The 72,089-nt window shown below is 27.5% G+C and overlaps 3 protein-coding genes across 3 annotated transcripts in view; all 3 read right to left on the bottom strand.

Moving 5' to 3' along the window:
• Positions 1-2,409, bottom strand: part of LOC124937776 (probable metal-nicotianamine transporter YSL7) — a 4,289-nt gene extending 1,880 nt beyond the window's left edge. Inside the window, exons 1-3 of the mRNA XM_047478094.1 lie at positions 1,908-2,409; positions 89-252; positions 1-17 (exon numbers count right to left, since the gene is read on the bottom strand). The exon at positions 1-17 is cut by the window's left edge and continues 81 nt beyond it. Coding sequence (XP_047334050.1) covers positions 1-17; positions 89-252; positions 1,908-2,352 — 626 coding nt within the window. The 5' untranslated portion in view covers positions 2,353-2,409. The remainder of the gene's footprint in view (positions 18-88; positions 253-1,907) is intronic.
• A 32,122-nt stretch (positions 2,410-34,531) lies between these two features.
• On the bottom strand, positions 34,532-35,158 carry LOC124939256 (putative B3 domain-containing protein At1g78640). The gene has a single exon (XM_047479746.1). It carries the CDS (start codon positions 35,156-35,158, stop codon positions 34,532-34,534), a length of 627 nt encoding a protein of 208 aa, XP_047335702.1.
• A 16,517-nt stretch (positions 35,159-51,675) lies between these two features.
• On the bottom strand, positions 51,676-52,595 carry LOC124940345 (glutathione S-transferase U17-like). Its single transcript, XM_047480858.1, has 2 exons — positions 52,202-52,595; positions 51,676-52,129 (listed from the first exon to the last, which is right to left on the bottom strand). Exons 1-2 carry the CDS (start codon positions 52,520-52,522, stop codon positions 51,755-51,757), a joined length of 696 nt encoding a protein of 231 aa, XP_047336814.1. The 5' UTR covers positions 52,523-52,595; the 3' UTR covers positions 51,676-51,754.
• Positions 52,596-72,089: the final 19,494 nt, after the last annotated feature.

The following is a 72,089-nucleotide window of genomic DNA, read 5'->3' as shown; positions in this document are numbered from 1 at the left end:
AAGTCAAGAATCATTATCTAAACAGATTTTTACACTTTCAGTCACAAAGCATTGATACATAATGTTATTATTCATAATTAATTCATACCTTGCGAAGAGGCAACACAGAAAAAAGTCCAAGAAAGCTGACAATGAAAAGAAATCCAATCATCCAACCCAAAGCAGGGTTCTTGATATTACTAGGATCATTAGCTTCAGTAGCCTGTTTCGCAATGGTTTCGCTCATGCCAAAAAGATAGCTCCCAAAACCTCCTGTTAAATCCAATCCAATGTAAGGCGGGGATAGCTCAGTCGGGAGAGCATCAGACGGTCATTCTTAATTTATTTTTCGAAAACAAAAATCAAATTCAGTGTAGACGGTCATCCAATGTTGTTGATTACTTTGATCAACCCACAATTTGTGAGATCCTGTTCTTAGTCTAGTAGTGGTGTTAGTTTTGTTTTTTAATATTTCTATGACAATTACCTAAAACATTAAATTAACTTTTTAGAGAAATTTTCAAATAAAGATTAGCAATAATCATAATCAATTATTTAAAATAAAAGTGAGAATGAAATTAATATAATTCAAATTCCTCACTTTTAGTCAAACTTGGTAACCTAAAGTCATACACTACCCACCAACCCAATACCAAACTAGTGCCATCTTTTTCCCCTTGAATCGGATTGCTCGTGATATGCAGTGTGAAAAGGACATGCTAACTTAATCTCTTGAGTCTTAATCTTTTTAGTTATAAAAATAAAAACTAAAATAAGTAGGAGATCATTTAAAAATTTATTTACTTTTCTTTATCAAATTTAAAAGTTTTTTAAATGGATCTGGAGGAACCTGTATGACATTTTAATAATCCAAACCCAATTAATTTTTATTAATTAAATAATTCAAATCATATATTCACTAAATAATCAGATTTAATCAAATAGTAAAAATATTTAAAAATAAAAACTGGTAATATTCATTTTAAAACAATAATTAAACACCTGTCTCTTCAATATCATCCACAACTAATGACATGAACAGGTTGTGAAATCTTTTTTTATTATTTTTTCATTTATATATTAATATTTGATTTCAAATTTTAAATAAGATTTTAGGTTTATTTAAAAAATGATGATTTCACCCTAGAAAAATCAGTCAACTATCAGATACTCTTAAATAAAATAATCACAAGTCTTGCCTTTCACATTAAGCAACTATCACTAAAAACAAAGAAAGAAAATTAAACAATTAAAATAGTTATATCCATTAGAATTATCCATTTTTATAATGATTATTTTATATTAAAAATATTTAACAATATTTTGATAATGATCTTTCAAATTCCAAAATTAAAATTGGAACAAATCCTATAGGAACTAGTGGCATTAAAAAATAAATCATTACCCATCAACATTAATTTTTTTAACTATTTTATTATATATATTTCCAAAGTTTGCTAATTTATTTTATAAAAAAATATAAAATTGACATTATATGCTCAATTTAAAAAATAATAAATATAAAAGAAAATTTTGAAATAATTAACCAACCAAAATAGGATCATTCAATTAGGGTTTATAGTTAAAACTCACTTATCAAACTTAATTGTATTCCCATGGTATCTGGATTTTCCTAATGAAACAAATGCAGAAATCTGAAGAAATCTGATGAAGTTTGTTGTTAAGATTAGTAAGAATTGGCCAATTTCAGTAGTGATTTGAAGGAAATTGCAGCCGGAAACCTAACGACGACGACTAGCACCGATTGAAAAGCTCGTAATCTCTGTTAATACTAAGATTGAATGGAATCTCAACAGTTTTTTCTTAATCTTCACAATTACAGGAAGTTTCAGAAAGCTAGAGTTCATATCTCATCGATTTGATTAGTTCAGATTGAAGAGTTTTAAGTTTGATAGAAAGGAACGTACCGCTGAAGGCGATGCCGGAGCTAGCAACAACACAAGTTTGAATAACAGTATTCTCTTGACGAGTAAACGGTTGACGAAGTAATCCAGATTTGTCTAGAAACTTCGTCCAAGTCTTGACGAAGAAGAATCCAAGTAATCCGGCTGATATGTTGAGCGAGGGGATAATTCCAGTGGTGAGATTTAGTTTCATAACAATGAAAGTGAAAAGGATTGAGAGAATAAAGGAGATAATGAAAGCTCTAACAGTAAGCTGTTGTTTCCACGATGGAACTTCCAAGACCTCGAATATTCTTTCAACTGATTCAGGTGGTTCTGCGGTGTTCAAATCCTGAACACCTCTTTCTCCTTTCATATCCTTATCATTATTATCGACACCGTTGATTGCTTCGGTATCGTAAACTTGATGATTGTTTTCTCTTTTGGATACACTGGTGGATCTCTCCATGAATTTGAACCAGGTTAACAATGGAGTTATGGAGATCGATCGATTTGGGGATCTCTATATAGAAGAAGAAGAAGAAAGAGAATTGTTTTTAGCCACTTGGATAACTTCGCCTATATTTATATACGAATCTATTCTTTTAAGTTTGAAAATGATTTTTTTTTTATTAATTATTATTATTTTAAAATAATTATTTTTTTTATCAAGTAATATTTTATTATTATTATCAACGTCATAATTATAATATTTTTAAATTTTATTATTTTATAAACAGTAGTGATAATTAAAATTAAAGTGTTTTTATAGCTTAAATTTGTCTCACCTAAATGCTTTTTAACTTTAAATTATTATTTTTGATAAAATAAAAAAATTAAAATGGTTCAAAATTTGTCTCACTTATTTATTTTAAACTTTTTAACATTAATGTTTTTTTAGTTAATATAAAAATTTAACATATGACTTTAGTTGTTATTTTTTATTTAAATTTAAGACATTATAAATTAAAGTCATTATATATAAATTAAATTTAATTATCTTAGTGAAAAATTGTTAATTAAGAAATTGAAAAATTATGTACAATTAATTTAATTTTTTTTTATAAATTTTTTAAGTAATAATTGATAAGAAATAATTTAAATAATTTTTAATTAAATTTATTTTTTATTATAAGAAACTAGAATGACAACTCAGTTTATAACTCACTTTATTTAAAGTTATTTAAGGCGTTAAAAGTGATAATCGAACTATTATTGTTAAGTGGGTAATTTTTAATTAAATTTGTGTCCTTGAATATATTTAAAATAGAATAAGTTTTTTCATTAAATTTAGAAATGAATTTATTTATTTTCCATTTATTATACAAATAAATATAAATAACTATGTATATCCATAAGTATTTAGTTGTAATAAGTGAACTAAATACAATTTTCTAGTCAAATTGTTAATGATTTTCTGCAATGATCATCCAGATTCATATTCATAAAATCAATGATATAACATTGTGTTCAAACTGCTCAACAAAAAGAAAAGAAGATAAAGGTGTGTTCAGACTCATAAGTCAAAAGTCTTTGTGTCTCAATGATGTAACAGTGTTATTGGAAATTTCAGATGGGAATTTAAGGATTAGTTTGTTTCAGCTTAGTTGTTACACTTTATTTAGTACACATTTGATTAAGTTTATGAGTATAAATAAGTTGCAATCTTATAATAATTTTTTATAGTAATTTAGAAAATATTGTCATGTGAATAAATATTAAATATATAAGCATTTGGCGAATAAATTTAAACAAATAAGAATGATAAATTAAAATAATTAAACACATGATAATGATTTGAATATGTTAGAATATTATCCAACATATGTATGAGTTTTTAACAAATAAGTTAAATTAAGGTAGCCTCAAATAAAGAGTTTAGTACCAGTTATGACATGAAAATAATTCAAGAAATAACATAAATCAATTCAAGAGAGAAAAAAAAAAATCAATATATGTAATTTATACAAAATTAAAATTAAAATTTTCACTTCCAATAAAAGTATGGATCACTTAATCTCTCTAACTACCCGTACAATCTAATTAAAGAGTAGAACATTGATGAGTCAGACGTTTCTACATTAGTTTTTTTTTTAACTCTTTTAAATGTTTTTAAGCCTAACTAGACAAGGATAAAAATATAAATAAAATAAATTTAATAAAAAATAATAATATGTATTTAATATTTAATTTTTTTAATAAATTACGAATAATATATTAAAATAAAAAATAAAACGCTTTTATTCCAAATTTTATTCACTTTGTTAAACAACTTATCTTCTCGCATATCTCATCAAATATTTTTTATTTTTTTAAATGTTTAATTTTAGCAATCAAATATTTGATTAATATTTTTTAATATTTAACATGATGACCTCACACATCACACATTGATCAATTAAATATTTGATTCATATTTTTATAACCACTTTCAATTGATACCGACATATTATTCTTCGGCAAATCAAATCTCAATCACACTTGGTTAAAGGGTTGTACTTATTTTGTTAGGTTGCAAATTCGAAACATACATATAATATTTTTATTTTTATTTTTAACCGTTTTAAGTTTATGGCGGGTCAACCCACAATCCGACCCAAGTATTCATATACTCTAACAAATATATCTAAATTAACCACAGTTTTCGACCCGGTAATCCGGACACTTTAAAAATTAAGCATCATTATATATATATATATATATATAGATAGATAGATAGATTAATTAGTTAAAAAGTTGAAATTATATTTTTTAAATGTCTTTGGTGTTGATTTTAAAATAAAAAACGTTATTAACCTAGTTGGTTAAATGATTGTACATGTTTTTGTTAGGTTGCAAGTTTGAAACATAAGTATAACATTTTTAATTTTACTTTTAACCATTTTAAGTTTATGAGCGGGTCAACCCACAATCCGATCCAAGTGTCTATTTACTCTCATAAATATATCCAAATTAACCATAGATTTCGATTCCGACAATTCGAACCCTTTAAAAATTAAGCATCATTATATATATAGATTATGATTCAGATTTCTTAAATAACCTATAATATTTTAACTAAAATTATTAGTGATGATTATGACACTATCTTTATGTGTTACCTTGGTCACTAACATTATTCTTGGAAGCGCCCAAAGTAATAGTAGTAACTAATTACTGTTGTAAGTTGTCCGCACTCAACATTAGTGTCTTTCTGTACCTCAAACTTGGTTGTTCGATCATAGTTATATAGACAATGTCTCAACTTATTTTAACTAATTGGCACATATCAATAATGAGATCAATCATGAGATCTCGGAAAATGATAGAGGGTATACGACTAAACCGTTCAAATCAAATTGAAACCGCTTAAACCAAACTGAATTCATTATGATTTCTTTTTATCAAACTGATTTTCTAACAGTTAAAATTGAACCGAACCGATCAAACTAACAAACCGACAAAACGACAATTTAAAATTTAGTAAACCGATATCAACGATTTGAATGTGTATTTCGGTCAATAAACCAACCAAATATACAATATCATTAGTGTAAATGATAATTGAATTGGGAGTCCTCTATTATAACATCAGCACTAATGTTTAAGCATTTGATGACCAATCACGAGAAATAAAATTAAAATAATAATAAAATATTATAAATAAAACGTGTTTAGAAAGATTTTATACCTTTTCTTCTTTTTATTAGGTTAAAAAAATAGTAAATTAAATTTTAAAAAAATTGTTCCAATCATGTTTAAGTCTCCTCTAGAAGACCTGGGTCAACTTGATGATATTTTTAATTGGTTTTTACAACAACAACGAAAAATTGGGATATTGGCAGAAATAATAAATCAATGAAATATACATTTTTTTTCTTCTTTTAAAAAATAAAGATAGTATGATCACAATAGTATTGCATTTATTATATTATTTATATTATAAATTCTTTTAAGTAACATATTATTTATAATATAAACAATTCCTTATAGATTTCTTTTTAGACTCAAAAGTTTGGGGAATGTTAATAATAATAATAAAAAATAAAAATATATCAAAAGAGAATAGAGTTGTCATTCCTACCTGAATGCGACCAAAATGTACCACTACTTCAAGCTAATTTTATCATTGTTGACTAGGAATAATTTAGATTTATTTTCTTACATCTACTCCATACTAAATTGGTTGTGATTTTCATTAATGGAAAAACAAATGTTTGGAAAATTTGTATTGACTATATGGTGCTGCGAGTAATGAACACTTTTTCAAACCACGGTTTAATGATGTTTCATCGATAACTAGTCTTAATTGTGTTATTCGAAAATTTTACCTAAAAATTTAATCATCAAATCTCTTATCTTTGATCTAATCAAATTAATTAATTTATTAAACAAAATATTAAATTATTTTTTATTTATATATTTTATTATTTCTTAAAGATAAGTATTTAAGTAATATATTTACATAAGAATATGGTTTTTTCCCAAATTATATCAAACTATTTTTTTTAAAACTCAGTAATTACCCCCACACAACCCAAATCAAACAGCTCCAAGAGAATAATATTTTTTAAATTATTATATTATAGTACTTAAGTTATATAAAAATCAGTATTTTGTTGTCAATTTCTATTATAAATATTTTAAAAATTGTCAGAATATAATAAAATATTTTTTTTATTGGATAACGATTGAATTAATAAAAAATAAATTGAGTGAAAAGTTGATGAAAAAAGTAATTTTTGAGAAAATATAAAAAAAAATATTGATTTTTTCTATTAAACATAATTAATTATAATATTTGTAACAAAAAAAAAAATTGTTAAGATGAACAAATGTTCACTTAAAATAATATAATATAATTTCAGTTCATATATATTCTTTATTTTATTATTTTTGTATAAAAATATTTTATCAATCTTATTAATTTATTATTTATAATAATAAATTAATGTAAGTTTTTATTTATTTTTTACATCAATAAAATTTATTACATCGATATTATAAACAGCTGTACAAACAAATATATTCACAAGAATCACCTTCTGCACCAATCCAGCCATGCCATAGCTGACATGGTAACCAATCAGTTTCTTTTTCACAGAAATGTTCTTTTAATATCCTATTAAATGATGAACTTTAATAGATGAGAATTTATTACAAGGATTTTTATTCTTTCAATAATTTAATTAAAATTAAATTAAAAAAAAAACTAAAGCATAATTCAGAATAGTGATATTTAAATTAATTAAACATTATTTTACTTAATCCACGTTCATCACACCATTTATTTTATTAATTAAAATATTAAATATCTTTTAATTTAAATTATTGTTTGTAGAAAACAAAATAAATATATTTACAAAGTCACTTACAATTAATTTTACCAAAGATCCACCTATCAATAATTTTATTTAATAAATATAATAGTTGCTTCACCAACCTTCTTAATGAATTAACCAAATTTATTGGACACATCATTTGTTTATTTATTGGAATGCTATATATCACATCAACGGACCGTGTTAGTTGGATGTTATATATTTATAATCAATTCATTTTGTTACAGTCAACTTGTCTACGTCAACAAGTCCTTTTTGTATTTATTTATTTAATTTTTTTTGGTATGAATACTCAGATACAATCACAATGATAAATTGAATCTTTCAACTTAATATATTTAGTGTGTTTAAAATAACTCAAATAAAGTTAATTATTTATTAACAATCCCATCACTTATTTAATTAATTAAATTATTATTTATTTTAAATTATTATTTTTTATTTTTTTATATACATTAATACTTTTAAGTTTTTTTTTTAAAAAAAATATATATAATTATCACCTCATCAAAATCAAAATAATTCATAATCATTATTATTTTTTAAAAAAATCCTCAAATCCAATGAATTATTCTTGTAATGAAAGTTATATACAGTAATGATTGTTCTAATTTTATTATTTAAATAATTAAATAAAAAAATATTAAATCTCTTCTCTTTTGTCATATTAATTAATTCCTTAACAAAAAAAAAATAAAAATTATATATTTTAAATTATTATTTTTTATTTTATTGTTATATATTAAAATCTTTAAAAACAAAAATAATTAAAAAAAATTACAACTATCTCCTGAAAATTAAAGAACCATATTTTTTCAAAAAAATTCAATCATAACAATAACATAGATAGAGGGAAATTAAAATATTTATAATTTTGAGTTTTGACTTAAACATTTTCTTTTAGTTAACTAATCTTATTAAATAACTTTTAAATTAATTAGATAAACTCTCATTATTTTTATTAATTTATATAAATAATTGAATTTATATTTATAAATTCAAAATACGTTATCAAGCAATTTAATAACTAATATTATTTTTAAATAAATAAACTTGATCATTTTGATACACATAATAATGAATTTGATTTTGATTTATAATAGATGGTGATAATTATTTTAATTAGTTATTAATTTTTGAATAATTATTTTTATTAATTTATAAAAACTATAACAAATGTTATAAGAGTGAAACTTTAATTTAATATTTATTGTTTTTTAACGAGTACATGGTACCTAAATCTGTTATTTAACCCATTAAATAAAGCTTATATAAAATTAATAATAATTGTACAATGCAAATCCTTATATATACCAATTACATTCATTCTTTCCTAAAAAATCATGGTAAGTATTATTTAAAACACATTATTCTCTATCTAAGAAACAAAAATACGCAAACTCTTTATTTACATTTTTTAATAATCTAAAAAACTAATAATTATTAAGAAATTGGCATAGTCGGGTATAGAGAGATATTATAATAGCAAAATTGAGTGCGTCTGCTAATCATGAAATTGTGAGTGTAATTTCAAATATTTAATTTTTGTATATAATTTAAAATTAAGAATTTGTAATTAAAATTTCAATATAATTTTATAAATATTAATTTTATTTTATTTTAACTCGAAATTATAATTTTAATATTTAATTTTTTTATTTTTTTTTAAAAAAAACTATCTTTTAACCGTTAAAGTTTTCAACTGATAATATATATATTTTAATTAGGAAGTTTAGAGGTTTAATTAATATTATATATATATATATATATATATATATATATATATATATATATATATATATATATATATATATATATATATATATATATATATATATATTTGAATCTAGAAAATTAACACGTAAAATTAATATTTATTTTTTTAATTTAGAAAGTTAATATGTCCGATTTTTTTATATTTTAGACAGAATCGACAAAATTATTTGACACTTAAACAATTCTGATAAACAATTCTAATAAATTGTATTAAACAAATATATTAATAATATAGAAAATGTATATTTAAATTAATTTTATTATATTGATAATGAATTATCATTTTTTATTTTTTTTAAATATTAGAAATTAATTGTAAATAATGTCAATTCTTTTTTGTGAATATGAAATTAAAATTATAATTATAATGTTAGTAGTTGAGAAATTTCCAAAATGCACCTCAAAGCTTGTTTTATTTTCTTAGATTGTCATTTTAGTTTAACTAGTTTAACTAGAAAGATTCACATGATAGAATTACTCTTTATTTTGAAGAAGGCGAAGTTTGGAATCGGATGACCTCTGGACTTTGGTGAAAGATTCACATGCAATACACACGAATAAAAATATAAACAAAATATTAATATTTTAAATCACACGAATAATATATTAAAATAAAAAATAAAACACTCTTATTACATATTTTATTCACTTCGGTAAAACAACTCATTTTCTCACATATCTTATAACATATTTTATCTTAATAAACCTCTCGTCTCGTGACTTTAAACTTTCACTTTGATCAATCGAAAATTAATTCATATTTTTTTAACATTTAGCATCGTGACCTCACACTTTGATCAATATTTTTAACTAATTTCAATTGTTACCGGCCTATTATCCCTCGACAAATCACATCTCACACTTGGTTAAAGACTTATACTTGTTTTTAGGTTGAAAGTTCCAAACATACATATATTATTTTTAATTTTATTTTTAGCCGTTTTAAGTTTATGGGCGGGTCAACCCACAATCCGATCCAAGTATCTATTTACTCTCGACCCGACAATTTGGACAATTTAAAATAAAAAATCATTATATATATATATAGATTAGTTAGTTACAAAATTGAATTTAAGAATGTCTTGCGTTAATCAAATTTGATGTTAAATTTAAAATACAAAGTCTTACTAGCCTAGTTGATTAAAGGGTTTTATATTATTTTGTTATGTTGTAATTTTGAAATATATATATATATATATAATATATTATATATATATATATTATATATTATTTTTAATTTTATTTTTAACCGTTTTAAGTTTATAGACGGGTTAACCCATAATCCGACCCAAATATTCATTTACTCTTACCCATGACACTTTGAAATTAAGCCTAATTAATGTATAGATTAGATTATTGGATATTGACGTCACATTAGCTTGGACCTTGTTCGGATTGTGATTATTGTAATAACTTAGAGGGGAAAATAAATAATGATTGGTGATTATTTTGAGGTAGTAAGAATATTTTTGGTAAAATTATTTAAAGGGTATTGAAAATAATAATAAAATAATAAATAGTAATTTAAAATAGAAGGTATTTTTTGTATTTAGGGTAATGAATTAAGTGATGTGATTGATAAGAGGGGAGTGAAAAAATGTTTGAGTTGGTTGGGTTGTTTAAATAACCCCAACCGAACGAGGCCTTAATAGTCATCACTTAAAGTTAGATTAGATTATTGGATATTGACGTCACATTAGCTTGGTAGTCATCACTACAAGTGGATATATATATGCTTAATCTTTTGAAAATAAATAAAATAAAAGTCCACTATATACATATATACCATTATAAACATAAAAATAAAAAATCATGGTCAATTTGTTAAATGAATTCACATGCATACAACTAACTCACGGTTGTAATCTAAAACAATTAAAATTTTCACAAGCATTCACTGGACTAACTGAACTAATTAAAACAAAAATAAATTAAGATATTTCAAATATTTTTTTTTTTGTCCAAAAGATCAAGCCAGCTATTAGACATTATTTTAATAATATAGACAATGTATATTTACAATGTTTTTATTATATTTTAATATTTCTTCTCTTTACTCTTTTTAACACTACTAAACTAATTTAATATCTAAAATTCATTATTTACCTTCCCTATTTTCAAAACGGACAAATCACACATATAAATTAAAGAGGGATTCAATTAATTGCATGCATTTGGTTTGTTGAGTGTAAGTATCTAGTTCTGAATGGCTAACTTCAACTATCTCTTTCTTTTGCATCATTATGATTTAGAGTTTTTTTTTATTTTATTTTATTTTATGTGTTTTGGGTATAAAAATTTATTTGACTTCATTTTTTTTTTAAACTAATTTTTAAAAATTAAATTAATATTATTTAAATAGATGAGATAGAAAGATCGAAAAAAAAGATATTAATTATTTTAGGATTTTGATGAATAAAATGTTTGATGATTAACATTAAAAAAAGAAAATCCAACACAAAACAATCTTTCTCCTCCTAATTAAGAGCAAGTATGACTTTGGATTTTTTCATAAATAAAAAAAAACATGTTTCTTTGAAAATATAATTTTGTTTAATATAAGCTTAATTTATTTTAATAAAGTTATTACCTAAAACAGGGATTGTTTCTCTTGGGGCTTGTTTGATCTTTGGTTATTAGGGTTTTTTCTGAGTTTTGTCCTAAAAAATCTTGTTTGATGAAATTTTAAAAAAACTAGTTTTTAAAGTTAAAAAGTCAAAAATATCCTTTAGTTTTAAATATAAATTAATTTTATATAATTAAATAAAGGGTAATTTTAATATTTATATATATAAAATGATTGATAAGATAGTTGAAATGATGGATGAAAAGATGTTTGGGTTTTAGGATAAAATCCTGGAAAAACCCAAAAAACCAGTTCATCAAACGAACTCTTGGAGGCCTCCGTCTTCCTCGTGACGCCGCCTAAACGTGATGTTGGAGTGTGTGACCAATTGAGCTTAGATTAATAATATATATTATATTAAATATAATATAATATAATATATTATATATTATTTTATACTATATAATAAGAAGTAAGTGTTTCAGTCGATATAGATAATAAAAAAGAAAACAAGAAATCAGAAATACTTTTTTTTCTTTAATTATTTTTTCTTTTCTTTCTAGATACCTAGTTTTAGGTGTTTACCAATAATAAAAACATTTAAAATTAGGTGTTTTTACTATTGGTAAATATACATTGTATATGTATGTGTTAATGATGATGTTTTAAAGGTTTAAGTATTTGGTTAGATTGTAAACATTATTTTTTAAGAAATTTGTGTAACTCATCATAAGTGATATTATAGTGGATGATTTAAGCGGTTTAAAGGTCTCGTGGTTATTTATTCTTGTTAAACAGTTTTCCACGCTAAAACTCGCGTCTCTTTTTATTTATGTTACTTCTTTGGTTGATTAAATATTGATGGATTATAAACGGAACACTAAAACTACAACAATCTTTTCACACTACTTTTTATGAGGTTAATCTTTTTGCATTACTTTTTATAGGTTTCTTTTTATCAACATGTGATTCTTATTTGAAAACAATTAAAAAACTCTATCTTCTTGAATACATAATCAATAGAGCAATTTAAGAAGGGAAATGGCCACGATGACATCAAGATCATTTCTCTTACCCTATATGGCGTCACATTGACTGGTTAAGTGAAATTCAGTGTTGGAAAATAAGATAAAAATTATTTTTTCGCGAGATTAGAAAGGAGAGGTTGAACATCCTGAGACTTGGACCTTTATAAAAGGACTCCACTAACATTCCAAAGAGGAAAAGAGAGCTTAAGAAGAAAATAGAGTCGGAACTAAATTCCGACATTAAAGGACATTATACTTTTCTTGTTTTTTTTATTTTGTGAGAAAGGACATTGAAAGTTGTTCCAAAGAGTTCAAATGCTTCACTAAATTCCTAAGAACATTTCTATATTGAGGGTAAGCTATCATCAGGGGCGGAGCCATACAGGGGCGGAGCCATACATGGGCTAGGTTGGGCTTCAGCCCCACCTAAATTAAAATTTTAAAATAAAACATTTTATATATGTATTTGACATGTGACTCTTAGCCCAGTTGGTTATGTAACTAAACTGTGAAATTATTTATTTCAATATAATTAATAATACAAATTATTTATAAGGGTAAAATATAAAAATTAAAATAATAATAGTGTTTTATATTTCTTAATTTTAAACTATTTCAAAAATTTATAAGAAAATATAAATTAATATTAATAAACAAGTTAAAATAGTTACATTGGTTTGATTCGGTATTTAAATAAAGAATTTGACATCCCTGCTCAAAAAAACCTAACAAATCTCCTAGAATTGATGTTGATGTAAGTTCTTTAAACTTGATCCAGCATTACGTATTCCGATATGAAAGTATCCTTTTAATCAAATGGATGAAATTAGACGAGCTTATATCAAGATGAGGTCATATCAGCTTATTAAGGATGAGTACCCGCCGACCAAATTTGGAAATCAAAATCGACGGTTCCAAAGTCATTGGTTTAAATATTTACTTGGTTATAATACTCTCTTTTGAAAGATGCTTCTTTTTGTTTCTCATGTTTCTTGTTTGAACATAAGCAACCTCAAAAACCTATATTTACAATAGATTGATTCAAATATTGAAAGCGAGTTAATGATGGGAATAAATGCTCTTTTGTTATGCATATAAGATGTAATATTTCACCACATAATAAGGCAGTTGAATATCTTGATAATCTAATGAATAACTTTGTTATATTGACAAAGTACTAAATGCATAGTCTTCAAATGAAAAACAAAATAACAGATTACGGCTTACCGCAACTATTGAAAGCACTCGGTGGCTCACTTTGCAAGCGTGTGCATTGAAGGCATGACGAGTCTCCATCTTCTAATAATCGTGGAAATTTTATTGAAAAAAAGCGGAGCATAAAAAGTTAAATCTGAGATGCAAGTTGGAGTCAGCCCCAGATAATTTTTCATCCTGGCTCCGCCCCTGGCTATCATTATCTCTATAACACAAGTTACAAACACAACTTAAATTTTATACATTTGAATTATTATGTTCTTATATTCTACATTATTGTTCTTCCATTTGTTGATTAGAAATCAATCCTTTTAATAATTTAGATTTTTTTTGTCGAATTGGAATCGATCCATTCATCATAAACAAGTAACGCTCAATTTTAATTTTAAATTTCAAGAAATTTAGGTTGTTGTCCAGCTCAAGAATCGCAACCCAATGATTATCCAAATCGTTTTTAAAAGTGATTTGGAGTATTACTAAATCATCCCCGAGCGATTTGGTTAAGATTTTCTCAAATTCACAAAATTTAGTTAAGCTATCGGTTTTCAATTTGGTAATTAATATATAGACTAGGTTGCTTTTTGTTTCCTCATTTTGATTTTAACAGGTATATGAAGCTTTCTACAAGCTTATAAATCAATTTGTGTTATGAAATCAAGAAACACGTGTATCCAACGAAGAGCTCGATTTCCGTCGAAGCTTCGACTTTCCGTCAAAGCTTCGACGATCTTTTGCACGTTGAATGACGACCTTAGGTAAGTGGGAAAAAACTCAACATGTTAAGAAGGTATTTCCTATATATTTGGTTTCGAGGTTGGAAGTTGGGAACGAAAAATCAAAAATATCCCAATTGATGCATTCAGGCGCCTAGTTGGAGGTTGAAGATGAAGTCTTGCCTCCTCCTCGACTAAGCGACCTCCAATTCGATCGAGATCCTTCTGTGTCTGATTCCCATTTCTACCGAGGATCCCCACCTACCTCACAGCCGAAGAAATCGAATGATCGACCGAGAGCTCCTACGCGCGGGACTTGTCCGCGATTGAGAAAGACTTTCGCGTTGACATTATGGGTGTTTATCGATTCAATTTTCGGATTATTCGAGTTTTTGATTCGGGTTCTTCGAATTTATTTTTTTAAGCAAATTCGAAAACCGAACCGATTTGAATAAATTTGAAATCGGTTTATTCGAATTCAGTTCGAAGTCGATCGGATATTCGATTTAAAATAAATTTTCTTAAAAGAGTTAACAAAATAAATAAGTTGTTAAAAAAATCTTATCTATTTAAATTATAAAAAATTATAAATCACGCAAATTAAGCTTAATGACCCACCGTCAATATTAGCAATTGAACGACGGAAGTAGAATAGTGTTGACGACGATAATATATGACAGTGGAGAAATGTTAATGAAAATGGTGATATTACTAGTGGAATAGATTGATATGGGAAGAATTTATATATTTTTAAGGTTAGAGATGAGGTGGGAAACTGGAAGGACGATAAATGGCAAGAAAGTTGACGACTAGAAAAAAAGGAAAAGGAATGAGAAATTATGGATTATAAATTTACTGAATTATTAGGCTGGATATTAAGGATATAGTAGGAGACCCATAATAATTTAATATATAATTACAATAAATTATATAATATATAATAAAAATAAATAATAAATTTTGAATTCGGTTTTTGATTTAGTATCGAGTTGAAACCTAAACTCGAAAACCAAACCGAAAACTGTATTTGAATTCGAATCGGTTTAAAATTCGATTTAAAACAAAAATGTTTCGAATTTATTTGAATTCGGTGAATAAGAATTCGGTTAGATATTTTATTCTAAATATTAAACATCCTAATTGAAATAGCCTAATTTTTCATTTTCAGTTGATTAGGGATCAACCCAAGTCCAAAATCTGAAACCTGTGTCCAAAATTTGAAACCCGTTGGCCAAATGCCCAACCCAACTGCCCTAAGGCTTGTTTGCTTACCAATTTATACATTTTAATATTTTTAGCATTTTAAACCTTTGTTTGATCTTTAAAAATAAAAAAAAAAATATATAAAATGCTTTTAAATAATTACTAAAACAAAAACACAAAAAAATTTGTTTAAGGCTTTGTTCCTTTTATTTATTTTCCCATTATATTTGTACATATAATTTGCATTTAAAAAATTCTAAAACTAAATAATAAATTTTCTCATGTTTACAAATAAAAATCTATATTTTTTGAAAATTAACTTTATTGTTATCATCTTTTTTTAGGTTCAACCTGGACCCATTATCCTATCAACACGTGTGTTTAAATTTTTTGAATTTTTATACGATGATGATTATAATTTGGATAATTATATATATATATATATAATATAAAGATCGTCAAACTAACGAGCATGAGAGACAAAGTGTCAAAACTTTTTCTATGTGTAACCAAGTCCATAATCACAAAATAGATTCTCAAACAAACATGCGTTTGAATACGCAAAACATTTTCTTTCCTAGAGAAAAATTAAGTATCAACTCTACAAAACCGAAACTAGTCTAAAAGTCGACCTTAATAAATCATCTTTTAAAACGAGACATCGAGAGATCTCGTCTCTTTTTCAAGGGACGATAAAATGACGTTACAATTGTGTTTAAAGATTTTACAGCATTAAAGTTGTTGCGACATAAAAAAACGAGGTAATTAACAATATTAAAATTTTAGGTTAATGTATTGCAAAATACGATTATTAAATATCTTAAGGATGTATTTGTTAACACTAGAATTTTAATTGGATTTAAAATTAATAATTATAAATGGATTTCCAATAAAATTCAAATTATATAATTTTGTAATTTGAAATTGTAATTTTAATATATTTTTTATCAAAAAAATATCTTATTAGTTTATCATTTACGAAACAATTAACGTGTCGAACATATATATATATATTTTTAATTTTAAAAAATTAACGGTTGAACCGATATATTATTTATTTATTTTTAATCATTTGAGTTATTATGGTAAATTGTGTCAAACACATATTTTAATAACATAAATAATTTTATTAAAAAAACTTTCAAACATAAGAATTGAATTTTAATTTAATTTCAGTTATTTTGGAATTATAATTTTCATGTAAATTTCAATTCTCGTCATCCATATATACCCCAAATAATTTTTGATTGCGGTGGATTTATCTTCATTGACTTTTTTTTTTTGAGCTTTTAATTTTCAATATTGTTAAATTAGAAAATTTAACTACATATTGTTGGGAACTACTAACACCTTTTGAAACTAATTTTAGTTGTTTATAAGGTCAAAATTGTATATGTCTACAATGTGTTTCAAGTAGCACAATATTCAATTTTGTTTAGAACCAAATACAACAACTTGACATCCACAAATATTTTCAAACATGGTCATCGTGAACCTAATCCATTGTGACCTCCCACGAGTTCGGCTTGATTTGGTTAATCAAATCTATATTTGCATAGAGAAGGCTTTGTATGATGAAGATATGATCATGGATCAACTTTACCTACTCCAATTTCTTTCCTAGTATCAATTAGTTTTAATTCATTGATTTTTGGTCTATCCTTTCCTTTTTACTTTGTTTTTGGAATAATTGTTTTGTCATTTTTAAAATGATATTTAATTCTAAAAATATATTATATAATTTTAATTTTAGTGTTAAGATTTGTCCCTGGTAATAAATTGCTAATAAATGATTCCATTTGACTTGATTAATATCTAGAAACCGATTGAAAATGTCAACTTAACTAATGAATACTAACCACAACCAAATTGGAGAGAGGACCGCAGAAGACACGGCATGTTTGAGTTTGTTGATACTGGTCAAAGGAAAAGGACAACTAGCCAAGCCTAATAAAGAGATTGAAAGATATTCCTAATTTTGTAAGAATTGTATAGTTGACTTGTTCGGTTAAATAATCTAATATAATTAAAAATCATTTCACTCTTCTTTTATTTTATTTAAAAAAACTCAATCCAAACAAGGCCAACTAATAAGGTGTAATGTAGTTTTTAAATGATTTGATTTGGTTAAAAAAGATTTTGAGAAAATTGAGTTAATATATAATTATAAAATATATTTTTAGTATTTGATTAATTAATTGAAATATTTAATTATAGAGGAAAAATAAAATAATGTTTGATTGGATTGAAATTATTTAAATAATCACCTATTTTGATTAATCATGAATTATTTGACAAATCATCCTGTTATATTCAAATAATACCGTTTGTTATAAACTATAAGAAATAAAGCTATTTAAGGTTATTGAATAAAAAACAAGACGTGGATAAATATTATATATATATATATATATATATATATATATATATATATATATATATATATATATATATATATATATATATATAAAAAAGATGATGCTTAATTTTAAAAGTTTCTGAATTGTTGGGTCGATAGTTATGGTTAATTTGGATATATATGTGAGAGTAAATGAATACTTGGGTCGGATTGTGAGTTGATCCGCCCATAAACTTAAAACGGTTAAAAATAAAATTAAAAATGCTATAAGTATGTTTCAAACTTGTAACTTAACAAAAACAAGTATAACCCTTCAACCAACTAGGTTAATAAGATTTTAATATTTTAAATTCAACACCAAATTTGATGAACGCGGAACATTTTAACCATATAAGTTTGACATTTTAACAATATAAGTTTAACTTTTTAACTAATATATATATATATATATATATATATATACCGGGTCGAAAATTGTGGTTAATTTAGATATATATGTGAGAGTAAATGAATATTTGAGTCGGATCGTTGGTTGACCCACACATAAATTTAAAACGGTTAAAAATAAAATTAAAAATGTTATATATAATGATGCTTACTTTTCAAAGTGTTCGTATTGCCGGGTCGAGAACTGTGGTTAATTTGGATATATATGTGAGAGTAAATGGATACTTGGGTCTGATTGTGGGTTGATCCGCCCATAAACTTAAAACGGCTAAAAATAAAATTAAAAATTCTATATGTATGTTTCAAACTTGTAACCTAACAAAATAAGTACAACATTTTAACCGACTAGACTAATAAGACTTTATATTTTAATTTTAACACCAAATTTGATGAATGCGGGATATTTTAATAATTTAAGTTCAACTTTTTAACTAACTAATATATATATATATATATATATATATATATATATATATATATATATATATATATATATATATATATATATATAATTAATGCTGCTTAATTTCAAAAGTGTCTAGATTGTCGGGTCGATAGTTGTAGTTAATTTAGATATATATGTGAGAATAATGAATACTTGAGTCGAATTGTGGGTTGACCCGCCCATAACTTAAAACGGTTAAAAAATAAAATTAAAAATGTTATATGTATGTTTTGAACTAGCAACCTAACAAAAACAAATATAACCATTTAACCAACTAGACTAATAAAACTTTATATTTTAAATTAACATCAAATTTGATGCTTAAATTCAACACTAGACTAATATAAGTTCAACTTTTTAACCGAGTCGAGAGTTGTGGTTAATTTAGATATACATGTGAGAGTAAATGGAGATGGTTGATTTGACCGAAGTAAAAGTGTAAGGTCACATAAGAAGTCGATTATTGGGGTGGATAAATGTGGAATGATATGGATTGTTAGCCGAATTGAGGATAAAGAATGTCGGATTGTAGGTGAATGATATTGGTTAAAATTTGCAATGAAATAGGTGGGTGGGTAACGAAAGTATTTTATTTTTTATTTTTAATATATTGTTCGTGATTTATTAGAAATTTTAAATATTGAAATAAATATTTTTATAACTTTTTTTAATAATCTATTTTTTTAATATTTTTATCCGTGTGCGGCTAGTAAGTAAATCTCCCTAGCTAGAGATATAAATAATTTTTTATATTTTTATATTTAATGGTAGTCCAATTATTTAATTTTTTGAAATAATTCAAAATAACTTAATTCAACCAGCTACAAAGTTTTATGAGTAATACTGGTCGAATTTGAATTAACATCGTTTAATCACTCTAATCAATTGAAATTGGTGAGTGTTTTTATGGTTGAAATAAGACTATTTTTCTGAAAAAGTTAATAAGAAAGTTCAAAATTATATATGCTCCTAACTTAAGGTGATTTCAGTAGTATTTTTATTATTGTTATGGTTGGATGTTCAATCGATATATTGCGATGTTTAGAATCAAATTAGGCTTTTGAGCTTGTTTAATGTAGTTTATTTATGAAATAATTTGATTTATTTTGTGGGAAATTATTTGATAAAAAATATATTATTTCGATTGAATGATTAGTACATTTTTATATTTAATATTTTAAAATGTTATGAAAATAAAATAAAATATTTTAATGAATTATAAAATGAATAAACTGAGAATATTTGTATTTAATTCATATAACTCCTCATCAAATTAGTCTAGTAAACATTATCTCTCAAATATCCGTCTGCACGCTGGATAAAGGTTTCTTATATTTCAAACCAACTTGTGATCCAGTTCCACACTTTCACTTTTCAACTTCGATTTTTCTAAAGGATGATAATTTTTTCAACCTTATATTTTAATAATTAAAAATATTTTATATTTAATATTATAAAAATAAATAATAATACTTTTATACATTTTAATTAGTTGTTCATTTAAATTAATTAAATGAGGAATAATTGAGGTTATTTGGATTAAATTGAAATAGTTCTGTAAGAGCTTGAAAGTCATTCTTCTGTTGGTTTATCAGAGTTGAGAATAAAAATAAATATGATTAAATTTGTTTATATATATATATATATAAATAATTAATGTATATTTTATAATTATATCCAAATAAATATTAGAATGTAATATTAAAAAAAAAGTTTATAAATAATAAAAGAAAATGGTTCAAACTCAAATACAGTTTCAAATGTAGACATTTCCAAACAAGGACTTAGAAAATGAATAAACGTCACTGTTGATAATTTTTTTTAATAAATATTTGTAACAAACGTGACCATTAGTATAATACTTATTGGAATTTGTAAAGACTAACCATATGTTTGAAGAGTAAAATTAACATTGAAATTAGAATTTCAATATTACTAAAATTCAAATCAATTTAAAATTGAATTCTTATATTTGAAAAAATTATAAATTATATTGAATTTTAATTTTTATATTTAAAAAAAAAGAATATAATAAAAATAATTTTAATATGTATTATCTATATTATTAAAATATTAATTTAACTCAATCTATTAGAAAACATAAATGTTAATAGTAAGAATAAAATAAATCAGTTGAACATTTAACTTTCAAATTTTAAAAATAAAATATCGGTTCAAAATCTTAACTTCATAAATTTTTTTAAAAAAAAAATATATAATATAATATAATATAATATAATATAATATAATATCGGTTCAAAATGGTAAGAATTAGACTTTTACTTACCTAATTTATAAATATTAAAACATTTTTTTTAATAAATAAATTCAAAATAATTAAAATTAAGGCCAAATCAAGATTAAACAATTAATTGGATCAATTATTATATTAATTAGATGTCAATTAATTAAAACAAAAAAATTAAGATAAATATTATATTCATTTTATCCCAAATTAATTTTATTGGCTCAAATAAATAATTTGATACGAATGTTATATTCATTTAAACTCCAAATTAATTATTTATAAAACCCCAAAATATAAAATAAATATTCTGTCTATTTAAATATTTTGTGTATTTTATATATTAAAGTTAAATTCAAAATGAGCAAAGAAAAATTAATTTCAAACAAAGTTCAAGTCTGAAAAAGAGTTGTGATCTAGTGCAATCGAAAATAGAAGAAACGATTACAGCAGACCACACAACCATCAGATGAGTGTCAAAGCCTCATCCACCCGCTACAACGGGAGAAAAGCGCATCCGTACAACAGCAGATCAACTAATGCGCACCTCAGCGCCGTCAGCCCAAACACAAAAGGAGCGCACGACGTTGACGGAACGTGGACGAAACACCTAGGTGTCCGCGCTTTGGCCAAAAACGATGTCGTTTGAAATCCCCTCAACGCTCAAATGCGGAAGAAACAAACAACGTCGTTTTCATCCATGTCGCGACGAACATTATGAACTTCAGTTGCAATCTTTGATTTCTCCATCAATACTCAGCCAAATTGGCTGATTCAAAAGCTAAAATGATCACCTTAACTTGGTGATTATTTCACCTATGATCATAGGCTTGATCATTGCCTAAATGGATGAAGTTGACCAAGAATAGACAAAAGTTATTAATAACCTCTGAAATTCGATTTACTTGTATCCACAACCGACATAGAAAGGCTATAAATAACATTCTCTAGTCAAAACGAATCCAAGAATCACAACCTCAAGCTTTCAATTTAAATTTCTTAGAATCATCTAATTAAATTTCTCAAGCTCTTGAAATTTTTAAAATTTTTATGTAAATCTCTAACTTCATTTCTGAATATCCTAAAACTTCATAAAGAGTCAAGAGTGTCCAACTCACAATAAGCTTTAATTTGCATTATAATTCAAATTGAAATTTTAATATTTCATTTCGATTAGTCTTGAATAATGCTTGATTATCTGTTTTCTTGATTTGAATTCAATACTAAGATCATTTCAAAACATTTTGCTGAATTTAATTCAAACAAATCAAGTCAATATCATAAACACACAAATTTGATTTTAATTTTTTTTAAAATTAGGGTTTTGTTCTTAAGCTATAGCTCAAGAATTATGATTTAAAAAGCTTCACAACATCTTTTAAAAGATGTTAGTAGCAGTTTTGGATCAATTCCAATCAATTTTAAACATGTGTTTAAAAATTAAAATTTTCAAAATTTTAGAATATTTTCAGTTTTTGATGGATTAAAATCAATAGTTAGTGCTCATGATTTGGTCTTATTTAATTATAGTATACATATATAAGTTGCTGGTGAGTTTTAATTCCTGAATCAAATCCCAAAAATCAAAATCCCGAATTTTACCAAAAACTGTTTGAATTAAATTCAACATCATCCTGATTATTGATACATCGGGACGATGTTAAAAATGATCTTTAGGATTAGACAAACCTTTCCATACATTCAAATCGAAATATAGAAGCTCCTATCAAAATTTAAAAACATGTATATTGATGTTCTTGACGTCAGACCAAAATAGCTCGGTCGGACCGAGGTGTTTTGCTTTGGTTTGGTTTTCGACCGAGAAAACCAGTTAGCGTCTGAAATTTGAACGAAGAAATAAGTATGGTGGCTTGGTTTTCGATAGAGAAAACCAACTAGAAACGATTTGCGACCGATGAGCAGCGCGCGAGACCAAATTTTAGCCTCTATGTTGTATGGGCGCCCAAACCCGTTGACTTTGGGTAAAAACCGATCCATACCCGCGTATTTGACCCCTTTCGCGACCCAAACATCTGCTTAAGGGTTTGTCTAATAGAGTTTTTAATTTTTAATTTTTTTTAATAATTATAAACCCTAAACTATTTTTAAAAAATGTAAAAAGTTAATACAAAATATTTTTAGAATATATTTTTAAAAATATTTTGATAAATGTCTATTTGAACTTATTTTTAATTTCTAACACCTTAAATTTAATTTTTCAGGTGTCTTCCTTAACGATTATCTACCTCAATCAATCGCAAGTACCAACATTTAAATATTATTTTCTAATTTTAAATTCAATAAATATATGTTGAAAAATAACTGATTAAATAAAACGTAATTAAACCAACTTTAAAAAAATAGTCCAATTTTTATAAATTAGATAACGTTCTTTATCGTGTACGGAATATATAACGTGAAAGGCTTTACTGATTATATAAATAAACATCAAACTCAACAAATCTATGATCAAATATACATTTATATGTATATAAATATTTGTATTGATTTTAAATTAAAATTAATTAACGACTTTTCATTTAAATAAATAATTTTTTAAAATTAATTATTTCTAATTAATTTAAAAATAAAGATTAATTTTAATTAAATTATAGTAATTTGATTATCTTTAAATTTAAAATATTATTTAAATTGGATTAATAATTTATTATTATTATAATTAATTTTAAATATCAAAAATATTTTTTTTTTAAAATGTTTTGAAACCCCAAACCGTGGTTGAAATTTTTCGAACATCGAGTTTTTTCGAAATACGGAATCTCTGAGTGATATAAAAATGTTAACTTACTAAATTAAAAAAATATTAGTTCAATATTTTATTATCATAAATTAAAAATATATTGGATGAATACGTTAATGTAAATGATAAAATAACAAAATATTTTTTTAAAAAAATCATAAAAAGAATAAAAAATATTTAAATAAATTTTAAGCTAAAAATAGTAGAATTAAAAATTAATTTATTAGAATTCTTTTAAAATTTTAATTAAATTTCTTAATATTATAAATTGAAATGAGATCTCTCAATTCCAATTTCTTGGTTAATAAATACATACTTATTCATCTTTAACGAGGTAATTTAATCAATTGTGGAATTTTTTTTTCCAATATTTTCATTCTTATCTTAATTGCTTAACGATGGTAATTGAAGTTGCTATTGAATCTTTTACTCTAGTTATTTTCCAAAGAATTTTCTGTCTGATCATTATTTATTATTTGAAGTTGGTTGTCAAAATACAAATCACTCAGTTTAACTATTAAATATAAAATATTAATTTAATTAAATAATCTATTTCCATCCTTTTAATTGATAAATAAAAATATTGATGGTTAACTCATTTGAAAGCTTTAAGCAACTTTTGATTCATTTTCTTTCAATTTAGAACGGTATGTTTCTGGCTATTGATTTTTTTATATATTTTTTTATACAATAATTAAATTATTTTATTTATCAACTAAAATATTAATATATTCTTAAATTTTAATGAACTTTAAAATTATTAATAAAATAATATTTTAATAATTTAATTAAAATAATATATTTAACAGAATTAAAAATTTTGAATTCATAATTCAATTTGTTTTCAAATAATCATAAATCAAACAACCTCTTAAGTCTTGATTTAATTATTGAAATATATTATTATAGCACTTTATATATACGTACTAACTAAGAAGATTCTAAATTAGTTTGAATCTTCAAGCTTTTATAATCTTTTAAATTAATATATCACTATTTGAAATATTATTCAATTATACAGTCATCAAAATCTAGTTATTCAACCCACCAATTCACTTAAAATAGTTAACATTATCTCCTCTTCTAGCCTAGCGGCAACAAGATGTGGATATCCCCCAGGCCTCCATGAGGTCCTGAGCTCGAACTCGTCGAGCGGAAAGTTTTGCGCCTGATTAAATGGTTAAGTGTGTTTGCGGGCTATATGCTTAACCCGCGGGGATTTGTTGCACTCTATTGGAGCAGCGGAACCCAGCGTTCTCAAAAAAAAAATAGTTAACATTTTTAATTTTAGTAATTGAATATACAATATCGGGCTGGGCTGGGCTTCCGAGGCTTTTTGTTGGATTGTTCTATAAAAAAAATTAATAAATAAATAATACAAAATAAAACATACCTAATTAATTTAATCAATTGATATTTAAATATGAATAATTTATAAAATTAAAATTCTCAATTGAGAAAATTCATAAGGTTATTTCAAGAATATACACGTTTAAATTCATAAACAATGAATGTGATTCGGAGTATAAAAATAAGAGCAAAATTTTGATCCGACTAAATATGATGTTAAACCGATAAAAAAAACACCAAATTAAATTTGAGTGATTAGAAAAAAATCAAACATTAATAAAAAAAATGTCTTCACAAATTATTTATAATTTTTTTTTCTATAAAGAGAAATAATTACTCTTTTGTAATTATTATTATTATTTTTATACGGAGTTAGTTCTCATTAATTTTAAAAAAAGAAGTTACATATATAAAATTAATTTGTAAATAATACAACATAATATTTACACAATTAAAATGATTAAATAATAATCTAAATGTTAAATAATATATCAAATTTGTAAAAATTAAAATTATAATGGAGATCATTCATTTAACAATCTTGCATTTTTTTGAGGTGACTCCGAAGTAGAGCAAATTGAACAAACCAATCAAGCGGTGTCGGAAGAATCTCCACCTAATAGTTTGGATGACAGTGAAAATTGTTCTTGTTCGTGGGTTGATAAGCAACACTATAAATGACTTGTCAAATGATAACCGACCATCTACATATATAGTCAAAATAATGAGAAACTCATAAATAAAATAAGTGAGAATACCTGTAAGAGATCCTCCAAATGAAAGACAAGTTCAAATAACAAATTATTGAACAAATGAAAAATAACTCAAGATTTAGCAACTTCATCTCCTTTGCTGTTAAGAAAAAGGATGAACACAGACTTAAGAAAAGATCACCAGGACAATCGACATGTATAAACAATAAACGACTCACTAAAAACTGAGAGTAATATTTAGATTATAAAAATTCGAGACGACAAATTCGATCCGACTAAATATAATGTCATATCGTAGAAACAAGGCAACTTCCTATGTCGAAAAGCCACCAAAGGGGCACGAATAAAAATTACTTTTCACCTTCTAGAGATAATACACGGCAAATAAAGAATAACAGTAAAACACATTAAGTAATAAAATAAGTTATTTCGACTTTAGATAAATAAATTCCTAATAATCTAATTTTATTTTCGGATTGATTTGACTTCCGGATGAAGTAACACCCAAATTCAATCAAAATATAATGCTAATGGCCATTTTATAATATAAATTTAGTCATTTTGGCTAATTTGACTTGAAGTCTGAGTCAAAATTGATTGAAAAAAATAAGTTGAGGATTGAAACTAATAGTTTTAAGTCATTTTGAATTCAGATCAAAGTTTGGGTCAAATTTTAACCCAATGTCAACCCAATGGGGTATTTTAATTAATTTAATTTTTCTGAGAAAAAGAAATATAAAATATGGAAGAGTAAAAAAAATAACCAGGAGATGATTCCAAATTCAATGAAAGTTTTTAAATTATAAAATGGTGAAAAATATGGCCATCAACAACATCCTTCACATAAGATTATCTCAAAACATTCTATCAAATAATTATTTTATCCTCAACATGTTATGAACCTTCCATTGTCAGAATAAGGCTTTTAATGAAATATAGTTTATTGTAGCCATGTGATTATACAAATAAGAATTGATTGCAATAAATTCAAACTATATATGAACCCTAAACCATTGACAAATTTTTTTTTTATTACTTTCTACCTGGCATTTTGCTTTAAAAAAAAGATTGTGAAGCATTGTTTAAACTGTCACATGCATGTTTGTAATGTCACATGATGATAAGAGGAATCTTGTTTTGGAATGCAAAATAATTCTGAGGGAGCTGTCAACTTAATTGCAAATGTTATTTTGTAATATTTATTTATCATTTGAATTGTATTACATAGATGTGAAGTAATGGTGAATATTTGATGGGTTTACAAGAATCCCAAACTAACTTAAACTCAAATTAAACTATTAAAATAAGTATTTTGGGGTTGAGTTTGAATTACACAAATAAATTCAAATTATTTAAGAAGTTGATTTTTGTTTGTTTGTAAGATTAATTATAAAAAATAATATTTTTTGGCTGATAAAATATTTAAAATATTTTATTTTGATTCATTTAAGAGTTATAATTTATTATTTTATAAAAAAAATGATTTTTTTAACTTATTAAAATATTTTATCATTTATAAAATAATATTAATCATATTCAATTAAAATAAGTGTTAATCACATTAATTATATTATTATAAATTATAAAAAAATGTAAAAAGGAAATTAACTTACTTATCCTAATTATAATTAAAAACAAATGTGAATTTTTAGATTTAATACTTTTAAATTATTAATTTATTTTTGTGTATAATAAAAAAACATGCTATTAAAGTCTAAAATGTATTAAATGGTCAGAATGGGTTAATTAGTTAAATAACATCTTAAATTTAAATAGGTGAAGATTTTAAAAGGTTAAAATGTGGAGTGAAAATGTAAAATATATCAAAATGTATTAAACCAGTTAATAACATTTTTTTTATTGTGTTAACCAAATTGAAAATGTATTAATGAGTCATATACTTGTTAATTGTTTTTTTAGAACGAATTAACGTTATTTTATTAAAAAATTTCAAAAAAGAAAAAAACTAGATGAGTTTATGTATTTTTTTAAACAAACCTAAAAGAATTTAGTTCGTAACAGTCTGAAACAAATTAATTACACAACACACAAACAATTGAAAGCATTTATTTAACTAAAAAAAATTCCGTTTTCGTGACTTCTTTGAATGTGATTTTCCAGTTCCAGCTTAATTTCCAGTTTTGCTCAGTCATGGTTACTCATCTCAGCATGTGTAGATTTGTGCTGCTATCGAATATTATGTCTTTTCATGTCTCCTCTATACTTTTTCTTATTCTCGAGTGCACCCTTGCTTTCCTTTCTCACCATATGGTAATTGTTAATTGAGTCAAAAATATATTAAAATGGTCGAACCATATTAAACGTGTTAAAAACCTATTAAACTACCAATTACTTATTAATCAAATTAAGTGAATAAAAAAAATGTGTTAATAAAGCGAAACAAATTTAAAATATGTTAAACACATATTAACATTTTATTTGAACAGTCTAATCAACCTCAAACATTCTTTTAAGTTGCAATGTAGTACGAGGAGTCGAACTTATTAGGGTCGATCGTTTGAGTCACTTTTAAATGAATTTTGTTATCTGATGCAAATGAAATTCTTTTCACTCTATTTTGACCATTTATAAAATGGTGATTGTTATTATTATATATTGTGATAAATATATTTTTCTAAAATGATACAATTTAAATTAGTACAAAAATACATGTAAAAGTTAATAATTTAAGCAACAAAAACACAATGAACAAGTCAAATTCACGGTCTGTTAAAGAGCTGGTCCATCAAACCATAAGTAAGGCCCATAAATTTTATGTCATTATGTTCCATTAAGACCTAAGTCCACCAGATCATGCGCAAAGGCCTAGCTGAATTTGTTTTATATTGACCAATTGTGTTAAAGGTTTTGGCTAATCACATAACCTCCCTTGTCCCTCCACTCTTAAACCCAGTAGAAAATTCCACCTTTTTTTTCTGCAAGCATTTAATCTAAAGAAAACCAGTAATGCAGCAAGCTTTTTTTTTTATTGCATTAAGATTTCTTTTGTTTAGTGGAATTAAATTCAATATTTTACTTTTCACATCTAAAGGTTCAATTGTCAACATTTGGGCCACAAATTTCCATTAAAAGAGGACCCATGTAAAAAATCCATTCATCTATAACATAATAGTTTAGATGAGTCGTATTAAGAGTTAAAAACATTTAAATGGTAACCAACATAAATTGAATTAAAACGTGTTAAACGATCAAAAACGTGTTAAATATTGATTGGGACTCCATATCAATCAAATGCCTCATGTTAAATATTCATTGGGACTCCATATCAATCAAATGCCTCATAAGTATTCAATAGCCAGGGTTTGAAAGTTTCATGTACTTAAGAATTTTTTTTCTTTCTTTTTTATATCTTACAATCTATTCACCTCAGCCAAGGGGGGAGTGTTAATCTACACGCCTATGAGCCATGAAATGCTTTAGAGTTTCTCTGATTTTGATTTACTTATTGTGGTAACTTGTGACTATTCTTAACCTTTTTTAACAATGGTTTTAGCTTAATACAAAATATAGATTAATATAATGAAAAGACAGCCCACCTTCAATTTAATCCATTTAGCCTTGTTATTTATATTGGTGGAAGTTAAGTCTAAAATTTGTAGAGTTGTAAAATAATTACAACTGTGCCATTCTTCTTCATGCTTAAATATAAAAGTAAACCTATAAGCTAGCTCAAATTTGTTTGTGTAAGGTTGTATAATAATTATGAGTTTTTCCGTTTAACATGTATTTTTCAAAATGATTTATTTTTGTTCATTATTATTATAATTATTAAAGCTGGAGGTAGATCCAAACTCTCTACACCTTGAAATGAACCAATAATGAAGAATTGTATTTCATTATTCTATGAAAAAGTCGGTTCAAATTTGGATTCATTTGGCAAAAACAAATTTGATTATATATATTAGAATTGTTAATGTGCAATTTTGATTCTATATTATTATTATTTTTTTAATAAATATTTCAATAATTGTTTAATTATAAATAAATAAATACATTCAAGGAGCTTACAATTTGGCGGCTCTTGATTCTTTAGAGGAAGCTAGGATTGAAAATACCTAAGTAAGAAGCTTTTGACATACCATACTAGGTAGGTTATCTTGCTTGATTTTTAGCAAAAATGGGAACAAAGGGGGAAGCTTAAGGGCGTGTGTGTGTATGAAAATTTTCGGATCCTTGACTTATGATTTTGGTTTTGGTTTTATAGGAAGTCATTGAAGCCCTAAAGCCCATTTAATACTAACATACTAAGTTATGGGGAGACTAACTAACTATCAAGTCTTATGGAGCTCAAAAGTCATGAGATTTTTGAATAATTGAAAGTAATGTGCTGTTTACTTTCAAACTAGTGGTTCCCCTTTTCCATGCCATTAAATAACATGATGTGGCATATTTTGGCCAATGAAATTAAAGCACCTAATGGTTTTAATGTCAAAACTCTTGGTGTAATTTGGTTTACATCTCATGGACCTAAAATTTCAATTTCAAAATTCAAATTATCCTTCATTTCCATGGCTCATGGCTAGAAGGTTCTAAAAGATTCTAACACCTTCTTTTTTGTTGGATCTTGAGTCGGATCATGGGTCGGGTCACCGGTTGGATCCCTTGATTGGATCCATACATTGACTTGACCTCGACTTGACCTCGACTTTGACCATGACTTGAATTTCGAAATTGGGCCTCCTCTTGGTGGATCATGGCTTTCTTTAACATTTCTTGGATTTCTTTGATGTATCTTGACATTCTTAAGGAATCTTTATAGATATTGATTGGTTCTTGATGAATTTTGACCCATGAATCTTCAATATTTAAGTTTTTCATTGATTTTCCTAAAAAAAAAGAAATAAAATAAAATTACGAAGTTAAATAACTAACTCCTAACTGATCTAACTAACTTTCTTATAGAACTAACTCTTAATTTAGCATTTAAACAAATAAATAAAGGAAAAATAAAAGACATTGTCTTATACCCTTTAACATTTGTAATTTTATTTCTAAGTTAATTAAATCTAATTAAACAAAACTAATTAATCTAATTAACATAATAAAAGGAAAAATATGGAAAATTTGTGATATATATATATATATATAACTTTTTTATTTTTTTTATGTAATATTTATTTATTATCTAAGATAATCTTAATTAATTAATTTAAAAGAAAAACCCTAAATATTTATGTATAATAAAAGCCTTAAGTTTTAACTTAAACAAATTATCACCCTAACTTAAAAATCCAAAATCGACTATTTTTGGAAACTTAATTTTCTAAAAATAATTGCTCGTTTAATAATTCGTGCAATGAACCAGTGTATAAATTTAAAATGACTATACGCCCGAGATGAATTAAAAAGATAAACTAGAAAATTAGGGCGTGAGAAATAAGTGTCTACAAAATGCCCCTCTTGGACAATATTTATAGAAATTACTTTTCTGCGAAAAATAAATGTCCAAGCTTGAATATATAGGCAATGTGTTAAGAAATTCTCAATTTATAGTTTATTTCAGATAAAAAGAACAAACCTGACGAATCTCTTAGGAGAACCGTGTGGACTTATGTATCACTTCTCGGTTTAGCAAAGTAGTTAGTCGTGAATGATCATCTCTCTTTGGTTTAGTGAAATGTTTGATTTAATTTCACTATTCAGTTTAGCGAAATATTTAATATAAATTTGAATATCACTCTTCGATTTAGCAAAATATTCTGATGTGAATTAATAACATTGCTATTTAGCTTAGCAAAATGTTCGATTTAGTATCTCACTTCAGTTTAACGAAATATTTAAGATATATGAATACCGCTCTTCGGTATAGAGAAATATTTGTCTTGAGTATCGCTCTTCAAATTATCAAAATACTCTAATGTGAATTAATGAACATCGCTCTATAGTTTAACAAAATATTCGTTTTGAGTATCGCTCCTCGATTTAGAAAAATACTTGATATAAATGAACATCGCCTATTTGTTTAGAAAAATATTCAATTTGTGTATCGCTCCTCATTTTAGAGAAATACTCTTATGTGAATTAATAACCATCGCTTTTCAAAATGTTCGTTTTGAGTATCGCTCATAGTTTTACGATCGTACTTGAGTACGCATCGTAGCTTGGTTCAACGATTATATGTGAATATGTATTGGTCATGGTATTACGATCACACATGAGTACGCAACGTAGCTTGGTTCAACAATTGTATGAATGTGAACACATATCGCTCCCGGTCTTACGATCGTACGTGAGTACGCATCGTAGCTTGGTTCACCGATTATAAGTTAATACGTATCTCTCATGGTTTTACGATCGTATTTGAGTATACATCGTAGATTGGTTCAATAATTGTATGAATGTGAATACATATTGCTCCTGTCTTACTATAGTACATGACTAAGCATTGTAGAATGATTATATGTGAATATGTATCGCTCCTGGTCTTACGATCGTACGTGAATACATATCGCTCCTGATATTACGATTCTACGTGAATACACATCGTATCTTGGTTCAACGATCATACGTGAATACGCATCGCTCATGGTATTATGATCATACATGAGTACGCATTGCAGATTGGTTCAACGATTATATTAATTTGAATTTAGTTATATTTATTTTGTTACTTCTCTTCAAGTCAGGATTAAAACCCCTTTAACCTTTAAGGGGTTAGCGCCTTTTCAATTATTTATTGACATTCCGTGATATTGAAACATCTTCATAAATCGGTTACGTACATTCTTCCTTAGAATGTGTCGCGAGGACACCGTGTGCAACTGACGTTCTTCGAGATCTACGCCATTGATTTAGAGACTTGTCTTTCTCCAAAATATTTTTCCCTAAGTTTTCTTCGAGGGATTTGTTTACTCGAACTTTGTTTTGAGTTTCAGATTATACTTATTCTTTCAATAATGTACCATGATATTTACTCTCACTTCTCAGACATAGAGGTTATCATGCTTTAGATTCTAAGGCCTTTGGGCTCTTTATCTATACTCAAGGTATATTTAAAAGAATCGATACATTCTTATTTTTGATTGACAAATTAGACTAGAATCTAAACAAACAACAAATGATGATTTTAAAATCTCAACCTTTATGAGTATTTTTCTTTTTTCTTGTTGATCGGGGTGTATTTGATAGACTCAAACACTTTGTTCTCTCTTGGCAAATTAGACAAAAGTCTAAAATGAACAATAGTGTTGTTTTACGAATCTTAACTAACACAATTTTGCTTGACTTGATTTTTTTTTTCATTTTGAGGCTTAGACTCTTGCACTCGACCTCTAAAACGAGACACTGCCTCTATTGAAAGCACGGTTCTCAATTTGGACATTTGTCTTTTACGAGCTCCCTCTTTAAAATCAATAGTTTAAGATTAGCCTATGTTTGAGGTAGATCCATTTGCGTAGCATCTTTCTCGAATCTCACTATTTATATCAGCTTGTCAAGAGACACTCATTTGGGGGAGAAATGTATTTTCCCGCATCCTTACTCGTTTCATGACTCTAACTCGTCGTTCCGCTTATTGCACCTGGGAGTTTGAGGTCGTCATCCATTCTTTAGATCGTGTTTTATTTTTAAAAAGCCCATAGTATTAACGTAGGAGGTTGGTTATTTTGAATTGATTATGATCAAGATCATGACAAACTGCATACATATTCTCATAAAAGGAGAATTCAGGTCCTAGGGGATAGAATATGACTTAAGTATTTGTTTATGTTGCAATTGACTTAAGCTGTTTTTGGGGATGTGATGTGTTTTTAAGGTTATACTGGTGTTGCAATTAACATAAACTCTATTGGAGAAATTTCATTAAGTTAATTTCTTTTGAGATGACCCTTCACTTAGTCGAATTTTTTATATTTTAAACTTAAGCTTCTACTTGGGATGACCTTTCGGTTTAAGTTGGGGATTAAAATTATATTAGAATTGGATTTTGTTTTGTTTTGAATCATTTTTATTTTAATAAAAATTCCCTTAGTGTTCGCATAAAAGTTTTGTATTCTTAGTGCTAAATGGAAAATTGGTCTTTCCATTCAAACAAGACCACAATTTTTAGAAAAAAAAAAACAGACTTTAATTTGCTACGGATTATTTCAAAACGCAATGAATGCAATTTTTTAGCCATTCGCTCATAAGTATTCATAGATAGAGGCTTGAAAGTTTCAGGTACTTGAGAATTTTTATTTTTGATTTTACTATCTATTCACCTCACCAAGGACATCAAGATCTGTGTTAATCTACACACATATAAGCCGTGCAATGCTTAGTATTTCTCTGATTTGATTTACTTATTGGGGGTAACTTATACTATTAAGATCTTTACCTTCTAATAATTATATTTTTAACCCAATACAAAAATATAAATTAATATAATGAAAAACAGCACACCTTAAATTGAATCCATTTAGCCTTGTTATTTATATTTGGTGGAAGTTAATTCTAAAAAATAAAAACTAATAAAATAGTAAACAAAAAGTATAATATAAGAAATGAGTCATGCAACAGCAGGTGCAGGAGGAGCATGTGGAGCTTTGCGGAGTAGACGAAAGCAGAGTCTCCGATTTTGTGGGTCAAAATATAGACCAATCTGGTCATCTTGAACCAATCCCCTCGGCCTGACGAAATCCTTCCGCCAATGGCCGGTGAAAACGAAGCTTCCAGTACTGTTCCACTTCTTCAAAGTGAGGGTAAAGGCTTGCTGTCTTTCCACATCAAACATTTGGATCCCTATCCCCTGAGGAGACCCCAACAACAGTGAGTCTTGCTCTTCATGGTTCAAGTAGGGGACAATGTGTGTTTCGATCTCTACCTTTCCAAGAAGCAAGCGAGACGAACTGTTTACATCACTCTTGAAAAGAGTCTTGATAATTGTCCATTCATAATTATTACCATCTACAACATTCTCTTCTTCCAAGTGAGGGTCTTCTAGTTCTTCTTCTTGCAGGAGGATTTCCCTAGTTTGTGTCAACTCCTCCTCCATAGCTGTTTTCTCCCAACCCACAAGACTTACTATTTTGGCCATTTTCTCTACCCTTTGATGTTCTTCTTCGATCATCCTCCTCACATCTCCGGCTTCTTCAGGAAACAGAGAAAGAGTGCAAAGTTGCGCAGAAAAAGACATAATCATTCGATGCAACTTGTTGTTGGAAGACTTAAGAATAAATGTTATTAAAAATTAATATATATATATATATATATATATATTTATATATTATTACCAATAAACCTAGTCCTAATCCGAATAGGACTGATTTTGTTTTATATACGGTTATACTTTTCATTTTATTAAAATATTTCTTAAAAACTAATATATATATATATTTTAAATACCCGTCACAGATTTTAACTCCATCAAACTAGGCTAGAAAAGAGAGGACAAACCTTAAAAATCCTTTTAATATATCTTAATTTTTTTAAAACTTTTTTATTTTATAATAAAATATTTTAAAATTATATATTTTTTTTAATAAGGTTTGTATATATATTTATTCAAATTATTGATAATTTTAAATCAAATATTTTTAAATAATAATTTTATTCTAAAATCTTTATTTAATATAAAATTGTATTTATAATACATCTTTATTTTTAATAAAATATTTGATTAAATATTTTAAAATTATATTTTTATTTTAGTAATATATTATAAATATATATAATAAAGTTAGAGAGAAGAGAGGAGAGGAGAGGAGAGGAGAGGAGAGAGATGTTACCCATACAGCATACAGGTAGTGCCTGAATCAAATTATTAATTGATACATGTCAACCTTTAAATTCTTTTTTCTCACACTTAACTCATAAACTTAATCTGGTTATCTGGTTGAGAATTTAAAGGAAGAATAATATATTTAATTATTATATATTTTGTATTTACTAAAAAATAATATAATTATTTAAATTATTATTAATTAAATATTGATATGATATATTGTTGAGAATTTAAAGGAGAAAATTATACATAAAATTATTATATATATTTTATAGGAGAAATAACATAATAATTTTAATTTTTTTATTAATTAAATATATATTACATTAATATAATCGATATGTTGTTGAAAATTTAAAAAAGAAAATTACACATTAAATTATTATATATATATATATATATATATATACTTTTTAAGGAGGAATATTAATTAAATATATCATAATAATATTATCTATTATCACATGTTATTAAATATATATATCACGTAATAATTTTTTAAAATTATTTTATTATTTCTCATAAAAATATATAAATAATAATTTAATATATATATATTTAATTAATAATAAATTTAAAATGATTATATTATTTTTTTTAGTAAAAATAAAATATATAATAATTTAATATATTATTTATTCCTTTAAATTCTCATTAAGTTTATGAGTTAAGTGAGAGAGAAAAGAATATAAAGATTGACATGTGTCATTTAGTAATTTGATCCATGCAATACATAAATATGAATGGGTAGCATCGAACTAAGAGAGAGAGGCTAACCCATGGCGGGGCGGGCCACCCATTAAAACCCATCGTTTGACGGGTCGGTGGATCAGTCCACCATCCCGGCGGGGTAAAAACTCCCAACCCAACTCAAGGTGGGTTGCAAGTTAGGCGGGTCAGTCCGCAACTTGTCTCATTGCAAATAAAAATTACTAAAAGTTTTAGAAAACAAGAATTCAAGAACATGATAAAATAGTCATAATACACACAAAACAAGAGTCTTGTCTAATGTTACACATTAATTGACCAAATAGTTAACAAAGTAACTAAAATCTAAAAAATTCATAAAATAAAAATTTCAGTAAACTCAACATTTTTTAAATATAATCAATCGAGATATAATCCATGTCAAATCCTTCTCATTCGCATTTCTCTTCAAGTCTCATAATGTTTACCCCACATTTATACTAATTTTTGTATCCATTGCATTCAACTTTTTATATATATTATTAAATACCCTTCATTTTCTTAAAATACATCCAAATATGAGAATATTCCCTAGACTTTTTAGATTACTCTTCATCATCCTTAACACTTTCAAATTCATCAACATCCAAATTAATACCTTGATTTTGAGAGGAGTCCATTCCGAAAATGAATATGTTATTTAACAAAATATTAAGTTTCAAACTTTCAGTGTGAAGCATCTAGAACTGGAACATGGTTTGAATCCACGAACCCTTGAAGGCGAGAATGAAGAGAAGAAACAAACTTTAGGACCGGTGTCATAGGCCTTGAGTTCGTTTTCATCGATTGGGATTTGGGACCCTCGGTTGTACCTATCGGTCTAGGTTAAGAAGCCTTAATCAAGGTGCTAAGGACTCTCGGTCCTTGGCTGAGATCATTAGTCGAAATGTAAAAACCACCAGTCATGGGTTAGCCTTGGGCTAAGTTCATCGGCCATAGGTTTGGGAATTCGGTCAAGGTCGAGATTCTTTGGTCCTATGTTCGACTTCTTGGTCTTAGATGGAAGTCATCGGTCCTAGGTTCGGGAGTTCTCGTTCATATGTCTAACCTCTCGGTTAAATGTAAAAATCCTCGATTGGACCTATCGGTCCTAGCTGAAGAACATAGGTCGAACCTCTCGGTCATACACTAGTAAAAAGAGACCTTTACCAATAGAGTTTACCGAGAGTATTAGAAAACTTTCGGTATTGGTCCTGAGAGGAAGAAATCTTTTGTTATTAAAAATAGATTTCGAGAGGTGTATAAAACCTTCGGTGATATAAGTTTTTACCGAAGGTTTTCCAATAAACCTTCGGTTTTGACTATTCCCAAAAAAACTAAAAATAATTCTAAGTGTTGAAAATGAGGTAATTGTAAAAGTTTATTGGAAAATCGTAGGTTTTAACTTTACCTAAATTGTTAATTGCGAACTTTTATTGCAAAACCTCTTATTTTGACTTTCCCTAAACTGTTAATTCAGTTTTGCTATTAAAAAAAACCAAAAATAAATTAAGTGTTGGGAAAAGTTAACTGCGAAGGTTTATTAGAAAACCTTCGGTTTTGACTTTCCCCAAATTGTTAATTGCAAGGTTTTTCATTTAACCTTCGATTCTGACTCTTTAAAAAAAACAAAAAAAATTCAAAGTGTTGGGAAAGGTTAATTGCGAAAGTTTATTGGAAAACTTTCGGTTTTGACTCTTCCTAAAAGGTAATTACCGAGAGTTCTTTTAAAACACTCGGTAAAAACTTTACTGATTAAAAATCAGATCCCCTTTTCTTTTCCCGATTATTCAACACGCCTCTCTCTCCCCCGCCCTCCGCTCTCTTGTCGCTGTAGATTTTTCAACTTAAGGTTAATATATATTAGATATATATATATATATATATATGTTAGATTTATATGATTTTATTTTGATTTTGATTAGTATATGTTAGACTTAGGGTGATTTTGTTTGATTTTGGTTAGTATATATTAGATTTATGGTTGATTTTGGTTAGTATATGTTAAATTTATGGTTGATTTTGTTTGAGTTTAATTTGGTTATATTTAAATATGTTTAGGGTTGAATTTTTTTGAATTTTGGTTAGATATTTCAAATATATCTTAATGTTATATATATAAAGAATAGGGAAATGAAAACTCAATTTATTAATGAAATGCATTTAGGATGAGTAATTGGAAGCGTATGCAGAAAACACTAGAGAAAATATCCCGTGTTTCCAGAACTTGCTAGCACAATCAAATGACGTTACGATCCGAGGAGAGACTTCCAAAATCGACAAAGTGTCTGACGTGGAGGATCCGATTGCTACTACTAACGTTAAACATGAGCAGAATGCGAAAAAGCTGACTTTGTCATTGGAGCATATTCAATTGAGGGATATGGAAAGAGCGCAAATGCTTAGTGAATTCAAAGAGGAGAGAGTGCAAATGACGCAAAGATTGGAGAAATTTGAACAATAAATTGATTTTTTCATGAGGCAGAATCAATCCCCCCCTCCTCCACCAGCTACTTAGTACATTAAAGTTTTTGAATAATTGTAAACGGTTTGGTTCGACTGATAACATGTGTTTTGGATAAATGCGTATGTTTTGACTTTGATTTAGAATTTTGGAATTATAATTATCGTTTGTTTTATAAATGTTATTGTATATGTATTGGTTTGCCTTATTTGAGAAATTTATTAAAAAAATATAAGTGTTGGGAATGGTTAATTGCGAAGGTTTTCAAATAAACCTTTAGTTTTGACTCTTCCAAAAAAACATAAATAATTTTAAGGGTTGGGAAAGGTTAATTGCGAAGGTTTTCAAATAAACCTTTAGTTTTGACTCTTCCCAAAATAATTAATAATTCTAAGTGTTAGGAAGGGTTAATTGTGAAGATTTTCAAATAAACCTTCGGTTTTGACTCATAAAAAAAACAAAAAAATAATTCTAAGTGTTGGGAATGGTTAATTTCAAAAGTTTTCAAATAAACCTTCGGTTTTGACTTTTTCCACAAAACAACAAAAAATAATTCTAAGTGTTGGGAAGGGTTAATTACGAAGGTTTTCAAATAAACCTTCGGTTTTGACTCTTCCCTAAAAAACAAAAAATAATTCTAAGTGTTGGGAAGGGTTAATTTCAAAAGTTTTCAAATAAACCTTCGGTTTTGACTTTTTCCACAAAACAACAAAAAATAATTCTAAGTGTTGGGAAGGGTTAATTGCGAAGGTTTTCAAATAAACCTTCAGTTTTGACTATTCCAAAAAAACATAAATAATTCTAAGTGTTGGGAAGGGTTAATGACGAAGGTTTTCAAATAAACCTTCAGTTTTGACTCTTCAAAAATAAAACATAAATAATTCTAAGTGTTGTGAAGGGTTAATTGTGAAGGTTTTCAAATAAACCTTCGGTTTTGACTCTTCCCACAAAACAACAAAAAATAATTCTAATTGTTGGGAAGGATTAATTGTGAAGGTTTTCAAATAAACTTTCGACTTTATCTCTTCTAAAAAAAATATAAATAATTATAAGTGTTGACATGGGTTAATTGCGAAGGTTTTCAAATAAACCTTCGGTTTTGACTCTTAAAAAAAAATAATTCTAAGTGTTGGGAAGGGTTAATTGCGAATGTTTTCAAATAAACTTTCGGTTTTGACTCTTGCCACAAAAAAACAAAAAATAATTCTAAGTGTTAGGAAAAGTTAATTGCGAATGTTTTCAAATAAACCTTTGAGTTTGACTCTTCTAAAAAAAAACAAAAAATAATTCTAAGTGTTGGGAAGGGTTAATTGTGAAGGTTTTCAAATAAACTTTCGGTTTTGACTCTTCCAAAAAAAAACAAAAAATAATTCAAAGTGTTGGGGTGGGTTAATTGCGAAGGTTTTCAAATAAATCTTCGATTTTGACTCTTAAAAAAATATAAATAATTCTAAGTGTTTGGAAAGGTTAATTGCGAAGGTTTTCAAATAAACTTTCGGTTTTGACTCTTTCCACAAAAAATAATTCAAAGTGTTGGGAAGGGTAAATTGCGAAGGTTTTCAAATAAATCTTCGATTTTGACTCTTAAAAAAAACATAAATAATTCTAAGTGTTGGGAAAGGTTAATTGCGAAGGTTTTCAAAAAACCTTCGGTTTTGACTCTTTCCACAAAAAAAAAATAAAAGTGTTGGGAAAGGTTAATTGTAAAGGTTTTCAAATAAATTTCGGTTTTGACTATTCCTAAAAAAACAAAAAATAATTCTAAGTGTTGGGAAGGGTTAATTGCGAAGATTTTCAAATAAACCTTCGGTTTTAACTATTCCAAAAAAAAACAAAAATTAATTCTAAGTGTTGGGAAGGGTTATTTTTGAAGGTTTTCAAATAAACCTTCGGTTTTGACTCTTCCCAAAAAAACATAAATAATTATAAGTGTTGGGAAGGGTTAATTGCAAAGGTTTCAAATAAACCTTCGGTTTTGACTATTCCCACAAAAAAACAAAAAATGATTCTAAGTGTTGGGAGGAGTTAATTGCGAAGATTTTCAAATAAACCTTTGGTTTTGACTCTTTCAAAAAAAACATAAATAATTCTAAGTGTTGGGAAGGGTTAATTGCGAAGGTTTTCAAATAACTTTATTTTTATTTTAACAACTAAATTTCGGGAATGTATATATAAGGGTCGCTTAATTGGCAGAAAAGAACGACATATCAAGAGACCTTAAGATCTTAGGCGAATGTCCAAGTATGTATTCATTTACGTATGTTTGGTGTAAAGTAAACGAATACAAATTATGTACAGAAAAATACGATGAAGATTTAACCACTCAAAATAATGGAGTGGTTGTTGAAGGGTACAACGGGTCAGATACTATGTCATACTACAAAGTTTTAACATATATAATCCAAGTACAATATTTTTTTCTCACAAACGAGTTGTCTTATTCAAGTGTAAGTGGTTTGATACACAATCGGGGAACTAGGAGTGAAAGTGGATAAATATGGCTTCGTAAGTATAAATGTAAACTGAATTTTGAAAACCCAAAGTTAAGACCCTATATATTGGTGAGTCAAGCAAAACAAGTATTCTACGCCCTGATATGTCAGCACGACCCGGTTGGAAAATTGTAACAAAAATAAATCCACGGTTTACGAATATATAGTTTAGATTAATTAGGTAAATTTATGTTTTTACCTTATATTCATTCTTATTACTACTTTATTTCATTTATTCTCCAATTTATTAATGGTATGCCTTAAGGATGTCTAAAGGTCCTAAAACTACTTGGAAGAGTATGAGGAAAACACCCAACAAACTGTCTAGGTCATATCATACCAGAACCTACTTGCACAAGCAGATCTTCTAAGGATCCGAGGAGAGTCTTCAAGTAGACAAGTAACATGTTTACACTTAGTTATTATTTGTATTGATTTACATCTAATTATGAATTTGATAATTTTGTAGAATCTTCCGCCTGCAAGAGACGGGAGAAAACAAGAATATCGCTCTATCTAGGAGGCCACTGGGGACGAAGATTGCTCTGAGTTTCAGAGAGGTAGATGGGAGGCGTGGTGGAGGCGATGAAAGAAAAATGTGGTTTATACATTAGGGGTCGGTGGTGCGGAACCCCTCAGCCATCTCACACCGTCTGCTGAAGTGGAAGACATTAAGTGCTGACCAATTGGATTCACTTTGGCTTGTTATGACGGTGATAATTACTTAATTATACATTAATCATTCAATATTTTTTTTATATAAAATTTGAATGATTTATTTTTCAGGATCCGTTCGAGTGTACTAATGGTTTTATTGGTCAATATCGAGCGATCGGATTGATACACGCCAAATAGATATAGGATAGATGGCGCTCTGATTTGAATAAAGATTATATATGTATTCATGAAGGAGACTAGGCGGCGGTACTCGCCAATCTCCCACGAAACTACGATCGAGATGATTGGGAGTTCGTGTACCAGAATCATTACTTCACGGATAAATTTAAGATACGTTTCATAATTCAAATAAAATCTTATATCAATTATTCTAATTTCATTTTTTATTTCAAATACAGAGATACAATCGTACCAATATTGTTAACATGAATAAGCTGAAACTCCCATATCATATTGGAAGTAGACAGTTTTCTCAAGAGGAGGAAGAGTTGGTATGTACATTATTTCTAATAATTTAATATATAAATAATGTTATTAATTTTATAAATCATTTATTTCAATAGACGCTTGAAATAGGATGGACCCCATTTGTCGTTGAAGTTTTTTCAAGATGACCCGTACCCTAAACCTACGAAAGAAAACGTTAATCCGATCCCGGATGAACGAGCGAGAGAAAATTGTAAGTTAATTGAATTTTAAAAAATTACATATAGCTAGTTTATTTATTATATAAATGAAAATTTATTTCAAATGTACAAGTTGAGATGGAGGAAATAGGAAGTAACGAACCAGATATATCTGACTTCGAGTTGACGAAGAGAGTGTTCGGATGCCAAATACATGAGACAGTGATCGGTATAGGATCAGGCGTCTGGCCCACACACTTTGAGAGGATCGTCGAAGTGGAAAAAATTCTCAACGATCCACTTATCGGTTGTTGGAGGAGAATGAAAAACTATAGGAAGATTTGAGACATATGGCGATGAGGGATGCAAAAAGAGCTGAAAGGGAGAGTAGAAGGGAGAGTAAAATCGAGGCGGAAAAGATAGAAATGAGGAAAAGAATGGAGAAATATGAAGAAAAAATGGATATGTTACTAAGGCATTATCACCCCCTCCCCTCACCAGCTAATTCTAGTTAGTAGTACGTTTTATTTGGGTACGTTTTGATTAGTAGTACATTTTGTTTCGACTTATAAGAGGTTTATGAATGATTGGGTACGTTTTGAATTGACTGATAATAGGTTGTTTGGATGATTGGTTTGGTTTAGAATTTTGGAATGATAATGGTCATTTGGTTTATGAATTTTATTTATATATATATATATTTGTTTGGCTGAATAGGTTTTGGTTGCGCATAAAACAATCGGCTTAATATGTACATTTTATAGGGGTAATACCAAAAGTTAAAAGGAAACTCTCGGTTTTTCCATTTCTAGAAAAACCGAGAGTTATTTGGAAAGCTTTCGGTTTTTCACTTTCAAGAAAAACCGATAGTTATTTGGAAAACTTTCGTTTTTTCTTTAAAGGGAAAAACAGAGAGTTTTCTAAATACCTCTGGGTTTATTTTAAACGTAAAAACCAAGAGTTTTTTGGAAAACTTTCTGTTTTTCTTGAAAGGGAAAAACCGATAGTTGTTCATATAACTCTCGGTTTTTCTTGAAGGAGAAAAACAGAGATTTTTTTATATAACTCTCAGTTTTGACCTTTCAAGAAAAACCGAGAGTTTCCTATATAAATCTCGGTTTTTCTCTCTAGTATCTAATGTGATAAATTTATGATATCTCTTAGTAAACACCCAATTATATTTACCGAAAGTGGAAGTACCGACGAATGCCAAGAGTTACCCAAACTTTTGGTATTAAGTCTATACCGAGAGATATAGGGTTATTACCAAGAGATTATACTCTCAGTTTTGACCCATTTTTTTTACCAGTGATAGCTAACGAGCCTTGGTCGGACCTTTCGGTCATAGGTTAAGTTTCTCGATCGACCCTCTTGGTCCGGGACCGAAGATCATCAGTCGGACCTACCAATCCTCAAGAACATCAAAATTGCAGGTTTTGCTATTTTGATTGAGGTTTCGATTCTTCGATCGATCAAAGGGGATAGGTAGCTACACAAAGATCCCATGAACATTTAGAACATCATCACAAGGTATTAGTCGACTTGGGTGACGATCAATTTGTTTAAAATAGTTTGTAGCAAAAAATCGAGTTTTTGGTTTCAAAGTTGTTTTGAGGTGAAAGGAGTTAACCAATATCTTCCATATACCTCATATGCTTGATTGATATCAAAACAAGAACATTGTCTGTTCGTTTGGACCAAATCAAGAACTCAAAATTTTCAATTTTTTTGAAAATTTTGATGTTGATCAAATAGTATTGGGATGGATCAAACATGATCAAGATGGTTCAAACATGATCCAAACAGTTGTCCAACATCATTACAATCCTGTTGGGAAGCTTTCTAGGCTATAATCCATGAGGATTATCCCAAAAACAATAAATCTATTTTTTTTTGATTTCTTAAATTTAAATTTGGGTTTTAATTTTTAAGGTTGTTTGATCGGTTTTAACTTTCATAGAAAGCTCATAAATGATTATAAGATCGATTTCCAATCATCAAATTCAAGAACCAGACAACAAAAATGCTTATGAAAACTGAGATATAAAAATTACAATTTCAAATTGTGTTAGGAGGGATCGCCAATAGGGACTAGGGTTCGACTATTGTTGAACGCTTGCACACACCGATTGATAATAACTCTGTTAGAGGTTGATTATTGGTTTATACTCTTCACAAGTTGTCACAAACTCTTGAACCGAGCTCAAGTGCGGAAATGTTTGTTTCAACTTGAAGCAACGAATGGTCGGTTTAGAAGATGATAAGGAAGAAAAGACACAACACAAGACTTATGGATGTTCGGAGATAAAACTCATACGTCACCCCTTCTTCTCAAACATTGAGAAGGATATCCACTAGAAGATTTGATTGAATACAACACTCGTACACAACCCAGTCGAACAACTAGGACTTAGTTGTTGTCTACTTTCAAACTCCTAGCACACACTCTTGTTGAATATAAACGAATTCTGTCAACTTACAATGCTCACCACTCACACAGAATCGGTAGTATTGTAATACACTTGAGATTCTAACACACTCTTTGAGAACTTTTAAGTTTAGAAAGCTTGATCGATTTGATAGAAATGATTCAAGTTGTCGAAAAGGTGCTGAAGCATATGACCCTTGTCTTCTTAAGTAGATAAATATATCAACAAATATATTTGTGACTTCAACGGCTATGTCTACTTCAAGAAATCATTGTTCTTTTCTTTGATTGGTTGAAGTCCAGAATAGTACAACAAATGAGATATCTTTTGATTTTGTATGTACTCTAATAATAATAATCCAAAAAATCATTAATTGGTTTAATGATTTCCGAGAAGCATGCAACATATAATTTGTCTTCTAATGATTTAGCAATCTGAATTAGGCTGGCAGACATCTACTCCCAAGAAGTCTTCGTCAGACTTGCATTAAAATGGCATTAAAATAGTGTGGAGATATAAAAGTTGCTTTCTACAATTACCAGATATGCTTATAACAATACTGGGATACATACTACCAGCTCCGCTTTGGAAAGAACCGATTGAGATATTACTGATTCCTCTTCTTTATAATGTCGATCTTGAGATACTATCGATTACTAGATATTACTAGTTTTGAAATACTACCGGCTATGCATTAGATAAAACCGATATAGAAATACTACATGTTTTGTTTCTTTATAATGACAATCTTGAGATATTACTAATTTCGAGATATTACCAGTTTTGAGATACTACCGGCTACGCATTAGATAAAACCGATATAGATATACTATCGGTTACGCCTTAGCATAAAATCACCAATCTTTTAGATAATGCTGATTCATATAAAACCGACTTTACAGCCGATTGATATAAAACCGATTAGCTTTACTTCCGGTTTTCTTTAACCTACATGAGATTTAACTTAGTTAAGTTCTTTTTAAAGAGTTAATTAATGTTGATAATTAATTACTTGTATTTTTTTTTAACAATTTCTCTCTTTTTGATTATTTAATCTAAATATTCAAAAACCTTGTAATTTTGTAATCGTTGGCCGATTATGCTAATTTAATTGTGTATTTTAATCTAATAATTTATCTCTCTTTGATTGTTTAGAATAAATTATCAAAGTCAATTGAGTAATCAAAATCAGTGATTTGTTCTTCATTTGTTTCTTAGCAATTTTCCCATTTTTGTCAAAATCAACATTTAACAGAAGAGTGATTTTCATAAAATATTCTTGTTGATAAACATAATGAAAGGTGTTTTTAGTGAGGGGAATCAGATGTTCAACAGAATGACTATGAGTTTAGGACATAAAAGAAAAATCGAAGACAAGAGAAGAGTTTTCGCGTCTCCCTCTTTTTCTTTCAACTTCAACAACTCTCTTTAGCCCTGGCATGAAGGGACCGAGCAGATCTTCGGTAAAATTTCCACGACCCTCTTCTCCAATGTCAGACCCATCACCCCAATGCAGTCTTCTATTGGACCGGGCGCTACTTGGAATAACTGATTGAGGAGTTTTAGGTTGAGCCCGACCACTCAATTGGCCAGCCTTCATTTGAGATAGGGTCAATCGGTCTTCATCAGCCTCAGTTTGGCTGACAACTTCAGTCTTTTTATTTGCCTTAGCTCGTTTAGTAGTCTTAGTTTGCTTGGCAGCTTCAGCGATTACATTTTCCTCGTCTTGTAGGCGTTGAGCTAGGGCTTCCTGTTCTCTTAGTCGTTTAACATCAGCAACATTTTGAGATTTGGCCATCTCCAAGACTTGAGAGGTTAGAAGCTCTAATATCACTTGTTAGGATCGAGATCTCCAATAGGGACTAGGGTCCGACTATTGTTGAATGCTTACACACACCTATTGATAATAACCATGTTAGAGATTGATTATCGGTTTTTATTCTTCACAAGTTGTCACAATCTTTTGGACCGAGTTCAAGTGCGGAATTATTTATTTCAACTTGAAGCAACTGATGGTCGGTTTAGAAGACGATAAGGAAGAAAAGACACAACACAAGACTTATGAATGTTCGGGGGATAAAACTCCTACGTAACCCTTCTTCTCAAACGTTGAGAAGGATATCCACTAGAAGATTTGATTGAATACAACACTCGTACACAACCCAGTCGAACATTCATGACCTAGTTGTTGTTTGCTTTTGAACTCCTAGCACACTCTTGCTGAACAAAAACGAATTATGTCAACTTATAATGCTCACCACTCACACATAATAGGTAGTATTGTAATACATTTGAGATTCTAACACACTCTTTGAGAACTTGTAAGTTTAGAAAGCTTGATCGATTTGATAGCAATGATTTAGGGTGTCGAAAGGTTGTCGAAAATGTGCCGAAGCAGATGACTTCTGTCTTCTTAAGTAGATAAATATATCAACGGATATATTTATGACTTTAACGGCTATGTTTGCTTCAAGAAATCACTATTCTTTTCTTTGATTGGTTGAAGTCCAGAATAGTATAACATATGAAATATCCTTTGATTTTGTTTGTACTCTGATAATAATAAGCCAAAAAATCATTAATTGGTTTAATGATTTCCGAGATGTATGCAACATACATTTTGTCTTCTAATGATTTGGCAGTCTGAATTAGGCTGGCAGACATCTGCTCCCAAGAAGTCTTCATCAGACTTGCACTAAAATGGCAACAAAATAGTCTAGAGATATAAAATCTGCTTTCTGCAATTATCGGATATGCTTATAACAATGCTGGGATACATACTACCGGCTCCGCTTTGGAAAGAGCCGATTGAGATATTACCGGTTCCGCTTCTTTATAATGCTGATATTGAGATACTAACGATTTCGAGATATTACCGGTTTTGAGATACTACCGGCTACGCATTAGATAAAACCGATATAGAAATACTACCGGTTCCTCTTATTTATAATGTCGTTCTTGAGATACTACTGATTTCGAGATATTACCGGTTTGAGATACTACCGGCTATGCATTAGATAAAACTGATATAGAGATACTACCGGTTACGCTTTGACATAAAACGCCAATCTTTTAGATAATTTTGATTCATATAAACCGACTTTACAACCGATTGATATAAAACCGATCAACTTTACTTCCGGTTTTCTTTAACCTGCATGAGATTTAACTTAGTTAAGCTCTTTTTAAATAGTTAATTAATGCTGATAATTAATTACTTGTATTTTCTAATAAATTGAAAGTATTAATTAAAGGATTGAAGTTTACCAAGGATTGAAGAGAACTCCTTAGACCTTAGGGAAGCTTTTGGGATGTGTGTATCCAAGCTTAAGAGTCTTATGTAGAATTTCAAAAAATCAGAAACTTTGAGCTTTAACGACGAATTTTCTATTTTTCTGATTTGAGGCTTGAGATCTTATCTATTGGCTTCAGAAATGTTGATGGATGTTATTTATAGCTGTCCGAGGTCGATGGAGACTTCAAGTGGATCGAATAAGCCAAAACCATTAATGGCGTTTTGGTTGTTCTTCATCCCACTTGCCGGAATAGGGATGAATCATCCTTATTGAAGTAGAAAAATGATCACCGAAGTAGGATGATCATTTCAACTTTCGAATTAGCCGATTTGGTTGAGTGTGGAGAAAGTTCAATCTTTAAAAAATAAAATATGGGACTTCATGCTTATCTCTTCGGTGATCGCTATGAAGAAGATGGGGGCGGCCCGGAACAGCATAGTTTCGGGCAAGAACGAGGGCGCGGAGTGGTCCATTAGCATTCCTTCGCATTTTGTTGCCTTTTCGGTGTTCCATTAGCGTCTTGGCTAATAGGTGTTAGCCAATCGTCTGCTTCGCGTATGTGCACGCTCTAGGATTTCGACTTCACCCGATTACGATTTAATTTTAAACCTTAAGGATTTTTTTTGAAATTGATTTTTCTTTCCACCTTTAAATATAATTTTAATCTTTATAATTACACAAAATATTAAAATAAATATGACAAAAAAAAATCATTTTTTAAAATATATTTTAGGGTTAAATAAATAATTTTGGAGATGAAATTGGTACCTAATTTCATCCTAAATTATTTATTTTAATCCCTTAATTTTTTTAAAAAAAATATTTTAAGATAAGATGAGTATAACATTTATTCCAAATAATTTTATTTTTTGTTTTGGCCATTTTTTTAATTAATTAGGCTTTAATTATCCCTTAATTAATTAATTATGTTTTGAGGTACCTCACAATATAATTTTATTTTTATTCTATTTATTTAAAAATAAATCAAAATAATTATTTTATTTTTATAAATTGAGTGTATAGATTTTTAGTTTTTACAGTTATACAAATAATTTTCAAAAGTCAAATTTATAAGTAAAGACCTCTTTAAAACAGGTACGAATGATGAAGCGCGATGCCCTTTCTGAGTATCACTAAACTACAAATTAAAAGAAACTCTGGTGAATATGTTTGTTAACGTATGTTATTTTTATTGATTTTCAAAATTAATTGGCGATTCTGTTTTAAATAAATAATCTTTTAAATTGATTAATTTAAACAACGAATTTCTAGAAAAATCAAATTGTAATTTGATTTTCACAAATCCCAAAATTATTTAAAATTAAATACAAAATAAAAGTTGTCAGGAATTATTTAAAAATATTTTTAAAATAATATTTTATTATAAAAGAATATTCTCTTTTCGCAAACCAATGTTGAAATTCTCGAATCTAGAGTTTTTAATGAAAACCTAAAAAGGGTTTTTCTAAGGTTACGATTCGTTTTTTCTTTTTTGCAAGAATCATAATTAACACTAGAAACAAGTTTTAGCTTTTTTTTTATCAAGTTTGGATCTATAAATTTAGTATTTCATTTGACAAAAAATTTAGATATAATTGGTTAGAACTACAAATTTTGCAAAAAAAATCATTTTTATACAATTTGTTTTTCTATCATCTTATTAGTTAAAAAATTTCATCGATCTTAATCATGCTTTTTTTACACAATGCAAATAAAATTATTGTCAATTTTTATTTCAATAGTTTTTTAAAGTGATTGGGATGAATAGTTTAATAATAATCTTAGACAAAATATCATTGAAGAACTAATCTCTCAAAATGTTTCCAATTGCTAAATGTTCTCAACCTCCTCAAGAATTTTATTTGTATCATCCTTTCATATTCATATATTCATGAAATTTGTCAGCAAGAGCACGTTTGAGATGTGTTTTTTGGATTGTTTTGGAATTTTATCTGTTTTATTTTTATAAATTTTTTGAATCACATCACAATTATTTGAACATTCAAATAACTCCTTTCATTAATTAAAATACTATTATTTATTTTTATAAAATTTAAATAAAAAAATATAATATTAATTTAACAAATTAAAACTCAAATAATTTATTTTTAATCAAAAACAATCTTTGATTTAGACAATCTTCAACTGAAAAATCCATTTTTAAATTCATTTTAGTGTAAATGTCACATTAAACATTAATTTTTCTACAACCAAAAAACTCATTCTCAAACCCAAAAAAATATTCTTATAATATTATTCATTACATCAACTTTTATAACTAGTTAATATCACCTCATATATTTTATATTATTATAAATTATACCATAATTTTGTTAATATTAACCCATTATTTTAAATTTGATTGTAAATAATTATAAAAATTCATTAAAAATTCAAAAATTATAATACACATACTGAAAAATATACACCTGATATAAAAATAAAAATTATTTGAACAAATAAAAATGAGATAAATTTTCAAAATAAAAATTATTCGTATTTTTGTGTATTATTGTAATTTTTATATTTTATAATTTATAATTTTTATAATTATATTTAAATACAAAATAAAATCCGATAATACACAAAATAAACATTATAAAAAAACATTGTACAAAATACTAATAAAACAAACATTATTAAAAAAAAATAAACATCATTAAATATTTTTATTATTATAATTTTTTTTAACATTATTATAATTTTTTAATATTATTATAACTTTTTTAACACTATTATAATTTTTTTAACATTATTATATTTTTTTAAAATATTATTATAAATTTATGTTATATAAAAAATATTTTATAAATTAATTTATATTATATAAATTAATTGTATAAATAAATTAAAATAATAAATTATATAATAAGTTTAATTTATAAAATGTATCTAAATTAAGTTTTGAGATTAACTAATGTACAAATGCAAAATATAGGTTTGCAGGAGAGAGAAAATAGGAAAAAAAATTTAGTATTGCTAGCTGTTGGAAGGGGAAAAAGAGATTTGGATATGGGTTTGGGGATCAGTGGGAGATGGTCTTAGATAAAAACCCAAAAATAAATAATAAAACAGTCTTATAACCAATATTATTGAACCCGGCCGAAATGAAATATGCACAAATGGAAGCTTACAAGTCATTGTACAAGTGCATAGAAAACTAAAAGTTTGCAAACCATATACTTAGTTGGAAAAGAAAAGAGACTGTTGAAGAAAAGCATAAGAAAAACAACCAATTATCACATTCTTCAAAAACAAAATTCCATTAAAACATAGATATAGTTTTTATGTTGATATTCATTTGTTGTCGACCATGGATTTAATCATGTTAAGCTCATGTGAAATCTTCTCGACAAGTGTGTCTGTGTCTAATATGAAACCCTTGACAGCCTCATGAGAAAGGAAACTCTCTGCCCAAACCACAAGATGAGGCGTTTTAGATTCATCCAACAAACTCACTTCTCTCAATTTCTCAATCGCCTTCAAACACCCCAAGAAACTACCAAACGCAATATCCAAATACGAAATATCGTTTCCTCCAAAGAATAACTTACCTTTACTGAATTTAACAAAAGCTACATCTAAGAACCCTAAACCTTCATTCAGTTTCTCCAATATCGCCGGTCTTTCTTTCTCTGACGCCATGAGAAAGTCTCTAAAAGAAGGGATCAACTGCAATATTTGTCATTTGAAAACTTAGGTAAATGTCTCGAATGAATGTAAAAGAGTGTAAAAGTAATTTACCTTGTCGTCAACATAGGCAGCCCAGAAACGGGTGATGGCTCGGTCGTATGGATCGGCGGGGAAGATTGAATGACCTGATGACCATTGTTCATCGATGTATTGTATTATGATAAGTGATTCGGAGATGGGTTTATCATCATGAATCAATACCGGGATTTTCTTGTGAACAGGATTCGATTTTAGAAGAAGTTCACTCTTTGAGCCAAATGTTTCTAGTAGAAATTCATGCTCAATTGATTTGAGTTTGAGGGAGATTTGAACTCGGTTCACGAATGGGCTCGGGGATGACCCTAAAAGCTTTACTGAACCTTTTCCATTCATTCCGGCGGTCAAAGACTAGTAATTCATCAGAATTTAAAGACAAAATATAGAGAGGAAGAGAGAGAGAGGATGGAGAGATCATCTCCAATCCATCCCTAATATAGCCTTCAAAATGGATTTTTCAACACCAACCCACCTTAAACCAAAATCCAAGATCCAAGATCCAAAATTTGCTTGTTGATGTTCAAATATCCATTTTTTTTAAAATGTATATTTTTCTTCTAATATATGTTTAACTATTAATATATTTTAATTTTATATATTTAATCTTTTATATAATTTATTTACATGTTTAATTTTTTTTATTCTATATTTTTTATTAATAAAATTTAAAATATTATAAATTTATAATTAATTTTATCATAATTATCTAAATTTAAATCAGAAAAAAAATTAGGGTTTAATTTTAAAAATTGATAAATATATAAAAATATAAAAAAAGTTTAAAAATTTGTATAAAATTAAATATTCTATAATATTTTTTTTAATTTAAAAAATAGTTTTGAATTTAAGATGAATTAATGTTAGATGGGAATGTTACTCCATTTTGTTGTTAAAATAATTTTTTAGGTTATAGATGACATTCGTAAAAGAGAAATGTTGTTTGTTTAATGTTGATTTTTATTTTGGTTTTATATAAAAAAAAATTATTTTTTTAAAAATTGATTTTGTAAAGTTGAATGATTATTTTATGATATAAGTAAATGAGATTGAAAGATAAGATAAAATATTAATATTTTGATGAATAAAAATAAATGATTAGATATATGAAGTCAAAGGATATAAAATGTTGGGCTTTGAATAAAAAAAAAGCTTTGAATCAAAGATTTTGGGATTTATTAGTTTATTTTATTTTGGTTTACTATAAACATTTTGTTTGGCTTAATTTTAAAAAAAAAAAATAGTTTTTAAAATTTAATCATCATTATACTCTCTCAATAAATGAGAAATAATATATATTAAATAAAATGTATTTTGATATTTGGATGAATAAAATGAATTATAGAATACATGAGGTTGAAATGAGAAAAAAATATTAGATTTTTGATAAAGAAATCCCCAATAATTCAATATTAAAAAAACTTTAATTAGTCAATTGGGGGTATTGACCGGAGTACGATGGAGAACGTCAGCGATGACATATATGGTTTTCTGACTTTTTATTGCCCAATATATATATATATTTTAAAATATTAATAGATTTGGGTATCTCTATGTTTTTCGTGATACTGATTAAAAAAATATTTTTAAATAAATAAGTAGACAAAGATTAAACGAATAAGAACTAGCAAAGTATTAAAAATTTTAAGGCAAAACTAACGCTCTCAAAATCGAGAGTTTATGTAAAATCGTTAACTAGTCGCAAACTCCTAAAATCTAGAGTTTACTTGAAATTGTAAGAGTTTAATATTAAAAAATAATAGTTATATATTATTATTATTTATATATATAATTAAGTATTTTTTAATTAATACTTAAAAAAATTAAAAAATTAAAAAATTAAAAATTAAATTAATTAAATAATAATAAATAAATAAATAATAATATAAAAAATTATACTTATAAAATTAATTATTTTAATTAATTTATATGAAAAATAATAATTTTATTTTTTAATTTTTAATTTTTAAATATAAATATATTTTTAAACGTAAAATCCTATAGAATCGTAAAATCGAAATTATTTATAAACTCGTAAACTCGTAAAAACTTATTGTCGTAAAAATTTACCTATTTAAGAGTTTATTTAAAATTAGAATCGTTAAACTTATTTGAAATTGTAAAATTTTAATAAAATCTTAAGATTTTAAAAGTGAACTCTAGATTTTAACCACATTGACTTCTTTAATATTTTATATGGACTGAGTTCGATGTTGTGACTGATTAATTATTATTTGTTTTGACTGATTAAATATACAAAAGGTCCTTAATATTATCGGAAGAGAAAATAATTTCCTTACTTTCTTTATCTAAACTAAATTTAGTGTAATTCAAAAGAACAAGATTAAAGAATATAATTATATCTCCTCTTTTATTATTTTAGTTTGATTGGTTTTGTTTTGTTTTTGAGAAGGATGTTATTGACCTGATTGATAAAAATATTTATAACTTGAGGAAAAGTTTTATTAAAGGAAATTTGGGAGGAAATTTATTTTTGAAATTCCTTATTTTGGTTATTTGAGTACAGTAAATGATTTTTGGATAATTTTTCAATCACACACACACTAGCTGCCAAGATATTTCAAAAACAGATTCTAAAAACGACTTCGCTATAGATATTTCAAAATCTTTTGGATTTTGAATTTTAAACATGTTTTTGTTTAAAAATTAATAAGGTTTGTTGTCCAATTATTTCTATTAATGATAAGTAAGTATTTAAAAATAAAATAAATAAATAAATAAAAAATTCGCAAAGATGCATTATTTTTGCGAAACAGCACATCAAACCATAAAAGTGACATCATTTGCCACAATAACTTTATTGATATTTATGAGTTAATTTTGACAATATTGTTCATAAGTCTTAAAAGTAAATTTTAAAATGAGCATTTTTAATTAGAAAAAAAAGCTAATTTAAACTTATGTATACGTACAATTAGCCATTCAGACCATGTACTAATAAAATAAAAGTTCATTTAAATCGATGTATTATAAAAAATTGATTTATTTAACCTATTTTATTAAAATATAGTTAATTTTTATTTTTTAATTTATATATTTATTAAGATGAGTGATAGGGAGAGGAAATTTGAGAGAGGAATGATGTGTCACTACATCACTAGTTGGAAAAAAGATAAAAGGTGAGGAGAGAGAAAAAAGAGAAATTTTGTTATTTTTTTGCTAATCAAATTGCACCACATCATTCCATCCCTCAATCATTTCTCATTTATTAATTAAATATTGATATAATTTTTTTCTCATTTCTTTTTCATTAATAAATAAACCCTCTATTTTTATATTTTTCATAAATAATTTATTATCTTTATATGAGTATTTATTATTGATTATTTTATTTTTATTTTATATATGTGAGATTCATCATTAATTATTTTAAGTTTATATTTTTTCAAGAACCGAGTCTTAAGGACTTACACAAGATTTCAAAATTTTCAAGAAAAATTTGAAAATTTTAATGGCGGATGTTGTTTGAAGTGAATTGAGGGCTTAAGACTCTAATGATTGCATTCGTTTTGGCCGAGGGAAGCTATTTATAGATATTCAAGGTCGGTTGATCGATCAAATGGATCGAATTTCAAATAAAAGATCATTAATGTCTTTTGTTTATTCTTCATCCAACTTGATCGTTCAGGTGATGATTGAGTCTATGATCATAGGTGAAATAATCACCAAGGTAGGGTGATCATTTCAGCCTTTGAATCAGACAATTTGGTGGAGTATCGGCTGAGTTCAATCTTTGAAGAATCAAAGATTTTGGCCGATGTTGATCTAGTTCCTCGAAAGGAAGAAGACAAACTAAGGTCGAAACCGACATCTTCTCTGGCCAAAGCACGAACACCCATGCGTTCTGCCTGTGATGGGCATTCCATTTGCGTCTAGGATAACAACATTGAGGCCCGAGTTAGTTGATTTGCTGCTTCGCTGACAAGCCTTTCTTTCGTTGTAGTGGGCAACACGGCTAGCTGTTGTGCGTTGAATGAGATTATAGCGATCATCCGAGGGTAGTGTGGTTTGCTGTTGCCATTTCTCTTATATTTGACAGCACTGGATTCCGATCATTTTCTAGACTTGGAGCTTGTTTGAAATTGATTTTTTTCAATTCCTTTTGACTACATTTTTAACAGTAGGAGGTGTTGAGGAGATGACTGTTTTAGGGTTGCTATCTTTCTTGACTTGGTTGTTCTTTTCGGCCCATCTAACCCTTGTATTTCTCACAAAACCGTTGCCTTCAATTGTTCCAATCTTCTTTAGAATATTCCCTTCAGTGCTCTTCTCTTGTGTACCAGTTTTCCTCATTTGAATGCTATCAATTGGAATTTCAGGATTCAGATTAATGAGTGGAGAAAACGCACCAATGTTCAATATCTTAGGGTTAGCCTCGGGTGTCACGGGTTCCTTGAGATTTACTTCAGTATTCTTCTTGGAACTTGAGTTATTTGTCTTCATATTTTTCCTTTCTTTGATTTTCGATCCATTCTTACCCTTCTTAGCTGTTTTAGAATTATTCGATCATGTTACTTGAATGATCCTTTCAATTTCAGCACTTATTTTGGTAGAACTATGTCTAGTGTGATAAATTTTATAGATCATATATGGTGATTCTTTCAAGTTACATATTATTTTTATTTTTATTTTGTTGGAGTTTGCAATAAATGTTTTTTTTTTCAAGTCCAACTTAAACCTAATGATAAGATGTATGAATTCAATTGCAATTTAATAAAAAACATATATAAAAAAATCCTTATTCGATAAAACAAAATAAATCATGTACTTTTTCTTTTAATTATTTTGTTAATTGTTATTTTAATAATTTATATTCAGTAACAAATGTTTTGCTATAATCATATCCATTAAACCACAATATGTTGTTGATGGTGCTGGAAGAACATAAACACACAAAAAAAACTCAATGTTATGAATTATTTGATTTGTGTATGTTTTTTTGTGCTGAATGCTCTATATATTTTATTTATCCCTAGTTTAAGGAAATAACCCTTGATGACTACTTTTTGATAAACAATGAATTTGCGACTCGGCTAAAAGAGGAGAAATACATATTTTTCTCGGATCTTTCATGTGAAAGAACGTGCAAACTATTTTTGAAGTTTGTTAAGGACTGAAACATAGAGACTGGAGGCCAAATTTTAGAGGGAATCACGGCTGGACCTAGGTCAGCATATAATTGGAAAATTAAACAGTAAACGAATCTATCTTTCTCATTTATATATTCTTGTCGTGTAGAAGCAATAGTATTGTTATTATAATAGCTTATGTCAACTTTATGAATTAATTTTTTTTGTGGAGAAAACAACTTAGCGTTATTTCATTAAAAAATCTCAAAAATGGGAAAAAAACCACGAGTTTAAGAGATCATTCTAGACAGGCCTAAAATAATTTTGAAGTCGTAATATTTTGAATAAAAGCTAAAAAGATAAAAACGTAAATGAATGATTTGATTACAATGCTTTCAATTCTAGTGAGTTTAAAAACGGTAAATTCCAGTTCTTACAGATATTCCAGTTTTGCTCCGTGCTTGGAATTTTTGTCCACGTTCCCGCGAGGGTGCTGCAATCCGATACAATATCTTTCCATAACTCTTCAATGCTCTTGCGGGTTCTGCCATATATTCTTGCATTCTGTTCTTGCCAAATATTATACACCACTGCTCCAAAGCCGCACTTGAACACGCTTGTTGCAAATCTATTTCCCTTGGCTTTGAGTAGTGTTGTATCTTTGATTTTATTCCATTCGCTCGGAAAACTAAACAACTCTAGGCTTTTATAGAATCTGTCCCAAAGCTCCGAAGCAATAAAGCAACTCCCGAATAGGTGATCTATGGTTTCTTCATTTTCTCTACATAGAAGACAACTCGCGTCCTGGATGCTCATATACTTGCTGATACAATCCCGAGTGCTGAGTCTTTCCCAGAAAGCGAGCCATAAGATGAACTGGTGTCTAGGGATAATCTTCGTTGACCATACAAGAGGAGCCCATTCTATTTTTTGCGTTTTTTCCTGGGTTACCTCCCATATTTTCTTTGATATCAGCTTCCCATTGTCCTCAACTTTCCATTCATGAATATATGATTTGTCGTGTAGTTGTATGTTACTTATATGATCAAGTATTCTCCGTCCTTCTGGATTTCTTATCAGAAGTGAGTCCCAATTCCCGTCTTTAATGTCTCTGATTTTCACTTATGTGCAGTCCCTTCTGATGCGGGTATTTTGAAACTCCTCCTTGTTGATGATAGGCTGGTTTTCGAACTAGGGGTCGTGCCAGAATATAGTGCCTTTTCCGTCCCCTAGCCGGATGCCATAAAGATCTTCAATATCGTTTCTTAGTTTAAGAATATTTTTTAGAGATCAGCTCACACCTTCATGAATTTTGTAGGTCCATATGCTGGTTTCGTAATTCATAAACCTCGTATGCACCCATTTGATCCATAATGACTTCTGATTGCGTTCTAAATCCCACATATGCTTGAAGATGAGAGCCTTGTTCCATAGATAATATAGCTCTCATCTATTCTTAATCTATTCTTAATCCAGATTTTAATTTTTTTGTTATATCTCTAAGTTTTTTTTTAATATGGAGGAGGCTAGATAGTGATGGGAGCTCAACCATTATTATTTCAATATTAGAGTTTTTAATTGAATGAATTATAATAATGTATTTTTTAAATGTCAATATTATATAATATTAATGAGACTAGTTTAACGTAACGATAAAAATAATATAAAAACACGAGTGTTTACCTTGTCATTAAAGACACCTGAAATAAAATAAGATTAATCATTTCGAGATTAACAATAACATAAAAATTAGAGTTAACGAGCTCGAAATCCTCACAATATCAATAAGTTCACCAACATCATCTACTAATTTTTCAGAAAAGATCTCTTATATCGTCATAATAATAAATTTGTGAGTAAACATATACGTCGACCGCGTTCACTAGACGTCATACGGTTCATTTTGAGTTAAATAGTTCACTATAAAATAATCGAAATAGGGACACATCAACTCAATCCAACCGACTCGAAATTTCTATCCAAACATCTTAATAACCGATGATTGAGTCATGCATCATAAACGAAAATCATGTTTCAATGTAAGTTTCAAATTGCAGTCACTCTTTAGTAATACAAAAACAAGTGAGGTTTCGTCTCCACCTTATCGCAACTCATTATGTAGCGACTAACCATAATGTACAATTTTTTTTCGTAATCCCTCGTTGACTGGAGCTAGGGCTGTGGGGATTATTCACACCATAGCTCATCAATAATATTTTTTATAGACATGTATAACAATGCTCGTATGAAATTGAGATTTTTATGGCATTGTTTGAGAGAAAGAGAAAGAGAAAGAGAAAGAGAAAAAAGTGATCTTAACATATATATATATATATATGTTAATTAATAATTTTTTTTATCATAGTTTGATTATTTGGATTTTAGTTATTATTATTTTAGTGTTTTTATAATTTATGTGTGTTTTTTATTTTTCAAGTTTATTTATTTTTTTAGATTCAAATAATATTTATAATATATAATTATTATTTTAAAATAATTAACATTAAGGGAGCATATTCTAATATTTTAAAAACAATAGTATTATTATTATTTACCAAGTCTAGTATGATAAATTTTTTAAAATCATATCTTAGTGAATCTTTCTAGTTACATATTATTTATTTTTTGAGTTTCTCTTAAATATTTTATGTATTTTTTTTTTAAGTCCAACCTAGTGATGACTGGTATGAATTCACATATATAAAAGAAACCATTCTTCAATCAAATCAAATAAATAATGTACTTTTTCTTGTAATTATTTTGTCATAATCAATTTTCATTTTATTAATTTCAATGACAAATGTTTTTGCTATAATCATATCTCGGTTTCATTTTTCAAGCCATTAAACAACAACAATATGTTGTTGTTGATGCTAGAAGAACATAAATACACAAAAACTATATGTTATGAATGAATTGCTTTTGTATATTTTTGTGTTAAATTTTCTATGTATTTTATTAATCAAAAAATGGAGTTTAAGGAAAATTTCTTTGATAAACTACTTCTTGAGAAATAATGAATTTGCGACTTGGTTGAGAGAGGAGAAATATATATTCATCTCGGATCTTTCCTCTGAAAAGACGCGCAAACTATTTTTCAAGTTTGTCAATATCTGGAATAGATAGACGCTGAGCCCAGATTTTACAAGGGGATCACGGTTAGCATATAATTGGAAAATTGGAAAATTAAATAGTAAATGAATCTATCTTTCTCCTTTATATTTCCTTCCAATAGTAGTATTAATTATAATAGTTTATGTCAACTTGATGAATTGGTGATGAATGGAGTAAGTAGAATTTGTTTTTACAAATTGATAGGATCATTAATTAATGGTTACTTCTTAAAGTTCTCCAAAACTATTATTCTTATAAGAGACTAGAGATCAGTTGTTATACTTCCCTTTAACTTGTATGAATTCACTTGGCAATCAATAAAAAAACATATATAAAAAAAGTCTTTCAATAAAATAAAATAAATAATGTACTTTTTGTTTTAAATATATTTTTTTTAATTCATAAAATAAAAAATGTTTTACTATAATCATATCTCAAATGTTGGCACGTATTCGCATGGATCACTTTTTTGTTTGGACGATTTTTTAATTATTTTATATGTTATTAATTAAATTTAAAAGATTTTTATTTTATTTAATTGTATAAAAATTAATTAAAATTTTATTTTATTAAAGAAAAGTGTTTCCTCTGCTACTAAGATTGTTTAGATTTGGGTTATTTTAAATATTTAGAGGGAAAAAAAATTAATGATGGTAGATGATATTGAGGAGATAATGATTATTTTTGATAAAAAGACTTAATAAGTATTAATATAAATAAATAAAATAAAAAATAATTATTTAAAATAGAAGGTATTTTAGTATTTTGGTTAATGAAATAAGTGATGTAATTTTTGAAAAGTGATTATTAGAAAATTAATTTTGTGTGAGTTTTTAAAATAACTCAGAGAGAAACAAGGCCTAAGGGATAATATATATATTTTTTTAATATTATATATATGCTAATATATATATATTTTTAATATTATATATATATATATATATATATATATATATATATATATATATATATATATGAATATATATATATATATATATGAATATATATATTCATATATATATATATATATATATATATATATATATATATATATATATATATATATATATATATATATATATATATATATATATATATATATATATGAATATACACAAATGCTATGGTGAGCCTAAATTCATAAGGGTGTGTTTGGTAATCCTGAAATTGGCATTGTTATTAGAATTGGAGGGTTCAATTCAAATTTTTATGTTTGGTAGACACTTTAATATTAAGAATTAGAATTGAAATTAGAATTCCGATGGAATTCAATATAGTGTAATTTTATATTTCTCAATTCCAATCTTTTTAGGTCGGAATTATAATTTCAATTCTTTATTATATATTTTTTCAATAAAATAATTTATTTTTTTATTATTTAAAACACGATTAAAGTTTTCAATTTGTTAAGATCGGGTACAACGATATAGACACACTACAACAAAACATACTTTCAGCGACCCTTATATGCCAACCCATATTAAACGTGGGTAAAAATCAAAAGAAAAAAACTTTTGCCAACCTTTATATTTATACCACCACCTTTATTTTTATTTATATACCAACTTTTTAACTTTGTTAAAACCTTATAATTTAAATATTCTAAATTTTAATAATTTTTATGTTTTATTTTTAAACTTTATAAATATTTTATTTTATTTTTTTTTTAAATTAAATTTGATTTAAAATTTTGTTAACATTAAAATTTAATTAATATTTTTTATATAACATAATTTTTAAACTTTTTATAGTATTATTAATATATGTCTTTTATTTAATTATTATTTAAATTTAATTAAATTAAAAGTAAAATATGAGAGAGTTCATTAGTTTATGAAGTGTTAATATGACATTTATCCCACATCGGAGAAAAAGAAAAAGTTTTTGGTATATAAGATATGAGAGAGTTCATTAGTTTCTGAAGTATTTTTAAGGTTATAATGTGCTGGAATATGGGTTCACCCTAAGAGTTTAAGGTTATGTTCATCAGGTACTTGAGAGATGAAGGGCAAATTTGATAATAAAGGGCAAATTTGATAATAGTAGAGATAAAAATATAACATCTAAAATGAAAATAGAAAAAAACAAATTTAAAAAAAATAGTTTAAAAATAAAATAGACTTTTAGCGACGTTTTTTAATTTTGCCAACGCTTAAATAAGCGTCGTTAAAACTTTCGCCTTTCGGCAACGCTTGTACCGACGCTTAAATAAGCGTGGTAAAAACTTGCGCCCACCCTGCTTCTGGCGACGCAAGAATAAGTGTCGGTAATGTTTTTGGCGACGCTTTTAAAGGTTGGCAGAAGTCGTTTTAAGCGTCGCCGAAAGTCATTTTTGTTGTAGTGACAGGGGTCTGACTATGTTGAACACTTACACACTTCGTTTGATATTAACTATGTTAGAAGTTAATATCCTTTTCTATACTTCACAAGTCGTCACAAACTCTTGAACCGAGTTCAAGTGCGGAAATATTTATTTAGACTTGAAGTAGTAGGTAAATATGATTGAAAGAAAGGAACACATAAGACAAGAGATTTTATGGATGTTCAGAGTAAAAACTCATACGTCACTCCTTCTTCTCAAACTTGTGAAGAATATTCACTAAAAGATTTGGTTTGAATACAACACTTGTACAAACTCAGTCAGACAAACATGACTTAGACAATGCTTATTTTTGAACTCCTAGCACACAAACACTCTGTTGAACAGAAACAAATTCTGTCAACTTACAACACTAAATACTCACGCAAAATAAGTAGTATGTAATACAACTTTAACGCTCTAGCAAGCTTGTAATCTTTTAGGACTTTTGAAAGCTTCATGGGAGAATAGTGGATGTGTTTGAAAACTATATGAAAGCCGTTGAAATTGTTGTAAGACCATGTAACAAATTGTCTTCTATCTTTTTCTTAAATAGACAAACAAAAATGGACAAATTTGCTTCACTAACGGACATATTTGCTTTAGAGGACACCAGTCCTAATTTGACTGGCTGAGTTCCAAAATGGTACATTAGAGAAGATTTTCTTTGATCTTGTCTGTACTTGGATGATAATAAGCCAAAATATTTATTAATGAAATTAACATGTACGAGGAACGTACAACTTAGAGGGTTTGACTTCTCTTGGTTCATAGTAGTCTTTTATAGGTCTCGTTCTGCTTCCATGTTACACTGCCCATAACGAATGCTTAATAAGGAGCTGAGATTGATTAGGTACAAGAAATTACTTATCCAAAATACCGAAATTGGGAAATACCGGAAGCATCTTGTGTAGAACCGAAGTGGTAAAATACCGGGGACGCTTAGTATAAAGCTGAATTCGTAAAATATCAGATACGTTTATCCAAAAACTGATTTGGATAAACTACCAGGTGCGCCTCTTGATAAAATATCGATCTCATAAAAACCGGACATGCTCCATAGAATACCGAAGTTGTAAAATACCGGATGCGTCTCTTTATAAAACCAAAGTTATAAAATACTAGACGCGTCTCTTTATAAAACTGATATTGTAAAATACCGGACGCGTTTTTTATATAATATCAGACTTATATAAAACCAGAAACTCTTCTTGACATAGTACCGATCTCATATAATACCGATTTAGAGAAATACCGAATTGGATATAAAAATTGGAGGCGCCTCTTTGCAAAAACCGAAGTTTAACAAGTTTTTGACACGTTTAATACGTTTTTTACGTTTTTGACATGCTTAACATGTTTTCACACATTAAACACGTGTATCACGTTTATCACATTTATGTCACGTTTTTAACACGTTTAACATATTTTTCACACTTTAACATTTTTCAAGTTTTAGACACGTTTAACACGTTTTTGGAACGTTTAACACATTTTCACGTTTTGACATATTTAATACGTTTTTCACACTTATAACACTTTTTTTACATGTTTGACATGTTTAATATGTTTTCACACGTTTAACATGTTTTTCACATTTTGGCACGTTTTTCCATTTTGGCATGTATAACAAGTTTTTCACATATTTGACACATTTAACACGTTTTTAATACATTAAATACGTTTATCATGTTTCTAACACGTTTAACATGTTTTTCACACGTTTAACACGTGAAAAACGTGTTAATAATGACAAAAACGTGTTAAGCATGCCAAAAACATAAAAATCATGTTAAACGTATTAAATATATTAAAAATGTGTTAAACGTTCCAAAAACGTGATAAACATGTTAATAGTGTGAAAATGTGTTTTAAGTGTGAAAACGTTTGAAACATGTCAAAAGCGTGTTTAAATATGCCATAAATGTGAAAAATATATAAAAAAAGGTGTTGAACGTGTTAAACATATCAAAAACATGTTAAACGTGAAAAAAACGTGTTCAACTATAATGGAAATCAACATAGTAAAAATCAAGAGAATATAGATAATATAAATTAAAATTATTTTTATTATATTTTATTTTACATACATATGAATTGAGATTGAATTACAATTCTATAATTTTCCCAAACATAGAAATTGAATTGTAATTCAATGCTAATTCTTATGGAATTGGAATTGGGATTCCAATGTTAATGCCAATTCCAATTCTACTGATCCAAACATACCCTAAAAGAAATTGATTTGTTACTTAGAAATTGTAACATTAATTTTGATTTAATTTTTTCATTTTTATTCAATATTTCTTTTATAAATCACAAAATAAATTCTAAACTCAGCGTTCATTAACTCATTTTATTTATAATTTTTCATTTAATCTCATCCAAAATTTTTGTAACCCACTTTAAATGTTTTTTTAAAGCCCACCCCTTAATTCAATTAATGTGATTTAAGAATAAAATTTATAATTACACGCTTCTCCACTTTAAATGTTTTTATATATGAAGAATTTTGGTAAAAAAACAAATCTCTCAGAATAAACAAAAATGTACTTATGTCACTCCATTTTTTGTCCTCACCACTAATAACTAAACACTTTTAAACCATTATTTAAACATGTAAACAAACAATTATCTTTAGCTCAACACATTAACTTTTCAAAATAAGAATGAAAAAAAGTTTGTCATCCTTGTTGAGTGTGACTATCACTTCCGCAATGTGTATTGTTGCCTTTGTGTTTAGGTTTAATCCATTACCTTTGAAAGCCAGCTTTTTACTAATTTATACTCTGACATCAACCACCGATGATTCTGACTCATCCTTTGCCACTACCAATAACTCACAGAGAAGATGATGATAATAATAATAATAAACATCTTGGAAGTGGTAGTAAACTTGAATAAGAAGTAACCTATTTAAGGTCTAAAGTAAATATATTATGATATGAATAAGAAAGCCAGTTAAATTGAGTTAGGATTGAGGCATTTTCTATATATAAATATATAATTACTCAATAAATACCCTACCTTTAATCTTATTTCAATCTATTTGATATTAATATTGAGTTGTCGATAATAGTTAGGATGTCGGTCTTATATATTCGATAAGTTTTTAACTAATATAAAATGAGTAATAAAAAAAATTAAGTAAAAAATTAATTATAATAACAATTTCAAAAAATTATATTTTATTAAACAAAGACGTAAAAGTCAAATTTATGAATAATAATATTTTATTTAAAATAAAATTTGTGAACTACATAAATTTAAGAATAGATAAATAATAACTAAAAAAATTTGAAATCATTGAATTGAATAAAAATAATATATTTAATTAACAAATATAACATTCAACATTTAAATAATAAAAATTCTAACTTTTTTCTTATATATATATTCTATTTTTAAAACAAAAGAAAAATAAAATAAATCACAAAACTTACAAATTTTAATATTTTAAGTTGATCTATCTTTGCATACATCATAACATTAACTAAAATATCTTAACTGGATCCAATTGATTTAATTTATACATTTTATCAACACTATATAATTCTATCAAAATATTATACGTGGTCCAATGTTGTTTTTGATTCGGATGGTTACAATATAGAGATTAGATAATTCAAATTAATTTCAATTTTACTTTTACTTAAATTAGCACCGTCTAAATTATATTGTTATGATAATAAATATTTTAAATAAAATTAAGATGTAACATATAATGTCTAAGTTCATAAATTTTATTTTAGTGCAAAGATTTAAACTATGATTTGAGGATATATGTTCATGAACTCTACAATTGAATTATGAATTTCAAAATCCTTGTTAATACTTGCTATAATAACTTATATCAAATTTATGAACTTTTGAGGAAGTTAAACTTGTTATTATAAATTTATGGGATCATTAATTCTCAAATTTCCTTTTTGCCTTTCAAAAACTATGATTCTAAGAAAAGAACAAAAACATAAAATAAATAGTCAAAAATCAATATTAACTTAGTATTACTTCTCTTTAGTTAAATTTGTGATCATGATCGACTTGATTTATAATGAAATATGTGAAAAGTAAAAGAATAATAAAATATTTTATCTACACTTTATTTATATTCATTTAACTTTATCGAAATTTATTTGCCTAACAATATAGAGACTATTAATTAAGTATCTCTAATATTATATATTTAGTTTTCTCATAGACAAACGTTTTTGGGTCTTGGTATCTGCTTTGGAGTTCTTTTCAGGATTTTGCAGTAGCATGAAATAAGTTGACATTTTCCATCCAATGCTCCATGATTCCTACAAGTCGTAATGCACTCCCTTTGAAACATCCATTTTTTTTATCCATTTGAACTAATTAACATTGTCCATTAATGATCGTGAGTCCTCGTTTGCCCTCCCAAAAAATTTCAAACTATAATTTATCTTAACATGTAAAAATAAACAATGATAAAGAGATTAGAGATTGTAACGAGCCTTTTATAGTTGTTGTCTTTTTTATTTTCTGTAATATTTTCATCTTTTATAATAAGAAATCTCTCTTCATCTGTTTTTTTATACTTTGTTTTCGTACTTTGTTATTCATCACTTTTTTAGATTTTAAACAACAATGATCGAAAATAGCAAAAAGACACCCAAAAAGGAGACCAACTTCTCCATTCTTAATTTGTTTGTTATCAATAACAATTTGTTTACTTCTATCTTTCTTGAGAGATGGAGCACCATGGTTTGTTTAATTAATTTATATGAATATGGGGTTGTTGAATTAGTTATTCTTAATTTGTTTGTTATCAATAACAATTTGTTTACTTCTATCTTTCTCAAATCTTTCTTGAGAGATGGAGCACCATGGTTTGTTTAATTAATTTATATGAATATGGAGTTGTTGAATTAGTTATTAATGGAGAGGACTAAAAATTGGGTGAGATAAGTTGTTAGTTTCTTTATCACGATTGATAACTTATCTCATCTCATTTTTAGTCTTTTCCGTCAATAATTAATACCTTCATATTTTTTGGAATAAAACGGAATAATCACCACACTCGTGATAATAAATTATTCACCACTTGATTGAATCTTTAGGAGAGAGAAACAACAAACATAAAAGGAAATATAAATGAAACAAGAGCACCAAGAAATTAAAGTGGAAAACCTCCTCAAATCAAGGAGTAAAACCACAAGACTTTTGTCCAAAAGAAGCTTCACTATAATCAAATGTTAAACACGAAACAATTGAAGATAAAAGCTAAACAATTGATCACTTCCCTCCGTAGTCTCATCTTCAAAGAAGATAATGTCACAACTTCTAACAAGCTTCTTTACAATTGGATCATACATTCTGTAGCCGAACTCATCTTGGCCATAACCCAAGAACATGAACTCACAACTTTTCACATCCAACTTTGATTATTTATCCTTTAGAATGTGAACAAAAACCTGCATCAAAATACTCGTAGGCGATCATAAAAAACATGTTTATTTGTCTATACCTTATTTGGAACTTCACTGTCCAAAGCAACTGTAGGACTCAAATTAATAACATGTACCACCGTGTGTAATGCTTCACCCCAAAACGTTGGGGGCAACTTTGTTTCTGAAAGCAAGCACCTAATCCTCTCAACAATTTTCCTGTTCATCCTTTTTGTAAGGCCATTCAACTTAGGAGTCTTTGGAGGTGTCTTATGATGTCTGATCCTATATTGTTTGCAGTATGCATCAAATGGACCACAATACTCACCACTATTATCACTACGAATACACTTGATCTTCTTTCTAGTCTCTCTTTCAACAAGAGGATGAAATTCCTTGAACTTGTTTAAAACTTCATCTTTAGTTTTCAAAACATAGATCCAAAGCTTCCTGAAATGATCATCAATAAGTGTTACAAAGTAAAGAGCACCACTATTAGTTCATACGTTTAAAGGTCCACAAACGTCTGAATGCACTAACTCTAAGAGATCTTACTTTCTTGAGGGAGAATTATGCTTGAACGTTACTCGAGTTTACTTTCCCACAAGACAATGAGAACTATTCTCCAAATCTGTCTCACTCAAACGCAGAATAACATTTTGCTTAACTAGCAAATTCAACCCCTTTTTACTAATGTGACCAAGTCTTCGGTGCCATAACTTTGAAGCTTCTTTACTTCGTACAACATTTACATTATCTTTACTTATTAAAGATTGCATTAAATATAAATTTGAAAACTTATCTCCTCGAGCTACAACGAGGTTACCTTCCAAAAGTTTCCATTTTTCAGAACCATAGGAGCTTGAGAAACCATCATCATCAAGCTTTCTAGTTGAAATCAAATTCAACCTCATGTCTGGAGCATGTCGAACATCTTTAAGCAGCAACTTCGACCCATTTCTAGATTCTAGGCAAACATCTCCAATACAAATAACCTTACTTACGGCATTATTACCCATCTTTAATACTCCAAAATTACTAGAAGTATAAGTTTTAAAGTAATCTTTCTTTGGCGTAACATGTATGGCCTGTGTCAAACACCTAAGTTGACTCATCGCATACAAGGTTAATTGTATTCTTGTCGTGAACAGTGAAGAGATCATAAGTAGTTGTTGAGACACGATCTTTAGAATCATCTTTATTTTGCTTAGATTCGTTCGCTTCATATTTTAGCTTATAACAATTCTTCTTCACGTGTCCACTTTTATCACCATGGTAACATTCAGTTGGCTTGTACTTTGACTTAGACTTGTTCTGACCCTTATGTCTCGACTTATCTTTCTCGCCTCTACTATCCTGTCTTCCCCAGTTTTCAGCAACAAACACATTTGACTGTGATGAAGAGCCTTGAGATTTTCGTCTCAATTCTTCATTTAAGACACCATGTTAGATAAATTAGATAGTTAATTAATAAGTAATTAACTATCTAAAGAACTTAATCAAACTCAACCTTTTGTGCAGGAAAAGCCGGGAGCGGTCACATTCTATAAATTGACTAGTCAACCGATATTAGAAAAGGATCACAAACCGGAACTCACAAACTATTTTATTGTCTAAGCATTAGTAGAAGACCGGTTCGGCTCAATTTCAGGAACGGTGAACTTTCTCTTAAAGATCGGTTTCCTCTCTTCGGCGGTAGGACTAGTAAACCGATCAAAGCAGAAAACTGATATGATGTCCGGTTGGTTCAATTCCTGGAAAATCCTAAATGACCGTACAATCATAACGGGAAGATTAATCAAGATCAAATCAAAGATATGGAACTGCTGGAAGTTTCCATTTTGATGCAATAAGTTCTCTTTGGGAATAGGAAGAAGGAGATTTTCAAATATGCAGAATGTGATATTTCCTATTTGATACAAGTCTGTTAATAGACTGTAAACTGTAGAAGACTACCAAGTGAACAGATATACCTATTTTGGTATAAGACCAAAAGCAACCTCCAAGGAGCAGAGATCTGTCCAACCGACCAACTGTTAAACTCAATAGAAGACAAACTGGTTGGCTTTATTGTTTCTTGGGAAGCATCAATCGCATTTAATGCATTAGAGCTCCTTTTGACCAACCAATCAGATTCAAGGATTATCATGCAGGTATCCGCTGAAAGAGAAATATGACCGTTGTCATATTTCCACTATATAAAGAGAAACTGAAGAGCAAAAGCAATAGTTACGAGAGTTGAAGTTACAAGAACAAAGTTGAAGTTACACACAACAAGTTTTAGATCAAGCCTATTGTTCTTACAATCTGTTCAAGAGTATCAAAGTGTATTACAATTCTATTCATTTTGTGTGAGAGTTGTAAGTCAATAACTAGCAGTAAATAAGCCTTGGTTATTTAACATTTTGTAAAGTGTTATTGAATATTTTTAGTGAATATTCTTCTCAAGGTTTGAGAAGAAGGGGTGACGTAGGAGTTTTATCTCCGAACATCCATAAATTTTATGTTGTGTTATTCCTTCATTCCATTCATCATCATTATCCAATCTGTGTGTTGCTTCAAGTCGAAACAAACTTCTTCCGCACTTGAACTCGGTTCAAGAGTTTATGACAACTTGTGTAGTGTTGAGACCGGTATTAATCTATAACCAGATTAGTACCAACCGTTGTGAGTGTCTAAGCGTTCTCCTTTAGCTGGACCCCGGTCCTCTATCGGCGATCCCAATCCTATCACACCACTTTTTTCCATCTCCAATGTCACTGCACCATTAGAAACAAAGTTACAAATAGAAACTTTAAAAGTCTCCCATGAATCAGGCAGAGTAGTCAATAACCAAAGCCCTTAAACATCATTTTCAAAGTTTATACCCATTTCTGACATCTGATCAATAACACCCTGAAACTCATTCAAATGATCAGTCATAGAAGCACTATCACTATATCTCAAATGAATAATCTTTTGGAGCAAAAATAATTTGTTACTTCCTATGTTTGAAGCATACAAATTCTCAAGTTTATCCCACATAGTAGGTGCATTTGTCTTCAATAAATTGACGAATGAAATCACATACTTGTTCATGCTCAAAAGTTCATTCCTCATCAGATTTGGAGATACGTTTTTTACTACAAAAAATAGGTAAATAAAAAGACTTCACAAAGATGAACCCTTCCAAATATGATAGTTTGAACCATTCAACAAAATCATTCTGTTTGTATTAATCTCCATAAACTAATCAATAAAAACACGCTTATAACCAAGCTCTGATACCACTATGTTAGGAATAAAGCGGAATAATCACCACACTCGTGATAATAAACTATTCCCCACTTGATTGGATCTTTAGGAGCGAGAAACAATAAATATAAAAGGAAATATAAATGAAACAAGAACACCAAGTATTTAACGTGAAAAACCTCCTCAAATCAAGGAGTAAAAACTACGGGACTTTTGTCCAAAAGAAGCTTCACTAAAATTAAATGTTAAACACGAAACAATTGAAGATAAGAGCTAAACAAATAAGATATATTATCTCTCTACATGTTTATGCTACATGACTTTTATATGTGTTTTGATAAGCCACTTCCTCCACCTTGTATTGTAGAAATAGGACAGCTCAATAGTCTTTTTCCAATAAGACAACCCTGCCCCTATTTAACGTAAAAGTACTCTTGAGTTTCTGGACTTCTGGGCTTCTTAAACGGACTGTGCTTTTTATTTCATAGTTGGAGCCCAATCAAATAACCCAACAGATTACTATAAATTAAATTAAGTCATTGTTCTCTCTCAAATAGGAGTAAATAAGTAATTAATGATAACAATGAGAAAAGAGGTGTTCTTGTTGGGTGTCTTATTGCTTCTATTCTTATGTTTTGCTTGTAACTATTTTGAATTTTCATCCATTTATCCTTGTTTATGTTCTTTTCACATATTAA

This window comes from Impatiens glandulifera, chromosome 5 (genome assembly GCF_907164915.1).
Source record: "Impatiens glandulifera chromosome 5, dImpGla2.1, whole genome shotgun sequence".
NCBI classification, from domain to species: domain Eukaryota; kingdom Viridiplantae; phylum Streptophyta; class Magnoliopsida; order Ericales; family Balsaminaceae; genus Impatiens; species Impatiens glandulifera.
Note: the sequence above shows the minus strand (reverse complement) of the source record. Positions and strands in the feature narration are given on the sequence as shown.

What these genes read in the sequence shown, in the direction of transcription:
- LOC124939256 (XM_047479746.1), bottom strand. Translation starts at nt 35,158, where the DNA reads ATGTCTTTTTCTGCGCAACTTTGCACTCTTTCTCTGTTTCCTGAAGAA.
- LOC124940345 (XM_047480858.1), bottom strand. Translation starts at nt 52,522, where the DNA reads ATGAATGGAAAAGGTTCAGTAAAGCTTTTAGGGTCATCCCCGAGCCCA. An exon ending in CTGCCTATGTTGACGACAAG is followed by an intron (nt 52,130 to 52,201) that starts GTAAATTACTTT and finishes CAAATATTGCAG; the next exon opens with TTGATCCCTTCTTTTAGAGA.